Source organism: Anopheles arabiensis, chromosome 3 (genome assembly GCF_016920715.1).
Source record: "Anopheles arabiensis isolate DONGOLA chromosome 3, AaraD3, whole genome shotgun sequence".
Lineage (NCBI taxonomy): Eukaryota > Metazoa > Arthropoda > Insecta > Diptera > Culicidae > Anopheles > Anopheles arabiensis.
Window position 1 is genome coordinate 45,623,146 of NC_053518.1, and position 72,089 is coordinate 45,695,234.

The window sequence follows — 72,089 nt, forward strand, 5'->3', positions numbered from 1 at the left end:
GACTGCGCCTGGAATCGATAGCCCGCCTGATGGATGTTTCACTGGACAGGTTATGATGTCTGATGTCCTTCTGCGGCGATGGACTGACTGTGCGCTCTTGCCGGCCCCCATTCCCGCTCTCGATGCGCAGGAATATGTTTTGTCGCATTGCCAGTTATTGTTGCCATTTGTTGATAATAAATTACGCACCCCGCGCTGCAGAATTGGTTCGGATTCCCACCAGGTTGGCTGGATTCGGGAGCTACCTCACCTGTTCAGTCCTAACCCTACCCTGGCCGGATCGCATATAAAATGTGGCGTAACAAGTGATTGTTCAACATTGTCATCTTGTAAAACATGAAGTTGGCTTGTAAGAAACGCAGCCTTTTTTCTCCTTTGGTCTTTGGCCAACACCGCCGATGAATTTCAATCAGCATTTCTCGGCGTCCGCTGTTAGAAAGTGTGCTGTTCGAGGTGGTGCATTATAGCCAACAACACATGGCATCCGCCAGTGTCCCGATTGGCGTATATTTTAATCCACCAACAAAAATAAAGCATTGCAACCTACAGAAAAGTGGTTCATTTTTTGCCTACACTCAACGTGCGGTCTATTACTGATAAGATTAGTTCACCATGTGTAGTTGCGGAGTTCCCGGTGCAGTATTCGAGAATCTTCACGAAACTTGCTCGAACCAGTTCGGACAAAAAAGGCCGGGTAACCATCCGTGTCTCGACGGGCTATTCGTAAACGCTTGACCTATGGGCCAAACATTTAACGCTACTTGTACGCACATTCGACCGTTGTGATCTTTTGACTGCAGCAAGAAAAAAATACGGCATAAGGTTCCACCCATCTTGTTCCGGCCTGGGGATCATTATTCTAGTACGTAATTATGTCACAATCTTACACAGCCTATGAAACGGAGAGCTGTGCTCGTGCACAAAACCCCACACTGTTTGATTAGATGATTTGGCTTTACTACGAAATCCGAACAGACGACAGGTGAGACACTTCGAAGAATCGTTCGTGCTGCGTCTGGCCGTTTACTGTACGTCTACATTACATGCCGTCTGTTTGTGCAGCTGTATCACACCCAGTGACCTAGAAATCCCAGTCTAGACTCAACACCATAGATTAGTGTACGAAATTTTTTAGACAGGTTGTTGATGTGTGCAAGTTCTTCGGCTTTGGAGAATTGGGAAATCTTTTCGCGATCGGATGCTGTGAACCAATTAATGTCGTATGCCGTATACTAAAACATCCCAACCAAAATGTAAACGAACGGTCGACAGTTTTAAATTATAATAAAAAATTGGAAAACAAATTGGAAAACGAACATAAGCGACAATAAACTCTCGATTCGAATGACACTCGATATGGCATTCGAGTTCCCCTCGCCCCAGCGCTATCAAAACCCCCAAACAAGAGTACACGAGGCACCTCTTGTCATAACTTTATACGAAATATTTTTCCAAATTCAAGCCAAACGTCTGGAGGGGAACGAAGAGCCGCCGAAGCGACGTTACTATTCGAAACCTGTCGTCGATCGACCAGTTTGCAGTTTGTAAAATATCATTAATTAATATTTTATGATATTGGACGTGGCCGCGGCGTGGCGGTGGCGATCGATGCGATCGGTGTGCTGACACGGGCTCACATTTTTCTCCCATGTTACGATGCGCTTGCCATCGCATCGGCTCGGGTATCATTATTTCACGTCTACCGTCGTCATCCACCGTCCCCGGGCGAAGCGCCGCCATCGGAAGCTGCTGCTGTCATCGTCCCATAGTTCTCCCAAAAAGTCGACGCAAACATCGTGGCCAAACAGGCAGATACGAAGCGCTTGTCGTGGTTGCCGGTGCAAGAGACGTAAGTTATGTGTCGTACCCGGAGGATAAAGTCTTCCGCCGTCTAAGCCAACAAGCGAGTGTCCTACATGGCCTATCGTCCTAATGGTCGAACAGCTCCTGCCGTCAGTTGGAATTACAGATGCCCGAGGCGGTTTCGGTGAACGATCGAATGTCGATCGTAGGGTGTAGCAGATTGCATTATGAATAAATTTATCGAGCACCAACCGGCAGGACCCAACCGTCTTGATGACGGTGGCCGCCTCGCCAGCGACCACTTGAAGATGTCACAACACTTTCATGTGGCGTTGAAATACGAAGCTGAAAACGATCATGGATGGAAAGCGGGATGGGCCAGCAACTTGGAACGCAAATATTAGCACACTTGCACATCATATGCACAAACCCAACAACGTGAAACGCCTACACGCACGTGCCCAGCTCAAGCGAATTATTGGTCGAAATTGAACTTGAAGCAACGCGCCGGATTATATTCCTCGCCCGACAAAACGCCCAGCCAGTCATGATCGATGAGCTTCAAATCGAGATCGCGCTCGAGCAATTGGCCTGCCGCCAAGGTACGCGTGACATTCTACGCGCATCCCAATACCTCCGGCCGGCTGGCTGAACGGTACAGTGTGCGTTGCCGTTTGCTCAAAATGCACGTGACCTCATTTGCATCAGATCGCGACCGAACATCTTTATCGCATCGTAAATGTCAACTGATTGGGCCACACACTGGTAGCCATCGGCGGGCAATAATTATCGTTCGTGGAATCCCATTCCTAATCGCACCGTGTACCATAAATCACGGAAGGCTTCCTACCCATTCCCAACCCGGAGGACAAACAGAACCCCGCCAGCAGCGAAAGATCGGCATGAGTTGATACGCAGCGGGAGAATCCGTAATCATAAGCGATCAGCGATCGGCTATCGCACGGGACGGATCGGATTTTTGGTGCGATGGGGTTTCAGATCCGGGCTGTATATTTCCATAAATTTGCATCTATTCGCACCTGATTAAGCATCGTATCGTGACGCCCCGAGCTCATATTCCGACGCTGAAGCGGAGAGCATGATCTTGTTTTGGAAGTCTCGTTCGATCGGCATGGTGCCCTCCCGTGCGGCTTGCCTTGCCGACGCTAGCTCATATCCATCCATCAAACGATATTATGAACTCTGCGCTGCGCTGGGCTGCGAGCTCACTTTCTCGATTGGAATGAGCGGCCGGTATTGTCGCAGGTGCCGTCGATCGTACTGTGCCCGAAACGTGATCCTAATGGGCTACTACGAAACATAACATAACACATCTTCGTTCGATGAACTGTTGCGGGCGTTTGGTTTGCCTGCATTCCTGCTCGGCTGAGCGGGAGGAAATACAATCTTTTCCCATTTCGAGGGGGAAGCATTGTATAAGTTGTTGTGCTTTCGAACGCCCAGCTTACTGAACGCATATTTTGATGATCATGCATTGTGTATCATCCAGGATGTCGCCAGCTTTCGGCATGGCCATAAACATCTGGCGGGACTTAATTTTGTGAGAGTTAACACCTGGATAGAATGAGTTGGAATTTACGTTACGAAGGTCAACGTTCCAATATGTCTAGAATGATTGTGTGCTTCTTGATCGTGATGATCCATGGGTCAGTCGTTTGACAGTTTATAGCTCGTACGATGACAAACGGAGCATGGAAAACGTGTGCCCCTTTAAGCGAGCCAGAGGAATAGAAATTGTGACGATCGATTCTTCTAGAATATCGATGAGTGCTTTTTGTGTCTTATTTTGCACTTTCCAATGCATGCTAAAGGGCATCCGAGGAAACCAAAGAAAGATGTTGTTTAATCTGGTGAAAACTTTTTTTTTCCTACCACCGCAGCCGAACTCATGCGTGAAGAGTAATGCACACAAGCGTAAGCTTGATAACGTTTACTTAAACAACAACAGAAAAAAAACTTTGCCTCATTCATCAAGATAGTAAAAATTTGTAAAAATAACCTCTTTTTACTATCACTTTCGATTACGCTGGACAGCAGCAAGTTCTACGTACTTTTCTCGACGTTATAATTATGCGTACTCCATACGTCCGGCCACTCGATTTCTCAATGGAAGTGGTGGTTTGTTTTGCGAGCATCCATCATCTGCTGCTATGCTGGTCCGGGGGGAAGCCTTATCGTTCCCACCGGGGACACGTTCGAACTCTGACCTGCGCGAGTTTATCAAGCCACTTCAGCTGGTCGGTTTTGCAGCGTCTCGATCATTCCTGGTCGTGTGGTGTACAAATGTTGAGTAATTCATGTGTGATCTTCTAGAATACCTCACCATCACGAGATGATCGTTATCAAAGAATGGAAATAAAACCAAAAAAATAAACGATTCCAACAACTAGACCACAGGGTCGCTTCTTGAATGTTCTTTTTGCACAGGCGATCCGATCGAACTGGTGATGGTACTGATAGAAACGGCACTAATCATTGCGTACGATGCAGATGACAAAAAAATCTGCATTTCCCAATCCATGACCATGGTGATAAGCCACAACATATACATCATCGGTGGTCGATTTAACTGATGTTGTTTTCGCCAGCCGGAACACAAAGAGGTGATTGTACGCGAGTTGTTGTGTTTCTTCGCTTAACCCTCAAGATGTGAGAATAAGGCCGCCGGTACTGCAATCAGATTGTTATCAAAATATTTCATCCTTGCTGTTAGAATTGTCCCACATCGGTGACATTTGCGTGTTATTTTATACAGCGCTGGTTACGACTCGATCGATCATTTATGTGCACGTGTGCTGCAAAGAGTTGTTGGAAGTCTCTGATCCCTGGTCTGTACCTCGGCTGATGATACCACCCAAGGCGAAAGCTTAAAGTGTGGCCCTGAGCGAGTAGGCCTATCGGTGAAAAATCGCTTGACATGTGTTACCTGCAATTGCAGCTCATTATCGACCAATCACTTTATTTATAGCATGCCTTTTTCCCTTCTGACCGGTGGCCTGTTCCACGACCATGCTGCGTTCACAGATTGAATCTAAAAATATATGCATTCCTTATTAGTTGGACCCGCTGCTAGCGACAGTTGAGCAGATGATGGTACCGTCTGGTTTTAACATCGTACTTCCTTCCTGAATTCGATCTTCCGCGTGCGGATGATGGCATGAAGGAAGGCATCTCATCGTCGTTTGCAGTAAAATAATCAACCCAGCCTCGACAGTAAAATAGACTCACCACGGTTACGCTCAGCGCACAAGATAGCGAGTGGCGTCGAAACTGTCACAACTAATTACAGATGGTCGCCGATCGATGGTGTTTCGGTTAGGGAAGGTAGGGTAGGTTACGGTTACTTGAACGGCATCACGTTGGTGAACTTCATTTCTTCCAACAGGATGCCGTGGCGTCTAAAGCAAACCCAAACCGTATGGTTAGAAGGGCAGACGAAAAGAAAACTCACATCGCACCGCACCGCACCCAAAGTGTCGCGGGACACGATCGTAATTGATTTGATCGGAGTCATTAATTATGGTCAACTACTGCGGCCAGTTACACGGCGTTGGCGTCGCGCCCGGCGACGTACTAGCTAGTTTGCATCGAACACCGAGGAGAGTACGTCGCTGCGTTACGTTTCAGATGACGGCTGGACGACGAGATCGCGCGACGTCCGACATTTGGCAGCCGTGCGGCTCCAGTCCTAACCGAGTGAAATGACACTACGACACATCGGATTAGCTGGAACCAGCCGGATGCTGCCAGCTGCGTAAGGTGTGCAAGCGCAGACAGAGGTGCAGCAGTAACAATTAACGACGCTGTTCAGGTATTTCGTGGTCGAGACCGAGGCTGAGAAATGTGAGTGATTGAATAGAGCACTGTCGCCGTTAAGAAATTGAGTGGTCGATTAGTAATAACTGTCAATTATACATTTCTCCAACAGAGCTTATGTGATCAATAGAAGTGTGTTCTATTTTATAGGATTGTAATCAAAATCTTGGATAAACAAAACAAGGACAAAGTTACAGGACAAACGTTTGTTGGGCAGTTTTTAGACCACAATAAACGAAAATTTGCTTATTTATTTAAGAAATACTCTTAAATGTTTTATTGTCCTGGATATTCTATAGTATTTGTCTTAACAATTGTTATCAGTTCTATCACATGTTTGTGTATTTTTTTTTTAATATTGTTTGCCCATGGAAGATTTCCAAATGTGAAATTATTGGTGTGCTGTATTGCTCACAGTGACATCAAAATTACCTTTCAATCCTACACCTACGATTCTATAGAGGGTCTTCAAATTATGACTTTATTAACAGGTTACGGCATCAGGTAAGGGGATATAAAATAATTCATTTCGACTTTTCTTAACCCATTGTTTGGGGTGATTGTATTGAAACTATGTTGTTCGGTATATCTGTATGGGAACATTTTAACCATAGAAGATATGGATAAGATTCAACGATTGGGTTCATCAAAAGATCGATGTACAAAGCTATGTTTATTTGATCACCAACATCAATACTACCAAGACAAGATAACTTGTACGGAAGATTGGTTTAGGAGCTACATTTCACTATCTCATTGACTTTTCAAAATTTCCCAGCTAAATAATGAAACATGAGAGGCTTTAAAACACAAAAAAGAATCAGCTTTTCGACCTAATACATGTAATTAATTTAGTGATATCCTGTTTATTCAATTTTTTGTTGTATCTAGATTCAAAGAGAGTTTTGCAGTAATTTCAGCGTTCTTTGTATTTTTGTTTTCTAGATATTTGTTATTTCAATATCATTTTCTAATCATTAAACATATAATGCAACAAAGTTAAAGTTATCGTTCATTTAAAAATATACCAGTTCAAGAAAAATCTGAATTCCCATTCCATTTGTTACGTTTCTCTTCACGTAATTATGAAAAGCACTCGTCACCGTACAACATCAGCTGCAAACAGGAGATCCTTGACACCCTTTACACCATAGCAATAAAATGATCATAATAATCTCACGGAGGGAAAAAATTGTATCTCTTCATACAACCACCAGTTCCTGACAGGTTTGCACGACCACGGCCCATACCGGTGAGCATTAATTAGAAAATAATAAATGTCATTATAAACGCTGTTATTGCGTGTCGTCGCTGAAGCGCTGAGTTAAATATTTCAATCAGGTGCCTAGGGCAACCTCACATTGACCTTCGTATTTCGCCTGCTACAGGTTCTTTCCCCCGCCATTTCTCACCTTCTTTCCCCAGTCGGCCATTTCCTTGAAGCAGAGTTCAAGACAGATTGCAACTTAAATTAAAAAAAAAAAACTGCATCGCTATTGGCTGATGACAATGCTGGTAGATCAAATTTCTCCTTCATGCCGTCGATCGCACCAATCTTGTCCACTTGTAGCGCAGTGCACTTTACATTCATAACCCATCATTAAAGCGTAGTGTTATGTGCCGAATTTTAAATCGCACCGGCAGTGAATCAATCGCAGTGGGCTCACAATAAAAGACGCCGGTGGTACGGGTAAGACCGCACAACAATTGGATTCTTCGCAGAGTCATAATCGAGTGACTGTATTTGGTTTCGATTTTTCGAAACAACCGTTTTATGGATGATTAATATCATTTTCGCTACCACGGGTGTAGCGTATTTTTTGTACTTGAAGCGCTATCTCTGGACTATTGCCGGTAGCCCTTTATGCAAGAAGTTCTCGATTTAAATTATTTGAACGGGTTTTTAAAAACAAAGTTTACGACTTATTACATACTTCAAATGTTTAAAAAAATTGGTGAACATGGTAAATGCAAAATACTCTCTTGCCAAAGCGAATTCGTTCTGTAATACCTGTCGAACGGCTTAAAAGCCGCATTAATTTCGAATCGTTTCCACCAACCCTAGGGTTGCCGGTTTATTCTGGTTGAATGTTTAATTATGAAGGACCGTCACGATTCACCCGATCCGAATTCAGTGCCCCGTTCCGGCTTTGCTTTTCCTTTGGCGGCTCATTTAGGTGCTTAACAGGTCCATAATGATGTTGTTAAGAATCGCGAGAGCTCCGTTGCAAAATGATGACCGCACCGGTCTCAGGCACGTTGGAAAGCAGACGAATGCCAAATGGTCATTCTTTCGCACGGGTCACCTTCCGCAGCTGTGGGCAGATCAGCATGATGGGTGGAGGGAGAGCCGGCGCGTATTGGATCCTTGCGCCGGTTTGTTTCGTTCACAAGACGCCCAACAACGCACGATCAACTGTGGGCAGACTTGTCGCGTATCGCTGGTCGCGTATGCTCGCGTATGGACTAAATTACAATAATAATGGTCCATTGTTTCGTTTCGATAATGATCGTTGTTCCCGCGATCGAGCCTGACACACACGAAAGGATTTCGCAGACTACGGACTACGCGGCGCTATTCGTCCAGGACAGTTACGCGGCGGTGTCTTGCCTGTGAAGATTTTCACTTATTTTCTGGAAGTGTGGGTGCAAATCTCTGCGCTTACTCTGCCAAATGATGACTTTGTGACGATCATTCAGATGACCGATTTGTTAATACTAATTTAAGATTTTCTAATTCATTACTTCATTTTTTGTTTGTAGATATTCATAATTCTCACTTTTAACTAAACTCTTCACAATATTCCTTGTAAGAAGTGTTCATCCAATACATCCAATTATTTTCACCAGACAATACCCAACACACTGCGCTGTGTTACCAATCCAACCAGCGCACTTATCGATCAACCCCATTACTCTGTGTCTGCGTGGATACGCTCGCCACATTCGATTTGTATTGCAAAAATTATCTTTTGACAGTCACATTTCAAGATCTGGCATGATTCTGTCAAAAAATCGAAACCCAATAAACGGCACACTGCAGCACGGGTGCATTTGCCCATTGCAGCGAGCATCGTTGCACAGCACTTAGCCATCGGTTGACCACCGAAAGCGGGAGTGTTACGTGACATCAGGTGGATTGATTGGATATTAGCATTTCGGACCGTTTGGTTGTTCGTATTGTAGCGTTTTTTTGTCGCTGTTATTTCTTTAGCGTTCAATTTTGGTTTGTTCGTTTTTTTCCTCACCAACGCTGTTGAATACGCGTCCCATCTTTTTGCTGCGGTCGTGCATTCCGATTTGCTTCCCTTTGGAGCATTATTTTGACAACAAATCTTGATCGAGAGGCATGATCGTTATCGATTTAATGCGTACTTTCTGCCTCAAAATCTCTACAACCTCGCTGTGTGCTGAATTTTTGCAAACGTTCTAGATGAACGGCGCAGGGGAGCGACAAAAAAAACCCCACACGTTCGTCAGTGGCCAACAGATCACAAATATAGAAATTCACCAGTCAGACCAGTTGGTTACGACCAATCCCGAACCATATCTGTCTGAAACCGGACGCTGCGCTCTGCCTACAGCGAAACAATAACGCTTGCAGACCATAGTGGAGACATCGTTGCAGCAGCAGAAGAAAAAAACAAAAACAGGAAAAAACAGAAACAGTCAGACCAACCAGCAAAAATTGCCGCCCTGCATTAATGATCATAAATCGATGGAACGCGATAAAACTAAGCAATTAATGCACCGAACGCTCTTCATTAAGTGGCGTCACTGGTGGCGCTTCAGGGAGGGAACGAAGTCGTTGAACACTTGCATATGCATTGTCCTTCGCTTGCGGTAACCATTTCTTCCCTGCCGGCGAGAAGATCGTCACTCGATGCGTGTCACTGCCTTGTCTGCACCACCTTCGCTGCGCTTCGCGTCCTTGCACCAAGCACATGAGAATTCTGGCCACGCTAGGCAATGCAGACATGCGTGCTAAATTTTAAAATGCTGATTACGCCCGCTCCGTTCCTTAAATCTTGCGAGTTTGACAAACTGTCAATTCGATTATTCGACAACAATTAAGTGATGGGAGAGATGCACACGCTGAGCTGATTTCTTTATATCCACCGTGGCGCTCGACGTGATGGTATAATCTTTTCCTCCGTTTCTGATCCATTTTCGGCTTCAGCGTCTTGCTGGTGTTACCTTTTTAAGGTTCATTGCTATGGGATTGCTTGGATTTTGCATTCCACCACGTTGCTCTGTGCCGGTTATGGTATGATCGGAATGCACTGCATTTATTGATGAGTTTTTTTCATCAATTTGTTGAACCTATCACCAAACCGTCGTGTAATGAGGTGCTGTTACTGCATATTAGGGGGCCACACAGAGCGGCTAGCCATTGTTGGGAGAAAATGCGAATTTTATTTTACTTAAACATGACCGTAAAAGGTGAACGTAACAACCAATTGTTAATATATACTAGCCATGCAACGATTTGGTGCGTCGGTTGCAATTGGCGATGTATAGAGAAATATAAAATAACGTCTATGTTTAAAATAAAATTATTGTTTCGATGGACATAAATAAAACACCGAATTTTATAGACCTCCAAATTTTATTCAAATGTGTTTTCGCAAAACGATTAATTCGATATCAATAAACTAACCGAGGGGTGGTCCCGTGGTACAGTCGTCAACTCGAACGACTCAATAATATGCCCATCATGGGTTCAAGCCTAGAATAGACCGTGCCCCCGTAGCAAGGATTGACTATCCGGCTGCGTGGTAATGAATTAAGTCTCGAAAGCCTTATAGGCCGGCATGTCCGCGTAGGACGTTACGCCAAATAGAAGAAACTGACTGTGGCTTGTCATAGCTAGACAAATAGCTTTCAATATTCCATATGTTTTTTCATGGCTATGGAGTTCCGACCGAACAACATGTTGAGCTAATTCTGAGATGTTAAATACTTAACGAATGCATGACGATCAGACAGCATTTACAACAGTTTAATAGCAGAATTGATTTGCTTACAGAGCTCAGGAAGATTGATGTAAATTAACCCTTCAGAAACGATATTTGCAAGCATTTCTCTTAGGCAGCAGCTATTGTAGCCAATGTTCCATGTAATCCAACCGAGGTTTGAACGTAAGATGAACGATAGTAAATATTATGGTTATCTTATCGCTTGTTTTGCCGACTGTTTGTCTAATTTATATTAATGCATCCCTTCTGCGTGTTGATTATTCCGTTTAACAAGCCTTGCAACGTATGTTTCCGTCGCGATTAATAATTTTCATCAATAAAATTTAACTTTTCAATATTCATGAGCATAAAGGATGTTTTTAATTTGCAAACACATTCAGAATCATCAGTTGGCGAAGGATGAACACTTTTCTCACACCTGCGTTGTGCGATTCGTTACGCCACTGTGCTATAATTTATGCACACATCTTTATCACCTCTTGAGCAACAATTTATTTTCAATCTCGCAAGGACTTTGCTTCGTGATTCAATACACATAATGAATCAGTTAACAAACGTCTAACGTCACCATTTTAGCTGTTGCACATCCTTTCGTCCCATAAGACATGAGAATCGCTTGCCTCAGTGTAACTTTGCAACCCATGCAAGAAGCTAATCAATCTCACTAACGCATGTATGGATGGTCCAATGGTTGAATAATTTGTCATCGTTTTCTGCACATAAACAGCAGAACTCTACCGTTGCGTGCCGGGCACCATCGGCAAGCGCGCGCCCGGTCACGGCTTCAGGAAGTGCAGTGCCGAGAAATCAGTGTTAGTGGACTAGACAATAAATTTGTAGTACATCAAACGACGGGAGGGCAGCCACGCGTCTAGGCAGCGGCTTGAGGCAACCTTGGGCGCGAGTACCGGCGAGTGTCTGTTCGTCCGGTGGTAACAACAGTGCAGCCTCGAACGGTGTCAATTACAAAGTTTCCTTTACCGTCGCTAAAGCTACACTGCACGGCACCACGGCACTACTAGTGACCGAACCCAACCCAACGTCCGTCGAAGGGGTGCAAAGTTTCCGTCGCCACCTTGTGGATCGTGCTAAACCCCACCGACCGGGTGCAGAAGCTTTATGGCGATTAGTGCGATTTCGATTAGCATAAAATATCATTTATTAATTTAGCAGGCACACCACGCCGCCGAGCGATGGGCGAGGACAACGGGGCGCGACATCGGCCACTACCGGCCACTTCGGTGACCGGTGTGCTGAAGTCGGCGCAGCAAAATAACAGCTAGACCACGGCACGTACAAGCCATCTGCATTGGTTTTAGCACCAGGCATTGATAAGTGCTGGGAACTAAAGTAAATATCGATGAGATTGTGATACAATTTTCAAAACGGATAAACATAGCTCAGAATGATGGTACAATCGTTAACAAATAACGCGAGACTAGATCACAAGGGTTGCATAAGTTGCAAAAACCGAGCTGATCGAGGATTTTCTTTTTCGCGGACCATTTTTTAATAGTAATCTTTCTATAGGACGCAACAAACACTGATATAGTAGCGAGGCTCAAAATCTCTTACGCCAAATTACTACTACTTGGCAGTACGCATGGAACTCTAAAGTTGAAAAATTATTAGTTGGCTATTCAATAATTGGCTATAGAGCTAAACTTTTTTTATCATAATTAGCATTACACTCAATGTTTAATCGCACAATTTTATTCAACATTGCAATGTGTCTTCAGGATGCTTATCAATCCATCACTTACACCAGTAGTTGAACATCTGTACGATACAATCCAACCGTACGGTGTACGCCCGTAAGTAGATTCTAATCAAATTTCTCCCCAACACCGGGTAGAACTGATCGTGTGGCACGATGTGGCCGTCGTAGGAAGGGTGTCGTACTTGATGCATGTCACGCGTTACGAATATATCACACCGCTGCTCATTGTCCGCAAGCAGTGACTCGGGCATTGGCAGGCGCCCCGGCCCCGGACTGTCAACATTCTTGCCACAGAATGGTACAGCTTTTCCGCTCCCGTCCGATGGGTACTTCCGCGATGGCAAACGAGCCCACACACCGACACACACACGCTACGCGGCGGGACAGTTTTGTGGGTGAGACTCGCGCACCGGTTGTAGCGTAAGTGCTCCACCCAACATTGCTTCGTAACTCATAAAATAACATAGATAGAAGCAGTAAATAACTGGTTTCAGTTTTATCAACATTCACTTAGCTGCTCGTTTTAAATTTGAATACTTCATAGTTGCACTGGTTATTAAAGGTTGCTAACATTTGCACGTCAAATGCAATTCTTTGTGCATTGAAACTGCTGGTTGGCAGTGAAACTCTAGAAAAGAAGGAAGCCTTTCATCGGGTCACTAAAAATAAATGAGCAACTTATCGTACGTAAAAATATGATACACGGCATCACAGTTGTATTATAAAAACGCAGTTTTTGTATCATCAACAATAATTAAGCAACAACATTTTGTCAACTATTGCCATATATCATTGTTTTGAATGCTTGAGGACTCAAATTTTCTATAACGCAAAGTAATTTTTCACCCTTTTCATGGTGGCTCTTTGATACAATTTTCCTCATAATAAGGTGGAATGAAAACATCACCAATCGTAGAAATTCCCACTCAAACGCTTCAATCTGCTAATAGTGAGTTATAACGTTTCTTTGCTTTACATTTCACTCGATAGACTCCATTTTGAGTTGCCATAAGTGTTGATCAACGGTACATTAATTACCTGCTAGAACTCCATCTGGATGTCGTTTGGGTACACACGAGCCAAACAAACCTTGCAACCAGGATGCCACGCTTCTACTCTGCTCCACTAGCCCTGATGTTTACAGCTGTTGCACGCCCTCAAGCAGAGAGGAAGCAGTTCGGCCGTACTGTTTTGAGTCAAGCGCAAACATTGTATTTGCTCAACGCCTACGATTAGAAATGTGGTCTGGTTGGCGCACAGCGGAAGAAGGTGTCGTCGATGCCAAAGAAGGTATCGAAACAAACAAATTACGTCCACCCTACGCCGCCGTTCTGCACGCCAAAGGGTCGCTTCCTACGCCGCTTCCACAAAACGAACACGATGGGCCCGTTTAACACCTTCTACTGTTTTGTGGCAATGCTGAAGGAAGGCAGCTCTACCTGCTGATAGTGTCACGTTTTCAAGTTTGTTTCCGATACCCAACCGGTGCTTGGTGGAGCCGAGACCTTACGATCGATCTGTGAAATTTCGCTCCAGTTGAGGATGTCAATAGTGTTGCCGTTCGCTATTGCTGGGCTCGCGTATGGCACGGAGCGGCCACTTCGGTAGCAGTTGTTTGTCAAGTTCTCACCTGTGTAGCACTTCCGCACTCACTCACCTGCTTAGCGATGATGCGCCCAGCGAGGCGGGGCCGACAGCAAATACGATTTTTATTGCCGGTAATTGTTGGCTGTCCACTTGACGCTCGGAAAGCGGACTCACGTTGGCCGGCTAGTTTGCACGGTTTGTTTGCGCCAGTTCGCCAACTGCACAAGCATCCCTGAGCGGGTTCGTTACCGATGTGGCGCATCTGTTTTCACACGGTATATCCTCCCATCCGCCACCGGCATTTCTCTGTCCCGCCACATTTCCCTCGCCGTAGAATGGTAACTGTACTGTACCACCCGTCGATTCAGTTGCGAGCGTAGTGAACGAATACAAAAAAAAACCTACCCAACTACTCATACACATGCTGCATACACCCACTCGCGTGCGCGCGCGCTCTTGTTGTACCGATGACGATCAAGCGCATCGGTGCATCTTTGCAGCTGCACTTAAAGCAAGCGAGTGCCAGTACTAACAGGCACCTCAGCATCCGCGGCATCTCGCTCGCGATTCACTCCTCCCTTCACATCGATCGATCGTCGCGTCGAACGTACGAAAATAGATGCATTTGTTTAGCATTAATTTGTCGCCCGGTGGAATAGAAGTGAGAGGGAGAAGAAAAAAAACTCATCTCTAATGCGTCCACCATAAATCTCTGGCTCGGGGCCGTACGATTTGCTCCACCCGCTCACCCCTCCGTGCACCGCAACCGTGCATTCGTCTGTGCCGTTGACGCCAGCCGCGGCTGACGAACCGGCCGGTCGACGGTTGCGCATCGTCGAGCACATTAAATCGCTGTGGTTTACGTGATTATGGCTAACGAATGGTAGTAAATTATTTAATCGTACGAGGGAGGAATTTTGCCTTGGGCAAAATCGAATGACAAGAGAACATCTTACCTTTTTGCCAGGCAGCCGGGAAGTTGCTGCTGCTGCCAAGTGTCTGTTTTGATAGGCAGTCTCATTTTGGAACCGCAGGTGTAGACGGAGTCATTTACCGGATGAAGAGAATTGTTTGTCCTACTGGACTGACGGACAGTATTGACAGTGGATCGATAAGCAATGAAGTATTTGAAATTATTGCACACCTGGTCAATGGGAAGCTGTTCATAGTATCGCATATTGTCAATATGCAAAGCTCTTACGCAAATGTATGTTTTTGTTTAGAAAAAATCAATTTACTATTTATAAATTTATAAATTACATGAATTCGACAATAAAAATTCATCACCGGAATAGGATTTCTTTTGGTGTTAAACTACAACAAAACTACAACAAAAAAAAGTACAAATATACTAAATATTTAAAAGTACGGCAAATTTACTGTGTCAATTGTATTCAAACTTTTCTTGTTAAAATTGATCTGATCAAAGGATAGATGGATGATTTATTAGATATTGGTTAATAATGTATCAATCATTCTATGAAAAAGTAACTTGAATGATCGGGTTATGTATTATTTTTCATACATTTAATTACTTAAGAACAATAACGTTACATCATAAAGCATTAAAGCCTTATGATTTTTTGTCCAACTCCTTTGACAGTTTTTCGAACTACATTATGCTCCGTTTCGCCTACCAGGTATCAATCCCCATCGCCAATGTCTCATACTCTTGATCGCATCCACCTGGGCACGGCAAAAACACCTTCTGCTACAATCCTCGGCAATTCTTCGTTTTATACCTCCCAACCTATGCCGGTGACATTGAAACGCGCGGCAAGATGATGCTAATCTCGCGCATAATACGAAAATTAGCCCCAAAAATATGGCTTCTGACTTTGAGCGCTGGCGGCTCGTATCGGGCGATGAATGGTGCTAATTAAAATCGACAACATTAATACGAATTTATGGAGGTTGCGTGTCGCCTCGATCCAGTTATTTCCCGCAGCATCCATCCAGCATTGCCCACACGATCGTCGCGTATCGGAATCAGATCCGGCCAGCCGGAAATCAACTCCACACCGATCGTTTTGGATGCGCTAATGTTGAGCCACCGCCGAGGGTAGCGTATAGAAGCGAACCACAGATTAATACGCTAAATTATGGTCTGACCTCTGCGAGTAAATTAGATCACAAGTGGTAAACGATTCAAACCCGTAAAAAAGCCCTTTTAAGGATCTGGTCCGGAAGAGTGAGAACACAAGATGGAATTTTCTAGTTACTTCAGCATCAAATACCAATGAATGAAACACCGTCCAGCCGCATCACGAGACCAAACAGGTTCAAATAGGTACAAAAAGGCTAATCATTCAATCCTTTGCACCAGTTAACGATCACCGAATTTCCCCTTTATTCAGTTTTCTTCTATAGGCGTATGTTGTGATGTTACAGCACCCATTAAGCATAAAGTCCCTCATCATTGCCCAATGGTTCGTCGGTTAGGTCGATAAAACATTAATTATCGATCAGGCTCATACCGATCCCTTCAGGTTCGGTCAGGATCAAAATCCTTAAACTTATGACAGTTGTCCGGCTAACACGGTGGTCCAGATCGCTTGATGTGGCATTTATCACCGGCTTTCGGACCGCTTAGTGTGCTGCCTGAAGGGAGAAATGTCTGTAAGCCGTTACTTTAAATATTCGATTATCGGTCGATTCGTTTTAATCGATGACCCGCTACTAGCGCAGCACAACGGTGGAGGGTCTGAGGCGGGCATTTGATGCAATTTAATTAATACAACCAGGTTCGATGTTGAAAAATAAAGTTTCAAGTTGGACTGAAACGTATAAATATTAAATTTTGAGCAATTAAAATGCTCAACCGATACTATATGATGAAAATATAAGCTTGGAAGAATCTTCAAAATTTCATAAACTAGTTGTAGTAAACTTCGAATTTCTATAAAACATCAGGAGGCAGAAACCATATTCTACATCTCATACGTAAAACGAAGTAAAGTAGACAACTTTGACAAGCGTAATAGGTAAGCTATAAAATAAACCCATTTCTTATACAAGCAGATTTGCAAGAATCGATAGACGAGTGATTTAAAACCTTTCTAAGCAATAAAATCTTCTTCTCTACTATAAAAAGACTTCATTACCGAAAGTGGTTCAACCTTTAAATGCTTTAAATTAGCAAAACTCGACGCGCTGCTGCAATAACCACAAATATTTCAAAATAAACTGACAGCCCCATTTGGCAGCTACCGAAAAGTCGCTGGACAGAACTCGATCACGTAAAAAAACCCACCTTAGGCAAAGACAAAAGCAAAAGAAGTCCCAAAAAACGAATCTCCAACCGACCCGATAACGATCTCGATGATTTTCGGTACCATCATCCATCGTCCTCCGCAACGTCCGTTCGTTACCGTACAACTTCCGCTAGCGACTCGCGTATCGTTTGCTTTATCGCCGATCTCCGATCACCAATCGCAGCCGGATGGTTCCGCGATACATATTTTAGTGATCCTTTTGTACTCGTTGCCGTCCGCACTGTTGGCGACAGTGGTTTTGGCGCAGAGCAGCGCCTGCATTCCTTCCAGTCCGCCCGGTTCGGCGGGCTCTCCTCTCATCCTTGTGAATTTCGCTACTTTTGCGACCCAATCAGTCAGGGCCGATGGAAAAAATCACCACCTTTTTTGTGGCGTTGTTGTGTGCTGCTGGTGCGTATGTGTTTCGAAAAGATCAATTCGCGACCATTGGCGATCGAACGCCGAAAGAGCTTCCGACATTACTGATGCATTTCGATACAAACACGATTTTCCGGTGAGTCTGTTTTTTGTAGTGTTGTTGTTCCTTTTCCTTCGCTCCTTTGCCTGCCGGTCAACAATACGGCGCACATTCGAAAATGAAAACGAGCGTGCAAGCTTTCCAGCCCTGTCCCGCCTTCCGCCCAGTGCAACCGGTTGCTGATTTAGGACGGCAGATAAAAACCAATCAATCTCATCTCACATTCGATCGGTAACAACCGCTCTTACGCATGACGCGGTGAAATCCTGTCGATCGCACTGCTACCGATTCGTCTTTATTTAGCAAGATCGACGTGTCGGAACCGAGGATGAGAGGTGAGAAACGGCTCCCACCCGACCCGATTGTTTTCGATCGTAAAGATCCCTTCGGCTGCGCTTCTTGCCGCACGGGTCACAGCAGCATAAGTTGCGATCATAAACGGCGATAATTTTTGGAATTGATTGGCGGTTTTCTCGAGTGCGGTTTGTTGTTTTTGAGTTTTTTTTATAGGTGCTCTCGTTGTTGTGGGAAGTCTATTTTCTTGTGCGTGGAGCTGTAGACTGGGCCGTACAATCGACAAAGGAAAACTGCGAACGAAGTTACGTTCGTTTGATTGGTCTGTGTGCGTGTGTGCTTTTTGCGGTATTGATTTTTATTTATTTCATTATCTCCGCCCTGCGCTGCTGCTTCATGCTCGTACGACTACCACTCGTAAGAACCCTTCCAAACCACCATCTGAGCGATGGCAAGTGTGCACTCGGATTGAATATGTAAACTTTTCGCCACCATGAAATGCAGCGCCGGCATTCGCTCGTACCAACACAGCGTAAAGTGAATCATCAATCCGGACCGGAAAGATGATTTCATTACTACTGTGCAGGTGGGCTTGCCCATTCCTGTCCTTCCTTTCGAAAAGGGGGGGAAAGAGAGCATGCGAGCGGTTCAGCCGCATTTCAATGAGCGGATTCACCAGTCACCGAAAATGGGAGATGGTGAATCCATTTACTCCCCGGGGGTATTGTCAATTGTCTTGGGATTTTCCAGAAGGTAGTTCACAAACTTTAGTCACTCATGGGAATGGTTTCGTTTGAGTGATGATTGGCATGGAAGCAACATGTAGGCTATGTACATTAATATAACATAAACTGATTGAACGATTCCACAGCTTCGAATTTGCCCTTCAAATTGTTTAAAATTAAGTTTCATAAGATTTTACAATAGTAAATACTGGACACAGTACATAAGGGACACCGTACATAAGTAATGAATGGTGAGAAATAAGTTTTAAATAACTCCGTAAGATTAACTTTTTTCTCTGCCTTGTATGTTTATAATTCTTTAAATGTTACTTAGTAACAAAACAAACATCACAAACAACAACATGGTAATATGTTTGTCAATATTTTCTTCCCTGCTTACAATCTAAAATAGTTTTACTTTGATACTTTTTATTTAAAACTTATCCCAGAAGTTATAACCATTTTCGAAAGTTTTGATTATTTCTTTATTAAAATATTAAGCATGAACGAAAAACTTTAACATTTCTTTTCGTTGTCCTCTGATACATTGTGTGGAAAGCTGCTCGTTTTTTTGGCAAACTAACATGACAAGAGAACGGAAACCCCAACCGTCAACAAAAGCCCCTGAGGCCTAAGTAGCTCGTCGTAAACAGGTGACTCAACTACTCCCATCTGCCAAAGATCTTCTTTTTTTCCACACCACAGTTCATAACATAATTGCATGTGGTGAAAAATAGCATCATCTGTAGGATGTCGTGCTACCGTGCAAAATATATTCGTCCCCACACTATGCAACACACAACCGTGCGTTAAGTGCAGGCGCATATGTACACCAGACTATTCAGTTTCATTTTTGTGCCCTTTGACTAGCGGCATAGTTTAGACATTTGCTGTTCGTTCAAGGCAAACACTAACACCGAACGCCTGTCACTCAACGGAAGTGCAAGGATTTGCGATTTGTTTGCTGCAGCCGCAGAGATGCCAAAACGATGCACTCGTCAATTAGCGTAAGATATTTTTGATTGCTGTTTCACCGGGTCAGATGGTTTCGGGGCGTTGGTTTGACGGTTTGTGGCGTGCTGTAAATCGGACACCTCCATTGCATTAAGCTGTTAACAATCAGATCACAGACGGACAGACGCTCAAGCACGACAGGTGAACTGTTTCAGGATTGTTTAGTAGTTTAACAAGTGCAACAATGCAATAGCAATTATCCATCCTTGCCCTCAGTTGCCCTTTTTTTGCTATAATGGTAGAAGACCGTAAGCGTTTTTCGTACAGAGTATAGGAATATTATTTATTATTTTTACTGCGAATAGATGAAATCCACTAGGATTTTAGTGTACTTTAAAAATCTTTTTTTTTTCTTTAAACATATTCCAGCAGGTTCTTATGCACCTGTTTGGTGCACTTGCACTCAGCCCAGTGCATCTGTACGCTACATTCACGTACATACGCACTCACCGAGCACAGTGCGAAGCAGTCCAAATGCACGAAACAACGACACGAACATGAGATAACACACAAGTGTTTCACTTCCAGCACATGCTTGCCCAGGGGCTCATTCGCTTTGCTTATCGAACCCCTTAGGGTTTAGTGTTTCTTCTCTTCAAGCTGTCCAAAATCGACACTTGGCGAGCTGCAACTTATCACACCTGTGCGCGATATCCGTTCATTCCCTCAAGCAACTGGTTCGCGATGCTTGTCGATGTTTTGCTTTTCTTACAATGCGCCGCCAACCCCGCTACTGTCCCCGTTCCCACAAACTAGACGATGTGATAAGGCAATGATGATCAAAGGCTCATCGTGTCGGTTCCAGATGAATTGACGGAGTGGGAACGACACTCCATTTCACTCGACTTCCACCTGTCCAGCAGTACACTGTGTTAAAATTAGTGGTGTGTTTAGCTTGCCCAAAAACATCCAATGCCAAATGGACAAAATATTACCATATCTTCTTTGTTTTACTTGAAAAATGCACCCATGTTGCTCCATTTCACCAAAAAAAAACACAAATGTAATGCCACAAGCCATTGGACGAAATCGACCCAATGAGTGAAAAACGTAACAGGTGTTTTCAAAGCCACTCCAAATCACACTTGATAAGGGTGCCCACTGATACGGGACGGCATAGACAACGCCGGCACGCCAGCCCGGCTTATCGCACTCCCGCTCCCCATGCCGCACGGCGCTGCGAATGTGAACATTTGTTGTTTGCAATGTTTACCAATGTCTTTCGTTTGGCTCGTCGAGCCTTCCCCGATAATGCACCTATGCGCGTAAAAGTTTTAAATATTGATCGGCACACCCTGAACCACTCAAGCCATGCTTTCACGGCGGTGAAATGTCTGCAATTTCTGATGGGGCCGAATAACAAAAACAAATTACGAATATGCCAGATCTAGCAATACTTTCGGCGAGCAACAGTCATACCATCAATAACGCATTTGTCGCACCTCACAGCTCTCGACTGTCAGCTTCGTTGACCCGTTTCTTGGAATTGAATGATAAGACTTCACAATTGGGAATCTTCTTGAGCATCTGCAATTATCAATTTTGAACAACTTACAAACGGTACGTGAGATGAGTAGACACTTTGTGCTGATTGATGGGTCTCAGACTTTGAATCAATTCTCTGTCATCATTACACTGCTCGCCACCCTCGTCAATAGCAAACACAAAATCTGGACTTTTTTTTTTTCGTACAAAAATATTTTATTCGTTTTTTTGACACTTTTCTTCTTTTTCTTTTCCAGTGTTTCACAAACTTGTAGTTGTTTCTTAGATCATCATTTCGATTTCACCTCACCTCCGATCACAATATTTGTATATAGTTTAACCTTAACTGTCTAAGGTACTACTTACTTGTAAGTATTACAAAACAATATGCTTATACGTATTCTTATCTAACGAGTGTCGCTTAGTAACCATGTTGATACCTTTTGAACCGATGCTTGTGTGTTTCTAAAACGTACGCAAATATATTCCTATATACATGTACAAATCAGGTAGTCTTGCCTTGCTTTCCATTTTTCTTGTTTTATTTTTGTTGCTCTCCTCCAACTAAGCGCAAACCTGCTGGCCGAGCCCTTGGCTCACACAACACCACCCATGACTGACTCACAGCAGATCATCTTTCACAGTAGAAGACCCACGTACGACTTAATATGACTGTGCTTATGAGTAGAGGAAATGCCAAATGGCAAACACAAAACCACCAATGTTTTGGGTGAGACTTTTCGCAACCAAAACTTTCTCCCCCGGCCCCTTCTTAAATGGAGCAACGAGACCGAGGTGCTGCACCTTCAACCGCTAACGCTGATAATAATGACTGAGACGCTAAACGGGGCGTTTCTGGACTACTTTATTTTCGGTCACGGCGCTAAGCTAACATAAAATATGACACTGCACTGTGCTTGTACGTTCAGTCTGCCGACTTAAACCCCGCGTCAACGATGGGGTCAGCACTCCTAGGAACGGGGTTCCGGGGGCGGCTGGTGTTTGTAAGCCTTTCCTTTCTATGCTTTGCAGCTTCTCTACAACTGCTCCCTCCAAGGAACACTGGTGTGCCCTAACATTATAACAACCTTTTTCTCACTTTCGCGTTGCTACATTTTATGGCACTTGTACGTTTGGCCGCCATCCGAATACTGCAGGATGTGCGTGGTTTGGTTTCGATAGCTTTTTTGTTAATTTTTCTTTTTGCAAGACATGTACCACCGTTCCCTTGTACTGCTGCCTGCGCTAACCTTCTTCCCTTTCCCTGCGTTTGTTTATTGTCATTAGTAATGTTTAAGTAAAACTGTGGCACCTTTTCTTACGAAACAGCGTATTTGAGTTTCCAAGACTACATTTGTACTTCGTTATTTAGTTTTCCGCACGCCTCGATACACAAGTTGATGATTTTTTACAGCAAAGAAAAATGATTCTCAATGGCTTCAAAGGGGAAAAATTGTATAATAAATATGGCGGGAGCTAACATTTAAGTTCAATACACTGAGAAGGAGAACGTAAAATCTTAATAGCGCCATCTATGCTAAAGCGAAATTGACGATCTTTATCCAACCTGAGAGTTTGACCCACATCGAGAGGAGCGCCGATTGCACCGCAAATGCGCACAAGTAATCCTAACGCACACCGATGCCGTTGCTGCATATTAGGTGCCTTCCTTCAGTCAGCAACAACGGACGACGACTAATCTAATGCTTTGCACTAGATAAATCACACCTCGCCATCGATCCAACAGCCGAACCGACCTCACTCATTCGTCCTTTTTCTTCCTTATCTTACCCTCCGTTTGAATCGTTTTAGTCACCATCTCCACACACTCAGCGATCGACGGTTCGGAACCGTCCTCGCTGTAATCCTCCCCAGCCATCCGGCTCAGCGTCAGTATGTAGGAGCAGGCGATGCGCAGGATCGACAGCTTGGACAGCTTCTGGGCATTGGAGTAGGCTGGGATGGCTCGCCGCAGCTTCTCGTACGCGGCGGAAATCGTGTGCACGCGGGTTCGCTCTCGCGCATTCGCTTCGATTCGCCTTTCGCGCGTCATGTTTTTGTAGTTGCGCGTTTGCGAAATGGCTCCACCCGAGCCGGACGAGGATTTGCCACCGTGTCCGCCGGAAGCAACCGTTGACTCGTGATCCGTGGTCGAATCGTTCGTGCCGTCGAGGGACGGTGGAGCACGGGGCTGCACGAACAGCGGTCCCGAGGATGCGTGACTATGGTGAAGGTGTGCATGTTGCTCCTGCAGCTCCTTCCAGTCGGGCGTGCGCTGCGGCGAACGAGAGGCAGAACGTGGGCTCGGTCGGGAGGATTGATTCTTGGCGACGTTCGAGGAGGAGGTTGATGAAGAGGAGGAGGCTGAGCTCTTCTTAGCCACCAGGGCCAGTGGTTGCAGCTGCTCGAGCGGCTTGATGCTGACTGCACGGTGTAGTGTCGTGACAGCCGGATGACGTACGAGCAGATCGGCCGGATTGGGAAACGGAGATGCAAACGGCACAGGATGTGAAATTGACCCACCCTCCAGTGTCATCGCGGAGGGAGCCCACGGACGAAATGGGCTGCTTGCGGTGCGGCATGAAGGAGCCGGTGAGCTTGTATCCAGCTCATCCCGATCTTGCGGATACTGATGATGATGAGAGCGATGATGCTGCTCTCGTTGGAGCTCTTCTACGTGCTTCCGTTCGTCACCGAAACGGATCCGTTTTTTGAGTGGTGCTAATAGCTCGGTCTCAGCCACTACGCGCAACGGTTCCGTGCTTTTGCGCTTGTTCTTTACCAATGAGGAGGCCTGTGCCGTTACGACAACGCCGGTGCTTGACAGTTTTGCTTCCGGTACCGAATCTTCGGAGCTGTTTTCGGGGCTAATTAAACCATCGCGTGAGCTCTGATCGAGCGACTTCAGGTCGTCCTCGTGTTCCGAACTGCCCGAGTTGAATCCAGAGTCTCTCTCCAATGATGCAGACATGGCAGCTCCTGGGGGGGAAATGAAAAGAAGCAAAGAGAAAGGATTATTTAGATGCTATGTTTTAACCAATACATTCATAATGCTTCATGACAGTTGGAAATGGTATGCAAGAAATATTTAACATTGCGCTCAATCCAGCAAAATCTTGCACAGGTGCGTTTGATAGGTTGGCTCGCGTGAACATCAACACAATGGTAATCCAAACAAACTTCCAAACAGTGTTTATATCCAGCACAGGTGAGCTTAAGTGCGATAAAAATAGCGTCCGTGGCTAGACCGGAAGAACGCCATTTACCGATTCAAGTTACCTTAACAATCAGATCAACTCTATCCGATGCAAAAAGACACAAGATTCAAAGTGTTTTCATGCCATGTTTATTGACAGCTTAATACAGTGAATGCGAATGGGTCAGGTTGTGTTGTGGCCAGCAGATTTAAACCATTAGGAATGCATCGAGTCGGGCAAAAAAAAATGAAACCATGTTTTCTTATCGATGGAGCTAAAAAGGAAGATTTAAAGTTTTCCCATTCAACACACACTCAAGATTCATAGATTATGTCCAGGAGCTAATGATGGGTAAAATATGGAATGATCTACCTTTGTTTCTACCATTTCAGCTCATTTGGCGTTCAGCACACTTTCAGCCAAACCGAAAACGTGCTAAAATTAATTGCACTGATGACACTGATTTTATTTTCGCACACAAATATAGGAACAGTTTATAACTTCAAAAAACCCCGTAGCCAATTTAAATGATTAAGCACGGTAGTGGAAGCAACGTCTAAAACAAAAATGTAAGATTAAAGCATCTCCGGCAGCGCGATCGGGTCCCCGAATCCGAGGCGGATCTAATGCGCCTGCCCTGCCGAGTGTGTTAAGCGCCGATGCGCAAGCAATGCGGCATCGCACCATCATTGGCGCTTCCATCTCTAATTAGTCTTTTAAGTCGACGGCGACAGCGCGTCGTCGTCTGTGGTCAAGCTGTGTGTGCAGGTTTGCATGTCCCCCGCGGAAGGAGGGCAACGCTAGCAGCTTCTAAGTATAATTTATGTTTGTTTATGTTTTCTTTATAGCCGGCCACCAGACGCCACCCGTCCGGCCCCTGTCCGAACGCTCCCCAGAAGGAATATTGTTTTAAGCGGCACAGCTGTCAATGGAGCTAGAAATTGTCATTCGCACCAAAGCGCCATAAAAGACACAGCTTGAACGCTCGAAGATATCGTTCACGGTGGCGACACACGCACAGCGCGCACACACAATCGTCCTCGTCTGCATCACCTTGGCACGGGCGCTAGGAAGTGAGAGCGGAGCTGGGAGCGGAGAGGGTGGCGTCACGCAAATTTATGCAAATGAAACCACCGTCAACAACAATCACAACACAACAGCGATGGCTGCGTCGAGGCACCACGGGGCCATCCGCAAACGATCGAATGGAATGCAGTCTCGTGAAGATCGTTGGCCGGAGATAAGCGAAACCAATCATAACGCACACATACACACACACATACCACAACGCTCCATATGGTTGGTTCAGCGTGTTTTTGGTTGCTTCTCCGAAGGTTTGATGACAAATTCGTTGAACAAACGCAGACACAGACCACTGCCAACCGTGCGTCGATGGCCGAAAGGAACTCTCGTTCGTAATCTTCAGAACCCATCAAGATATCACCAGCTGTGTGTGTTTGTGTGTGTTCATTCATTCTTCGCCCGACCCAACGGCCAACGGTTTGCCCACAACGTTGACGACTTCCCGCAAAGGCCACTTCCTTCCTGTAGGGGTGTCAAAGGGGGCGCTTCGATTGAATTATGTGTAAGTAATTAATTTTCATCAGCAACCACACATCTGATAGTCACGCTGCCGGCCGGCCTGGTCAGCGCCAACACCCCAGAGCACAACTGCACGACGATGAAGTTATTAATAAGACCCTGAGCGAGGTACGCGTTGCAAACGCCAGACACGGCAAGCACTCCCTCCCACCCCGTACACCACCTATGCACCCCATCTCCACTCTCCGGTCCACTGTCCGGGCGCATTGGAACGCGGCAAACGTATCACGATCCAAATTGCAATCTGCGCGTTTGGGTGGACGACGTTTACACGAGTGCATATAAATTACTGCAAGCTTAAGGAACAAACAGTGCCGCTGTCATGTTGCATCGGTGTGCGAGTTTGTGTGTGTTTACGGAGTTGTTGTGTGTGGCCATCGCTATTAACAGCTGGCTGACATACAGCTGCGAATACGCTAGCAAGCCTCCTCGTTCGCACACAATAACCCACAATGCAAGGCGGGGGAAGACACATCATCACGCAGGTAGACACACTTAAGGGAGTAAATCCCTTTTGCGAGGTGCGCGAATAAATTGCATTTTCTTGCCGACTACCCTTTGACACTTGTGCGCCATGTGCAGCAATGGGTCTTGGCGGTAGTGTGTGTTGTAAATTAACTTGTAAATGTTAATTATTATATAAACACCCCGAGTGGGTTCACCTGGCTATTTCTACGCGGTGACCCGAGGTGGAAATAGGAAACTGTCTGATATGTGAGCGATTGCTAGCAATCGTTTGCGCAAACTACGCAAGCCACCAGCTATATTTCAATTACTTTTAGTAGGTTTTTACATTGATTATGCAATTCTGGTTCTTAAAAGAAAGTCATTTTGCTTGAGTTAATTTTACTTTCAATTTACCGTTGTTTGCATTTTTACACTAATACAACATACGGCCAACGGTAGCCCATTGCTCGCGATGCCTGGATGGACAATGTCATCCACATCAGTGTTGGAAATTTTGCAAAATTCACATTGAACCTAATGTGCAGCGACTCTCCAACACATTCCCAACAGCCGATCGTTGCCTTTTCGCCTACCTATCTTCATGGAAGCCAACGTCCTCGCTGAGGGATGCCAGTCTGCCAGTGCAGCTCTCCAACGCTCCAGCCGCATCGCCTTTTCCTCCCACGGAGCATCATTTTGCGGCAAAAGTTATTGTTCTATATCGCGCTAAGCGACCGGCGCCAGATTGTGCCAGGATTGTCTCGCTTTTTTCGCATTCTCTTCCTCCAAAAAGCCGGCAGCCAACAACCCACAGCCGCAACTAAAGCGTGCTGGATTACTCCTACCCTTAAGTTGCCTCCCCAAAAGACAATCGAACCATCTGGCGCTGAGCTGGCGTTGCCAGGACGGCCGTGATAGGTGGTGCAGGATGCAGCACACGTTATGCCCATCCTTAAAAGGACCGGAGACGCACGCAGGAACCACCAGCGCAGCGCAAACGTGCCGCAAACGAAACTAGAAGGAAGAACGTGAAACACTATCACAAAACAGGCATCAGCAAAAATGGGAAACTTTGGCGATGTTTCGGGAGCGTCTGGAGCGCGTCTGAACTTGAAAACTTGGCTGTAATGCTGCTAGTCGCCCACTTTAGCCAAACATTCCGCAGTACACCCAGCTGCACCCCCCAATAACCATCATCCAGAATCCTGTCCACTTCCATTTCCTCACCTCTCTCGGTCTCTCGTCCGGCCACGGTGCCTCGGTGTATCGGGTCGGATTTCGGAGTTCATAAATAATCGCCGAATGTTGGTGTCGTCGTGCTACAATGGCTTTCCCGCACGGTCGCAGTACATCCAACCGACCCTGTCCGCGTCGCATCGCACCAAAATCAGTGCAGAGAAACCGACTGCGACTGCACTTATTTTGCATGCAGCTTCAGTCCTCGTCCAAACGTCGCCGTTGTCGTCGAGATAATGATCAACACTTTCGCGTCGGTTGGGGTTGAACCTCGTTCGCTCGACGTTCTGCCGTTCCGTTCTTCTTATTGTGTGCTGCAAACAACAGACACCACGCAAAGATTTGCCCGGCAAAGAGGGAACCGACCAGGATCGAAGGAGGGAGCGAGGGAACGAAATGGAACTCAAAATTTTTGCCACACCAAATCACAAATCAGCACTCGGTTGCGAAAACTGAGCAGAAAATATTTTCACTTTTTCTTGCTTTCGTTTCGCAAACCGAATTGTCCCAGTCTCTCTATCGTAGTCCCCGTAGTCCCTGGCGTTGTGTGGGTATCTGCGCCATAAAAGAAGCATGTATATTTTAATATAAAATTAACGTACCAGACGATGTCACGCGGGAAGCGCTTCGCGAAAGTTGATTGAACGGGAAAAGCAATTTGTGTCGCGTTTTTATGCGATTTTTATGTGGCGCTTCCCCTGGCAACATCCACCATTCATTCAACCCATTACGGGTGCGATAGATCCCTCGGGATGTGATGGAGATTGAAAGGGAGGAAAAAAAAAGCACTATCCAGTAAAAGTCATTCTCGTTTTCAGAATTTCCACCATTCACTATCTATTAATTAGTAAACGACAAGCTGGTCCGCATCATCCGAAGCGGGTTTCGGTAAATCGTGCTTTTGCGTGTGCGTGCTCGTGCTGGAAGGAGAGTAAACCAGCTAGACAAATATCGACCGCGGAACGTCGAAAAAAAGGTGTCTGGGCTTTGCAAGCTTATTTCATTGGGTCCTTCCGGTTCCTAATTAGCTTCCACTCAGTTCGCGTCGTTAGGTATGATACAGTGTTAGGTATGACACAGTGTTCATTCAGTGAAGAGTAGACAGATGGGGAAAAAATCTCCACAAAAGGGTAAAGGTGAATAGCAGTTTGCTGAATAGTTGTGGTTTGGGTGGGCCCCCCATTCTACTTCTACATGAAAAAAGCAATCTGGCTTGTTCTATGCGAGAAGGTTAAAGAAACGTCGCGCAATATGGCATAACTGTGACATAGCTTTCCAAGCGAACCCAACTGATTTCACTAATTTAAACACTGATGCGTGACTTACAACATTCGTAAATCCGCTCCCAATACAGCGAGCTTGGTCATTGCGTTCCAGCAAATAAATATTCAATTGCATGTTTTTACTACTGTTTTGCACACCAGGAGGGCCCTGGTCGAGATCGGGCACGTGTCACGTTATGCAATAGGTGCAGTCGCCGGAGGACGACAAAACCCCCTTCCTTCGGGGGCCAGTACCCCCGGAAGCGCCACAACATCGATCAACACTATCGCGTAACGTGCAACATAACGCACACGTTACGCCGGGCTCATCCTTCCCATTCAACCACGGCCCCGATCGATCTGCATCCAAACGCAGTAGGTCACGTCGTCGCGACCTCGTTCCCGGCCTCCGCCTCAAGTCTCCAGCAATTACGGGTGAAAATTGCATCATGTTAATAAATTGACAGTAATTTATTCCGCACACCTCCCTTTGCACCCCGGCCACCGCTGTCACCGTTTTTGGTGCAAATCGTATCGTTTTTTTCCCCGGTGTGCACCGGTGTGCAATGTGCAATAACGGAATTGGAAATTGGAGTGCCTGAATCGGTACGGCTCAGTTGTTGTGACCGTGCCGGTGCATGTGTGTGGCGTTTGTGTGTCGGGAGACGGAAGGATTAAACAAATGGAGTAGGGTAACCTGCCGCCAAACGATCACACCAGCCACAATACCCTTGCATCGTATTTGTTTTACAATGCAAATTGCGCTCCTAGAATGCCATGTGTGTGTCGGGGGCCTTTCATGCGTTTTGTAAGTCAGTGTTATAATGGCGCTACCGTCGCGTTTCTCATTACTCAATCGATTCTAAACATCTTCCCTGCACTCGATGCATCCCTAATGGTTCAAATCCGCTGGCCACAACACAACCCGACCCATTCGCATTCGCTGTATTAAGCTGTCAATAAAACACGAACCAGGGTTATTGGCATCTTTGCATATTGCTTACCAGAATGTTTTCCCTTTTTTCTCCTATCCGCTTTTAAAGTATTCTGTGGCGCCAGGGTTTAACATCAGTGCGTTGTATTGTTTATTGTTTCATGGTGCGATGCTGTGGAGCTTTTTTACATTGGCTGAGATTGCTAAAGAAGTTCGAGCACGGTCAGGGAAGCCACCGCCATTATGTCAAACAAAACCCGCCAGCTAACCCATGCCCCCCGTGCACTCTACAATGCCAGTGGCAGTAATGTAAACATACAGCGATACTTCTACATCGATCGGTTACCAACCATGGTTGGCATGGCTACTGAATTTGGCTAATCTTGTGCTCTCGAGGCTGTTGGCGCTAAAACACACACACTCTCTCTCTCTCTCTCTCGCTGTATCATTAACACGCACCGCATCGTTGTGCATTTGTGTGCGGCAGCATTATGCTGCCGGTCATCATCCAATGCATCATCATGCAGCCTGCCTGAACCAGCACCAGTAGGCTAAATAAACTGCCAATTTGTTTGCGTATTTATATTTACTTAATCGGCTTCCTGCGTGCCGTTCGCTGTGCGCTGGAGTGCAAGCAAACGCATTTGATGCGAAGATGCAGAGAAAGATGTAAAGTGCGGGAACGCAGTATAGTATCGAACGGGACCCGTCTGGGAGTGAGCACGGCCGGCACGGCTGGAAGAGTCCGGGAAGCGAACAAGGAATGTGGCGACTGGGAAAATAAATTGTAACTTAACGCCCCGTTTCCCGTTTCCAATCGATCCACCCGGTACGTGCACGGGACGCCATATGTTGCTGCAGTAGACGTCGCGTTGCAAGTGCAAGCCGGAAAAAGATTGCCCGCTGACAGGCAACAGGCAGAGGGCCGGCCGGCCGCCAGCAGCAAACGTGTACGCAAACGATTTGTAATGGAAAATGAGTTCGGGGCGGTCGAAGAGGGGTTTCGGTACATCACCACCATTCTCGTTACATTGAACTGTGTTGCACTGACTGGTCGTTCCATTCCGCACGCCCCAGCGCGGATGGTACGCGAACCGGGATCTCGATTGGAAACGTTGCGTCTCGATGGGCTGGCGCCATCTGTGCTGCGGATTCGCATTGCGCTGGGCATTGCGCATCAGCAGAAGCAGCGTTTGTGCACGGAGCGAAACGACGAGCGATGAGGAAACGTTACCAATGCCGAAGATATCCTCCCTAAATCCTATTTCCAGAACCCTGATTACAATTTCGATACGCTGCTCGTGTTGACCCGTTATTTCTCGGAAGATAGCGATACGGACCTCACACCCAGGACACCGCAAAGGATGTGGCACCATAAAGGCATGGCTTTAAGCAGCTTTGTGTGTTCATTTTTTAGACACTCTTCTTTACAGCCGAGATAGCCGAGCCGGCGGGATGCCCTGGCTGTTGTCTTATATTGGTAAGCATCCGCGAAACATTCCTATCCCTTGCCTTATCTACCTTATTGCAGGGTTAATTTAATTTACGAAAACCAAGCCACATTCGTCGAATGGAGATCTATGTGTGCGATTGATTACATTCCGGGAGTAGTTTGCCGAAGAGCAAGACTCACCCAAACCTCTCTCTCACACACATATCTGCACAAACACACAATACCGCAACCGGAGGGCACGAAAACGGTACAGTAAAACCAGAAACACTAACCGCGAATGGATCGTGGCCCCGAAAATGGCCAAGTGACTACACTGCTGATATTTTTTTTGCTTACTTTTCGGTCACCTTTTGCATTCTGTGGATTCTTTTTTTTCGTTTTAGCGACGCATCATCATCGTCCTGCGATGATCTCCCCTGGGGACGGTCGAAACCCGGACCCGGAATATAAACAAGCATCCTTTATACGCATTCGTTCAAGATTCCGCCGAAAACTGCTATCGCTAGTTTTCATCTTCTCGTTTTAGTTCGCGCCGGGGAGAAGATGGTTGGCGCCTCAAAACCGGCACCGTAAAAGGATGCAATTCTGTATACCGTTGGATTGGACGCGGAGCCAACGAAGAAAAAAAGTGTGCTTTAAAAAGGACTTGATACATTGGAGGGCTAGGTATAAACGAAAGAGCGCATCCAGTTCACCGCTAAGGGTAGCTTCGTTCTTTGCGCTTTACCTTCTGTGACTAGCCCTTGACAAAACTCAATGATTGTGTAATTCAAATATATATTCTTGGTGGAATTCGCCTTTCCCACAAAAAAATCATATTTATCGTATGGAATCGTTATTCGATTTTTACTCCTAGCACCATCAGCGCTCTTGACACTAACAGCGCACATGGCCACAATAACACCAGTTCTGTTTAATTTAATACCGACAAATGATGTGGAACAAAGTATTTGCCACATTACATTTCGCTAATGTGCCATATACACAGAGTTGAGGGAATTGTAACATTTACTGAGAAATAAAATAATCATCTCGCTTCGGAAGAGATTTAAGGTTGATCGTAAAAACGTGCTCCGTTTTCGTGCAACCCCCTTTTGAGCCAGAATTGCACAAAAACCGAACCATGATCCCTAATGGAGCCATAAAGTTTTTATTAGCCTCGAAGGTAATCAGTGCACCGTTTGCCCAAGGAACGGCTTCTCCTTACGGGCGACAGTTTTGCTACTTCGATTCCACCATGCGCTAGAGCAAATCGGCAGTAATCCAACCCAATCCCTTTCATGCAGGGCAGGCTAATTAACCCCACCGCGCTGGTAACAGACAACCGGAACGTCTGTGTCGTGCATCACCCCTACGGCGTACCATAAATTATCTCCGCGTATGTAGAAATATACCACCTGCGCATCGCGCTACGGTTTACGCGGTTTTGTTAATAACGCTTCACGCATCTGTCCCGCCGACGGAGAGACTGTTCCTGCCCGCCAGCGATGTGTATGTCGGCGCCTGGCGACAGTCTAACCATAAAATGCACATGTGCACGAATCGAATGGTAAAAATGGAAGAAAAAAACACAAACACATCTTACGCTGTTCATTGCTTCCGTAGCAAAAGACAAGATGAACTAGATGAACATATTTATCATCCATCTTACGACGGTCGGTAGAGCAGTAGGGTAGGTGAATGCGCTCGTGTTGGAGGAATACCATTCATACTGGTAGGACTATCAAAACATTTCCACGAAAGATAGATTGTCCCCTTTCTAGGGGCCATTCACACCCACTCAAGTGACTTCGACGTTCAAAAACATGCCGCTTGCTCGAACAAACGTGGTAATAAAATCTCTCCACTCCCAGCGCTATCTAAGACACCACCGTCTAAATGAAGAACGGGAGGAAATGGAAAGCCCCGAGAAGGGAGAAATATTTTCACCGGAAAATTCAAACAACCCGCGTGGACATTCCGACGTTGTCAAAACTAGACCAGCCGACTAGAGAATCCGCACTTACACCTACGAAGTTTCGTGAACTTGTCCCATCGTGACAGATGGCGTTCCTGAAGGCGATCGATCACGATGGTCCGCTCTTCAGTACCTTCAGTACACGGACCATGCTATCAAGCATGTGATTTAATTCCATCCCGAGTTGCTTACTGCTCAACGGCACCAGGAACGGCGATGAGAAGTTTGTAAACAAAGCAACCAGTGACAAGTTCTCCCGGCTAGTGGCGACATCTTCATAGTAAGCACGGGAAAATAAATCCCTCGTGACCAGATTGCTGTTTGTTAGAATGGGATAGTCTACTGATGACATAATGACAAATTGTAGATGACGATTGATTGTACCCATCCGAATGGTTTAGGTTGGTTTTTTCGCAAGACAAGGACTCGGCCTGGATAGGGTTTTCAGAATAAAACATGACCGGATTTTTTTTATCTGTAGTAGTTCCCTAAGAACCAAACATACCAACTTAAATCATATCACAATCTTTTGGACCAACTTTTGTGATTTGTGATTGATCATCTAACATCGAACTGCGGTATAGGTCAACTGAGAATTAAACGTATTGGGCCGCATTATGGCACACATAACATTTTAAATTTAGTCATGCATGCTCGAAAGTTTGTATACCTAAATAGCTGTAAACATTAACTATAAAAACATAAAACAAACCAGCTTGTGAGTGTGGAATTATGTATCAGCCTTAAATTCTAACGTCGATGACTTTTAATCCCCCAACGACTCTTCAAACCACTACAATATCTAACGTGACGTCACTCATCATATTTAGTAGCATCAGATCCATATTTTAACCGCTTCGGTTTGCTTACAGAAAAGATTGCTTCGAATACGACGATGAAGCGGACAATATGTTCGCATTGTCTGCAGAATTGGCACGACTCATCCATCTCACGTCCAGATGGTGACGGTGGTAACGGACGATACTCCGCCTGTCGTACGCCTTCCACGCAACTGGACGGATTATCGTGTGCGAATCGTTGTCCAGAACGTCCGACCGCGCCCAAGGGTCGCTCTGGGGGGAGAGCACCAGTGAACTCAGCTCAGTGCTCAGGGAAATGTGCAAACAAATGATAAGCGAAGCGTCGTTGTTTGAACATCTGGACGAATCGAGCGGATGAAGCACGTGTGCCTAGAACGCCACTAACGGGATGAACGGGTAGTATGACAAGGGGAGGGTTTTTACGTCTGGGATGATTACATCGACGGCACGGTGGTATGAAACACCCGGCCTATGATGGGATCTGCTGCACACACAGGCCGGTCATTGTGCGATTTACCATTCCAGACCATAATTTCATGGAAACCGAACACCTTGAGATTATTTTTAGCCTTTTTAGTAACTGCATGTCAATAGAGGCGATAGATTTTGTGGAAACAATCTATTGAATTGACTTTTCTTTATGCACAGCTCAGTGAAGTCGCTTTTTTATATTTACGAATCATTGGAGCCTTAAAAATCCGTTTAACTTGATAGCTTTGGGGCGTGAGAAAGTACGGTTTCTAGCTGGGATGCTTTCTGTAACATAACCTTTGCAGCAACAACAAAAAAATGACCGTCCCACCGGGCCATATCATTCATCTCCGATGCGCCATTCCCATCTTTCCGGTTCCAAGGAAGCACAAAAACACAACGAAAAAACATAACCCATAATTTCATTTATAACTCCTAACTGCAACGTTTTGTGTATCAAAAGTCACAAAAACACAAACAGAGTCCTTCTTATTAGCAGATTCATTTTTCGCACTCCTCGCACATCTCACATCTGTGATCGCGGTCTAGATCATAAGATCAGCGGCGAAGGCATCGGGTCTGCAGCGAAAACCTTCGCCCTGGAGAGTAGTCCCCATTTTTCGACCCCAGCACAGCACAGCATTTCGGGACACCTCCCTCCCCACCTATGAGTCTATAATTATACCCTCAAACATCCACCGGATGATACACGTCCACCATGTCTGATGTGTGCCACCCATTCATAAGAATGGCGTTTCTAGTCGTATGGCGAAGGCTGCTGCACCTTCCAAGAATATATCCCTAACCCATTACCCAAGTTGCCAAGATCGTCGATTCTCTTCTTTTAGAACGAGGCGGATCCACAGCACCCATCACCGGTATGGCGGGCGGGATTCTTCTTTCGGATTCACTCAGATTTAAGCAAAATGTGCAAAATATCAATCCCAACATTTAGCATGTGTGTGCGCTTGATGGGATCCGTTCTTGGAAGCTACAAACGAAATCAAATTAATTGCGCTCGCAGTGCAATCGCACACATCCGGTCTGTATATATATATACATGCATATATACAATCTCGAGAATAGGTACAACTTCTTTCTCAAAGAGTGGACGATACGAACATACCTAATTACATGAGATCTATTCAGCTTTCCTAGGCTTCAACCACAATTACCATACATTTCCTTCTGATAAAAGACACTCCCGACGTCACTGCAAAACTAATTACTCTTTGATGTGCGCATCCAGTTTGGTTCGGGTTGGTTTTGGTTTGAAGAAGATTGCGGCTAACACCTTCAGTTTCGAAGATGCCCACCCGTACCTAAGCGCGTGTAGTTCGCTGGATCTAATTAAATGCAACCAACACGTCCACGATCGTGCTGGCGCATGATCATCAAATGTCACACGCTCGCATGTCATCTTGATGAACAGATTTCTGCTCCATCACAGAGGCACGTACCGGTTTTCATCTTGCACCCATAAGCACCCACGGACCGGTGGCTTCCTTTCGTCGCCTTCGTCAATTGTCGGACGAAGCAATCGGCCGTCCAGCTGCAAGCGATTTGCGCGGATTGAGTGATTTATGAGCGAGTGTGCGAGGTGGCGTACACACGCGGCCAGACGCGCTTTCCTGTGCATTCCAATGTACCCTTTCTTGGGCTCCTCCCTTTTCCTCGTGCTCCTTCGCCGTATAATTTCACTGGAGTCGCGAGCGAATGCGGTTCTCCAATTAAAATCCGAGCGCAAAAGGCGCCACTAATAAATGACATAATTACACCGTACAGTTCAGTTCTCTCCGGACAGTAGCTGAACGGCGTCACCACCATCGTTACCGCCTTCGGGGTGGCAATTACCAGCCATTCGGGGCGGGGTGTGTGAATGGAGTGTCCATCGCTCACTTATGTCCCTCATCCAAACACCCTCGCTGATGAGTCGCAGTCGCGATATCGATGCTGCGGAAAACGACGGATGAGATGAGCGAAGCTTGTGGCAGCTGTCGTGAACAGGCGTTTAATTGCTTCCGCTCAATTCAACCAAAGATAAATAAACGCACCCTTTCTCACCGACTCTCACAAAAAACTAGTTGAAGCTGTGTTCTTTGTTTTTAAATTTCTCACTCGGCCACATGATTTAATGCTTTGTTTTATGTATAAAAAGTCATAGAGTTGTTCAAAAACTAGTAATCGTTTAACCTACCTTTCATGAGGATCGCTGACAGCTCAACTGCACTAAGCTTTGGATACATTTTGGCCAATGTGCTCATTGCCTCGGACCACATTTGAACTGTAAAGCAGGATGGCAGCGGGCGTGGGACTGTTCGTTTTTGTTATTACTCCGATTATGTTCACGCACTACAATGTTGCACCGATGCACTTTTCTTGCTGCTGGTTTTTTGTTTTGCAGTTTTCGTCACTATCTTCCAAACACTTTTTGCGGTGCGTTTTTCCCTGTACACTTCCCTTATGTCACAGCACTTGGGCAGGGCGATAGCGTCGATGTTGGTTGCGTTGACGTCGATAGATTTTTCCTTTGCCAGCTATCTGTCGTTGTTTGCTTATCACCTGCTTTATTTTTATCTCTTCTCCCTCTACTTTCGAAGGTTTGCGGTTTATTTTTCTTGCATCACGCATTCACACACAGAGAACAGGTTTCAAACCCTGTGGAACTGATTCTTTACTCCCAATTTCTTCCGGACGTATCAAACGCACCCAGTATAACGTATTTTGCTTACAAATACACTCTCACTCACGAACGTCAAATAACAAACCCATCAACATTCTGTCGACAATGATGATGATTCACACGTTCAATTGGTTAGCTTTTGCTTTTGCCCATAAAAAGGCATCTAAGGTTGTTTTTTACTTCTTCTTTTTGTTATCCGTGGATATCCTTTCACCCGGTTAGTCCGGTTATTAATCCGTTAACTATTCTTAAATTTCGTTCAAATGACTATTTGGCACACACTCTGCATGTAAATCAATCACTCCTACAACTCCTTCGTTTTTTCTCTCGATCCAATAACGATCACCTTTTTAAACACAGATAAAAGGCCAAACTTTTAAGCACACTCCTTCCAGCGTGTTTCAGCGGAACAATTTTTATAATATGTTGGTTTGAGAGTTGAGCTATTGCCTGTATACTTGACGGCCAACACACGATCAGAATGGTTCACTACTGTAGCACAAACGAAACAATCCTAACAAACATTACTGCACGTACGCTCTGTTTTTCGATCTTGTACGACCACGGACGCACCTACGTTTGCTACCGGCCGACACGAAAGCATAAATTGAACTGCAACATCAACAACATTGTGAACGGCCACGAAGCGGCGTTGAGATGCTGCGGGTTATTTCTAGATGCAGGGTTCGCCAGGATAGTTCAAATTACGGTACCGTATGCCTCTATGTAAGTAAATGCAGATATCTCATTTATTTTAAAAAAGGTGTTTGTTCAATTATTAAAAACAATTGTTAAAAAAACATTTGGAAGTTTTTTTTATTATATTAAACCTATTATAATTTTTTTTTTATTATTAAAACACTTTTTTGATATTGCAAAATAGCACGATATTATGACAAATATACAAAATTTTGATAAAGTGTAATCCATTTTTAGAGTATATTACTGCAGTCAATGTATTTTAATGTTCCCCATTAATTAACTATTTTATTAAATATTAATCATCAGTCAAATGTTTTATTATTATTCCATTACTAAATACAATAACAATTCTGTTATATAAACCATTAACAAATAAGAAACAAAAAACTAAAAATACAACACAGATAGTTCGAATGATACACCTACTAACCCTGTAAGAGAGAAATTCCATGCCAACGTTGCTCACAAGAGCATTCGATTCTCTCCACAGAGCCGTAAACTTCTCTCTCACATTGGAGAGTTCAGCTGTACTTGCCGGGTGCATGCGTACCTCCTTAGCTCGCTCTTTCGCACTCTACGCTCGTCTGCACTTGTTACTTTGTTTGTTACTGCTCCTATGCCGGTTCGTCAAACTCTCCCCTTGTCTCGGAGGGCCGGTGCATCTACTCAGGTGCAGAGCGCCAGCCGCATGTAGCAGCGCAAGGGGTGTGAGAGAACATAATTTTTATGCTGTTCGCTTCCTTCCCAGCTACCTCGCCTTAGTGCATGCACAGACGGAATTCGGATCACCATGCGCATCTTGCAGACGACAGTATTTTAGCATACGCCACCATGTGCAACCTAATTTTGCGAATGCTTGAATGGAATATTTCCCGCATTGAGCACATTAATTGAAAACCACGACATCTCGGACATTTCCATTCACACGCATATGTTACAATAAGCGAACCTTCTCAATGATTTGCATTGTTCGTTTGTACAATTAACACCTGCGATCTAAAAATATCATAACGATAAAAATAAGGCTGGAATATGAACTATTTATAGCAACGTGCTGTTGACCAACAAACAGTTTGTATTCTTGCTGTCATTATTTTTGCTATCCTAACGTCACCCTTGTTATCAGGATTGTTACACGATACAAGCTGCATTTGCCGCGTGTGCCCACCAAAATGTAGTCCAAAAATAGTCTAGCCCGCTCAGCAATGTGAATGTTCCAACTAAACAAACAGATAAACATTTCCAAACTGCGTGGATATTCAAAAACTGGAACTTTTCCGTTCTCCGGCTGGCGGATTTGTTAACACCTTCCGGAGACAACTGTCCAACATTGGCACAAAATTTGACCCCCTATCTATTTATTTACGACTCACGCTATCTCGATGGACGGTAAACAAATATCTTTCCTGGCGAGTGTGCCGAAACATGGTCATCATTGTTTGTACACGTTGATAGCGATGTTACGCTTTAGCATAAGAAAAGCTTTGGAAAATTTTAAAAGTTTACATCCGTAATTTTGGAAAGAAAATAGCAATAAGATATTTTGCGATTGGAAACCATTTAACGAGAATATGAAGGTGAGATGTAGGTGTGTTTATGTAGAAAATAACTGAAACCATAAATATCTCCCACTTATCATGACTAAACAAAACTGTGACAGCAATCGACACATTTGCGCCAATTGTTGGCACTATGAGATGACCGGTAACATATTGACAAAATTGCCACCAATGTGTACCGAAGGACTTCTGCAATAACTTTACAATGCATGTGCGTAATGTTCTACGTATGTTTCTCTGCTTAGGTGTATTGAAATCGAACACACAAACTGGTCTGCATGCTTTTATTTACAAGAAACAAATTCTCAACATACTCCCTCCATCCATGTCCTACGTATGGAACTCCTGCCGTCAGTTTACATACAACCCATTTACTAACGGCACACAGCTAAGGAAGCTCATAAACTCTCACCACGCATGGTCACATGTGTTGACCAAACGTTCAAGGAAGCAGGGTAGGCTAAACAGATTCATCTGCAGTATTGCCACGTTTCGGAAGTAAAATTACAGACAGACATTGGGTGCTAATATTCACAACCGTTCTGACCGGTCCACCCGTTGCTGCATATTGCGCTTTTGCCGAACAAATCATCGGAGGAAACGGATGCAAATGCGTCAGCTTTTTACTGTTGCCGCTTTCCAGCGGTCATTTCCTCTAGCCAATTTCCTCACACACATGTCCCGGCAAAGGCAAAGGCTACGGGGGCGCTTAGCAGACCATCCGAGCAGGGTTTGGATGAAGTAGCGGAACCCTAATGACAGACAGACAGAAAGAGATCGAGAGTGTGAACAGCTGGCCCACACGTGAGGACACTGGGAAAGATGTAACGTATGGGCACGGGAAAGGAAATAAAATTATACACACTTTGTTGCATTTTCGCTTCAAGACATCCGCCATATGATTTGCACAACAAAAGGGGGCTCACAGCGTACAATATATTGCTCCTTTCATATTTGCTTTTCGTTTGTATCGTTCTTACTTATATTTACAAACATATTGAAATGAATGAAGGAGTTTTTGAAATCAATAGTTTTTTAAATCATCATAAATCAAGTCATAAATCATCATATCATTAAATCATACATCACAGTCATTTCAATGACATTTTGTGGCGATCCCTTCATTTACTGATATACGCGCTAGCTTCTTCAAGTCCAAAAAAGAGTCGATACCGTTCTGAACCGTTCCTCGGTACACACTCTGTAGCCTAGTATTAGTCAGCGCGCACGTTATTGAGACAAAGAAGAAGATACATTATATTTATGATTTATAATGCGAATGCAAACATGTTTTTACAATAGTAAAAATCCAAATGATTGTTTTTAATCATCCCATTTTTGCATTTTACACATTACGGTGACACATTAAGCTTATCGCAAACTGGACACTGCGCAACAAATCTAACTGAGATTGCAGCTCTTCAAAGGGAAAGTACCAACTCGCTACAGTGGTTCCCGTGTGATGACGACCATGAGTCACACGATCAATGATCGTTGGCAAATCCAAAGCTTACCAGTGACAAATGATTAATGCCGTTAATGTTTTTAGATCATGTGCATGCAAATTACACATGCAAATTAAATTGCACACCTATAAGAGGCTAACAGGTTGTATCACAGGTTGTCTACAGCTCACGGTATAAGGGAAACTTTTATTTACCTACATAATGCTACCAAAACGTTCATTCAAATAATTGTGCAACATTTTGTTTGAACGCTTCGATGCAATCCTTTGGCTGTGGTGCTACTGCATGTGAAGCGCGTACAAAGATCAGAAGTCAAATGTTTGCTTGGCACAGCAGTCCCAACCATATGTGTATTCTTTGTTCTTTTAACTCTTTTCTAAGAAGGAAGAGTTAGCTCTAAAAAAATGGTGCAGCTAGACCCCGAAATCGAAAGCAAAGCAAACTCCACTTTAGGGGTCACACCTACACCAGCGGCAAACACAAATACAAACTACTGAGGCGCACGTACCAAAACTCCAGATCCCGTTGCCGCCACATTGCGTGGCATTGCTAAGTCTGTGTATAAGAAAAAGAAGGTTTCAATTTTTGCTCATTGCTTGACTTCCCGCAATGTTATTGAGATGCACAAGGATAGTGAGCGCAAAAAGCATAAGAAGGGAAGAATACATAGAAACGCTCGCTCAAAGACTAAAACAGCGCTCGTCGGAATCGGCTTTTTATGGCTTAATATCCTTATGAAAAACACGTGTTCATGCGTGCATTAACCGGCCATTTCGGGGTCGAAGTGATCCGGCTTTGTCGTCGTAGTCATCACCGCCATCGTTTTTCTGCTCCACGTCTGGCTCAAGATGTTCCCATTCCATCGAGCGAAGCTGGGCGTTGCGCCGCGGTGCATCGTAAAAGCGTTCGATCGCTTCCAACCTGCCATTGGGAAGAGAGGTTTCCAGCACTCTTTTCTCTTCCTAATATCTCCCTACGACTTTTCCGACAGTATTTATCTTTCTCGCTATCTGCGGCATTTGATGAGTGTTGACTGCTGTCAGCGGTAGGCCGAGCCGCTTCATAAACATGCGTTTATTGCTTCCGTGAAAATTGTTTCCATCGCTGTTCGATCTTGACGATCGGAAGCAGCGTGTCCGCATGCCTCTCAGCCTAGGCGTTAAACAGATGAAATGTGCTATCTTCGGCTACTCCGAGGAATACGAAATCATTTTATACTTATTGGAAAGATCACACCACTATTTACTAGTTCATGCAAGATTTAACAGCTGCAACTGACATCTGTGCTTAACTAGAATTGTATCATGGCACAAAAGAGAACAGAGATTCGTCTAGTAATACATTTTGGATAAATTGCAGAACATCAGAAGCCATTTGGTCTTCCGTTTTGGGGTGGATACTACAAGCCGTTACGACTAAGCTAAAACATATTAATTCTTAAAGCACCTCTCTTTCATTTCTTTTCATTACATCCTTTTTTCATTAAATTTAAATTTTGTTCGCAATTTTAAGATTTTTCAAATTCATTCATTGCTTAATTATTACAGTTTTATATGTAAATATAGTTACTCGTCCGTTAATGTTAAGCACTCATTTGTGAAACAGTTTCACTTCACTTTCATAAACTTACAAATGTGACCGCAATGATGCTGAAAATGTATATAAACGTATAAGACCAACGTGCTTGTCGGGCCATATCTTCTATCTAATGGTTTATGTCTTCCACATACCTCAAATTCTGAACAAACGTATTCCAACACCTTCACTAGGTTGCGCTAACAATGCCAAGCATTTTGCCTCGGCAATCGAAAAATGCATCGAAATGTAGCAATATTAACCGCCAGTTATCATCTCGATTGCCCTGCAAATGTCCTTTTTTATCAGTCTGCTCTGAAAATGCTTCGTGCGGAAAGCTGCAAACAAAAAGCCCATACGATCCGTGATTTTCAGTTTCGACCGCCTCCATTTTTCGACCTTTCAGAACGATCTGCTTTCGGCGTTTTGGACAGTCAGCCAAAATACGGTGGTTGGCGTTTTTGTTTCACACGTTCCGGTCGCATTTTAACACCGTTCAAATACGTTCCGGAATGTGACGTTTCACGACGAAAATGGTTCGTTCACGCCCGCTTGCTTTGCTTACCCACCCCTCGAAATGGGGACGATGACGGGGTGTAAAGACCCATAAGCATGGCAACATGAAAGTCAAAATGAGTGCTACTTCAACTCACAAACACTTGGTCGGTCGCAGCTGTACCGCAGCGGCCACTTTTCGGCCCAAAGCCCCTGTTCGTTTGACGGGCGATCGACAGGATACGATACCACAATGAGTTTTGGGGCGAGTGCCGAAAAAAATGAATATGGAATCGCGAACTGCCAGCAGAACCTCAGCCCGCAAATGGACCACATCTTGCCACAACACAATTCCTTTTGGCGATGGCTGGTAGAGATAATTGGTATGAAATATCTTCGATTCACACGTCTCGCCTAACTCGAACTGTTTCTGCGCTCTCGAGCGCGTACCGTCGGAGAATCTGCCGGAACGCGTCTCGAATTAGCCTCCGAAAGTTGCACCATACCCAAACCTGCCCACGGTCGATGTGAAATTCGTCCACTTTTTCCATCTGGCACACAAGAACGTGTCAGTTTTGTCACTTGAACGTGTCGAAGTCACACGAGCGCGATCGGCGTCTGAAGCATTGCGGATGCTTCGTATTCTTTGCCACCGACAGTCTTCCTCTTTTGTCGAGCTTATGCTTGGAAAGAATGTGGTCAAGAGTGTTGCAAAGGCCAGTCGTTAATGGTAAACGAAGGGACTCTGTTGCGGTTTCCCCGAGTTTGTGCTTATTTCCGGCATTTATACCTTAAAAAATCTCTCACCTTCAGGCGTTGAGGCGACGTCAGTGCGCGATACGTTTGCATCTGTGTGTGCTATTTTGGTGGTTTCTTCGGGTTTGTCGAAATCTTCACTTGCCATTGAAGGACTTTTTGGTGACGATGGGGCGATAAAATTAGGAGTGGACGCTAGCACACCCCAAACATGTGCCCCGACAACGTATGAACGCGAGCGCACATGGCACCAGGGACAGGTGAAACTCGATACGGTGTGGTCAAGTATAATTAAGAAGAGTGTTACAAATTGCTCCTCTTCAACGAGACTGGTGCGTGAGGCCGTAGAACATGCTAATTAGCGAAACGTTGTAGATACATATTGAGAATGACGGGCGAGGCAGCAACGATCTTATTCGATCACTGTTTATTAAATTTACAGAGATTTTAAATTATGTTCGCTCCTCTAATGCTTAACTATTATCTGATCTATGCTATGCTATTCTTTAGTATTATCTGTTCATATCCCTGGTATCTGCTGACTGCAGGTGTTCAACCCGATCGAAAAACGGAACAAATATCCTTCGAATGTATGGTTTCATGAGTGAATCTAACAAATAAGAAAGGTTTTTGCCGCCAGAAACTTTATCTGTACGAAAGAATAGAAGCAGCAACACACCGAAACAGTCTCGCTCCCGTCGATCACGCTCAGCGGCCCTTTCGCTCCAGCACGCTCTTACCGGTTGCCCGAAGGATCCCAGCTTTGCTCAGGTGTCGGACCGAGCACGCAAGTGTGAAGTGCCCATATAAGAATGGCGGCTTCGTACCGGCAATGAATATCGTACCTTTTATCGGGCAAACAGTGCCCGCAGCGTGTCGGGTGGAATTTGGCCGTAGGCTGCTAGGCTATCCGAGAAACGACCATGACAGCGCAAAGTGCATGGTTCGTGCTCTATTCCCTCGAGATTTCAGTTTATGGCGCCGATAGATCCGTAGGAGGGCGATTGAAAACACCGGGAACACCTTCAGTGTTTAACCTCTTCAAACGGTACCTACCCGGAATCTGGGTGTGACTTCAGAGAGGGCGGTTTTATGTATTAACCTTCCATCCCATTCTTCGCTCACCGTTTGACACAATCACAGCAACTGGTCGATTCATCTTAACGCAACCGGGATGGACATCTGCAAGGTACAGAAACGTAACATTGGCCCAAGATGGATTAGATGTTGGATGGAGTAAGAATAGCTGTGAAGATATTAAAAAGGTGTACGTGTTTTATTGCACACTTAAATGATCCTCCTCAGTTCAACGATCGAAAAGCTACGGATACCATAAACAATTCTGATCCAAAGAAATCATCCAGAAATCAACCTGCTGTATAGCAATCAACGTATTGTACAAATTTGTTGGGTGGAATTTTGCTCCTTCCTTGCAGCCTAAATTATTCGCGTTGAGATGATGACATGATCATCTTTTAAAAAAAATGGAACATTCTCGCAGCGGATACACCCTAGCGGCTTTAAAGACCATTCCAAAGGTGGAACGAAAATGGATTGCGAAGGAGTTTAAGATTTCATTCTTGTCTTCGATTGCCCTTCGCCATCGGGATCATCTAATCCTTCAAACGTTTATGGCTTTCACGGACGTCTGTGTATGTGCATGTTAGCTAGCTTGCTCGATCTGTTTTGTTTGCTGTCTTACACAGGCTACTCCCCGCAGTCAATTCCCAATCGCGCATTAATGACCAATCACTTTCTGATTTAAAACGCGAACACAAAACGAGAGGCAAACTAACGCGCTTATTCCATCCAAACACTGACGAAGCTGCTTGCTGGATGATGCAAACACACTTCAACGTTCTATACGCGCTAAGGAAGAATTATCCCAAACAGTTCCCGGACACTCCGCACGATGCAGCGTGCGCCCCCATAAACATCCACCGAAACGATCACCCAGCCGGTGGTGTCGATCAGACTCCTCGGAAAGGTTGTTATTAAAGATGATGTTTGTGGCTTGATTGCGGGCGCGGGTGTATCCATACCATGCTGTACGCATAAGGAAACGGACGGGCCGCGTTAATATGCCGCATCTTTTCGCAGACCACATGTCTGTCCCGGCAAGACGGATACGATTTTTGGACACGGAAAAAGCGTAAAAAGCGGACACAGCTAAACACACACACACACACATACGTCTACAAACATCATGCCGCAGTTGCCGAATTAAACCATCGCTATGGTAATTATGGTGTCTTGAATTCGGTTGATGATCAGTTGGATGGAATCGATCTTTCCCGTTGGGCAAACAAGAATTCGTTCAGCTCTGTCCGACTTCGTGTTCCAACCCGTAGGAATGTACGGTGGGCCAGATGCTGTACCGTTTCGTGGGGTAGAGTGTAATTGAATAAATCGAAACGAAACCGTTTAGCAGCTATTACAAGGACGGTGATTATAGGTTGGCGATCGCTTATTATCACACACTGTAACAGGCTACAGTTTATTCTATCTAATTGGTAATTACGCTGCACTACAACGGAATGTGCGGGATCTGTCAAAAATCTTTCAGTTAAATATCTTGAGATATTCTACAAATGATCTGAAACGATCCATACCATTTGTTTACGTAAATCGAGATTTTGAAAATAAGTAAATTAAGGTAAACGTCGATGAACCGAAACTTTTTTTTTTGTTTATCTTTTACTGCTCATATTTTAGCGATTCGAAGCATAAAATAAGGAAAGAATTAAAACAATTCATGATTACGAAATTTGTAACCATGCTTAAAGTAATTTCATACAATCGCTAAGGATTTTAAAGTTAGTTTTCTTTTATATAATTAGCTTTACATTGTTTCACAGCAACACTGCATGTTGTGGCAATTTGGATCCTTTAATAAAATATCTTCACAGAATTTCATTCATTAATCATTTTTATCTAATTCGATTGAAAGACTTTACTTCGATCTCAACATACAGAAACACGATAAAGTAACTTTCCATGTAGTATGATAGTCAGATAAACGAGATCGCCAATCACTTGCGTCAGAATGATATGAACTTTTGTGTTACACATATATCAATATCACATACGACGGTCGATTGCACTTGACATCCAATTCGCACCATAATCTTCCACTATCAACAATGCAGAATTAACATTTGGTACCGGAACCCATCTCATACCGCCATTTCTGCCGTTTTCGAGCATCATCGAGCCGCTTACGCCTTAAATTAGTTTCGCTAATGGTTTCATTAGAAACTGAGCAAGAAGCCACGGTGCAACGGCGGCTCCCGATGCGCAGCAGCAGTCGTCATCGTGTTTGGCCTGCTGTTTATTTCCCGCTGCAGGACCCCAAGGGCAGATGTTTTCAACACAAACTGTTGTTTTGGCTGTCGCTACGGCCGATCTTGATCCTCGCTCATAGCCACGATCACTTCATCTGCCACGATCGGCGAAGGGTTTTTCGGCAGTTGTCTCACGGCATGTCTGTGTGTACGAGTTTTTTTTAACAGCTCCAAGGTGTCTGTTCGTGTGTTTATATGTTATATCTCATCCTTCTATGAGCATATGTTTATGCAGTATAAAGCGCATGTGTTCATTTTGAACTTTTGTCTCTCTGTTAGAGCATATAGTGAACATGTTTATTTAGGGAAACTAAATTCCATCAATACTATCGATGAATGTTAAGAATCTTTTTTAGTTCATAAATTTTTCCTCTAAATCTCATTTAGTCCAACTTTAACCATCTAGCTTTACCCATACAAGGTCGTTGTCATTAACTCCATTGATAATTTTTTGGCTCTCAACAATCATTTCCTATCGATTGACATATCCAATAAACTACGTCTACCACAGAACAACCGAAGTACCAAGATTCGTTTCGAACGAGTAAAATGCCTTCATCGCTGTTCATGGAATTCTATTAACCGATCAATAAGGTCCTGCCTTCGGTAACAGACACCGGTCTGCCTGCGCCTGTAAATTGATATGAGCTAATCTGGGCTTGAATGACTTTTCCCGCCTTTGCATTCCACGAACAAGTGTGCGGTCCACATTAAAGATATCCTTTTCGAAGATCGATCCGATTTCTACGAGTCCTTGGGCTTTTTCCACTCTCGCTTGAATGGTGCAATGTGCAACACATGGTGCACAATTGAGCCCTATATTTGGCCACGCACGCAAGTGTTAGAATATGGGACGTTTACTTTACTTTCGATGGGCCAGCTTTTGACTTCCTCCGAGCCCAAACAACCATCCGCCAGAACAACCAACCATTTGAAGGACCATTAATAGAATGGCTTGTATTTGTGACACATGCGGGGAAACAAATACGTCGTAAACCTGCCAAGACTTGTGCTGCAATGCCATGCTCATCAATGCATTCGTACCCGGGAAAACCCATGGATCTACTGAATCGAATAGTGGGGTACAGAAGGACTTCTGCTCATCGCAAGTATATCCCTTAGTGGATTATCGTAAAACTGTTAAGACAATAATGCACGCTTGAAATACGTAAAATTGTTTACCTCTCTGCTTCCTCAACACTACTCAACTGTGTCACCAAAAGGCTGAGTAAGGGAGGCTTCGTAAATGTCACCTGTAAGCGATCATAACATTCTTCACCGTTCTGATACAGTTATACCGATCCGGAAGTTTTTTTCCCTGTTTGTGAAAATGGTTCTCGTACATCTATCCTTACCTTTGAATGTGTGAAGATAAAAGGTGTCCTCTTGAAAATGTACCCCCAAGTCGATGTTGCACCTGAACCACAGCGCACATCAGCTGGGACGTTGACACACAGCAGGCACCTGATGGAATCCCCGAAATCGACGGGTACAAACGATTCCGTGGAACTGTTTCCCTTCTCCTGAGCTATCTCCGGTCGCTATCTACGCTGTGTTTTCATTTAATCGCTCAACATTTCATCATTACCGCTGGGACACACAACCCCGATGAGCACGGTGCTGTGGTCCGTCCGATCCGAAAAGAATGTTCAATCGATCGTGCGGTGTAGAACTGGAGGATCACCCGAGCGTTTGCCGCAGAACACACACCTGTTCACCTATGGAAGCGATGATGGCAAATTTCACCATCGAGGCGTGCCTCACGATTCAAGGTGCTTACGGATGCAGCGGAAGACGGTCGCGTCTGCTTGCCGGCTCGCTAACCACGAAACCACCCTGCCGTTTGGGCATTCCTGCGCAACACCATCGGTTATCATGCTACCGGTGAAGAGTAGCCTTTTTTGAAGTCCATACAAAACACAGCGAGAAAAAAAGGGCCGTTGAAATGGTTGGTTTTCTCCTTACTTTCGCCGACTTTACAGTCAGCCTGGTGGACGGATGTGTGTGTTTTTTTGGCTTTGTGCAGCACCAACATGCCGTTAAAAAGCTACCACGGTGTGTATTCTTGAAACACCTGACTTTTTACACCGGTACGGGGTTTTTTTCTGTTCGCGTCTTAACACTGCCAGCTGGTAACAGAGGAAGAACGCTACCGGTCGGTTTCAAGGAAACTTTCGCTTTTCAGTGTTCTGATGTGCCTCATTGTAAAAAAGCAACGTCAGACTTTGTACGATTGTGCAACGCAGCTAAACCAGTCTGACGTTAATCCGTACAAGTCAATAAAAAATAATTCTAACGCCACATTATCCGTTGCGTTGTGGTATTCCATGGTAGGAAACCCCCTATTCATTCATAAGAGAGTTTGGAAAAGCTCAACACATATGGTCCACAAAATGCACAACATTTCAGACAGACACAACAGGAATCCAGCAAAAGGAAATCACACGTGCATGTGGTTTCGGAGCAAACATTATAATGCCAGAATTTGCAGAAACGACAAAGAAAAAAACCAAAAACCGTTTCGTGTGCACACTCGGTGAGAGATGATTTTTTGCCTTGTTTACGTCACTTTCTTGAACAGAGAATAGGAAATCCAGCAGGAGAAAACGCAGAAAAGAAAACATTTAAAGCGTTGTGACCCGTACAGATGTTAGAAGAATCACCACTTGCCAGGCAATATTCGGCATTTCTCAGGATGTGAAGCGCGTTTAGCCAGCCTCACGAGCTAACATCCTTTCGGCATCATTAGTCTGATATTTAATACTCTACATGAAGCAGAAAAATGTCTGACTCGGTCGGTCAATTGGTTCGACGGTCATTTATCACACGCAAAGGAACAACCCTTCGCTGTTTGCAAGACATACCAAGTAAACTAACACGAAACCTTAAGCCGACTGGCAAGTGCAGTTCATCTAACAGTTATTGATTTTTTGTTGCATCTTCCCTAGCTAAACATGCTAATTTTTCAATGAAAAGTAGCTTCAATACACACATCTTGCACACTGTTGCTACCATCATCACGCTAAGTTATTCAAACCCCCACCCGAACGGACATCGGATATGTTGGCCAAATTTATTGCGGCTTCGAGAGTCTACTGTAATACGGTCTGTTTTCGGTGCCATATGCAAGTACGCTACAACCGAAAATCTCAACCACTTGCACATGGTTTTGGGTCTCCTTTTTGTGTGAAGAGTGTTCACTCAACCCACCCAGTGCAGTGTTCAAGTGAGCTTAGTGGCGCAATATTCAACAGTTTCTTAAACCGCTGCCGCCTTTTGCGTACTACAGTGCAGCCGAAAAGGCTCACTACACATTTCATTCCGAACCGGCATGGAAAGCAAAGTGACAAGCGGTAACGAGATCTCAAGTGTGTTCACACATGTTTTCCGGTTGTGGTACTGTTTTTTTTTTTTTCGGAATGCAAGCCGATGCCCATTCCCATGGTTATGAAGAACTGGATTGGATGAAATGGACGACATGCAGGCGAAATAAAATTTGTACATCTTTAATACATTACAATGGATCATGGGTTCCATATTAAATTTAAAGAAATACATTTCATAGGGAAGTTTAAGTCCCTTTAGTGTTCGTTAGTAACGATTTTTTAAAATTATGTTTTGATTTATTTTGGATATCAGGCTTTTCTAAAATTAAACGTTAGTCAAAATAAATTGTATTAAATACACCTACAATAGCCAATAGTTGAAACGACCAAACTATGTACCAAACTTTATTCCTGCAATTGTTCCAAAAAGATATCAGGAGACAACATTGGTTGCATCTCAACAGGTATACCCACCTAGTCCTCGCAGTAATCCCTCACCCGGTCAGATTGTGCATTTCACTGACCCGTTTGTTCACGTATGCCATAATCCTAAATCTATCATAATATCCACTTGAACCAACAAAAGAACTCAAGAGGGATGATAAAAGTTAGAGTGCCGAGAATTTGGCCCGGCCGATGGGGAGGGCGTGTTGAACAATCAAGCTGTTTCACTGTCCATTCCAGGGACTGTGTACGAACGAACACCCGTAACCTATGCCTCTCCCAAATCCAGTCCTTTAACAATTGTCCTTGCCTGCTAGGGATTAGGAAACAAAGAAATATTCCCAAAACCCCATAGCCCTGGCAGGATATGGAAGACGTTGCTTCAGGGAAAGGCGTTCTTAAAACAATGACCAAAGACATCAAGCGATGGAAAAGCGTAACAAGTGTTGGTTATGGTCCGACGAAAAGTTGTAAATCATAAACATTCGCACTGATACTTTTTTGCTGTTGTTGTTGCTTCACTCCCAAGAAACATTTTCGCTCTTCTGTGCTTCCTATGCAAGGTATGTCGCCCAGACGGGTACAGCAAGGGCCAGCAAGGGAAGCAAATGAGATATTTATCGACGCGCAGCGTTCGTTGGTAGGTAATTTGACAATGGTGGTCGAGGGAAGAGCAGAAGGGAGTGGGTGTTTTTAATGAACAGGAAACGCCTTCAGCTGACAAAACTCTTTCGAGCTAACAATAGCTGCCGGCCCAGGTGTGTCGAATGGTAAGCTGGATTATGGTTTATGAAGGTCCTCGAGATTGCACGGTGTGATGGTGGTCTACAAACGACTTTCCCTGCTGAAATTGGCATTCACCGCCATTTACACAAACCCGTGAACAAAAGCTTGAGCCATAGAATGTCTCGAACGTCCGTGCCATCTTGCCCATCATAAAATATCAAACACTGATATTAGTACAACTTGTTACAATCAATGCGGGGAAGTTTACAATCTCTCTCTGTTGCATGGAACATCTGTAGTATATACAATCTATTTGATGTATTTAAAACACATTTTGTTTTCAAAAATGAGCTACTTTAGCTAGAGGTGAAATAGAGAATATAAATACTTTTTTACAATGATTATATCAACACTTAAGTTTTTCATTTACTAAACTAATAAATATACTAAAAACACTACTTATATTATATTTTAATCGTTATTTCAACTAGAGATTGTTAAATACATTATCAGGTGTTAATCAAATATCGTATGTTTGGTCTAAGAAATCCTGACGCCTTATAACATAAATTCAACTGGACCGACACAGCCGCACGCTTTGTCGAGAAAATAAAGAAATAAAACCGTGCACATGTTTCAAGTACCCACAAAAACCGCCCAGGCCACTTGGTGAAACTAGGTTCTACAACCGACCAAAGCCGAAGCTCGTTGATGACAATCGTATAGTTTAGTAATCCGTTCTCACCACACTTGATCACTAACGATCGTTGATCCGGCCGAAATTCTCGGATGAGCATTGAGAGGGAACGTGGTAATCTTCAAAGCTAGCTTGGCCATTCGGGGTACTGTGCCTTTTAAGTGAGGCGTTTTTTTCTCTTCATTGTTATCGCCACGGCTGTCTCACTGGTGCGCCTCCAGCTTTCCAAACATGGTTGCAACTTGTTCAACATTTGACGGGTCCAATAATTTATAACAATTAAATCACACTGAGGCGCACACTTCAACCAAAGACCTGGACCACTCCGAGCGTGTCAACGCCTGCGCTAACCGAATACGAACGCCCAAGAACCCTTGGAAGCCCACCAGCGTTTTCCACCCTTTCGCCATAATTGCTCTCCACGTGTGCGTATGTCGCTTTTGCCCGACACAACCGACACAACGGATGAATTGGACAACATTTCCTGATAGATAAATGCCGCTGGTGTTGAGCGTTTTGTGAAGCACTGTTCAAGTGACTGGCCCCGGATGAGGCCCTACCATCGGAAGATCGCCCCTGGGAAGGTTCAGCTGTGTGGTCGGTTTCTTGAGAATTATCTCCAAAAGACCTCCTTAACGACAAACAAACATGGCATGGGCTGGTGCGATCTTTCGACAATATGACGCATCAAGCGCTCTGTGCCACTTGACAAGCATTGGCGTTTTGGTTCCTTTAAAATGACTTCTCACGCCATTCGAACGAATCTTCTCCGGTCGCGCTCCTCAGGTTTGTCAGCATCTACACTCGACGCAAGCAGTGGGTAGTGCAAACTTTCCTGAGATGATATTCTTCTGTGGCCAATTTTTCGGGTTCTTGTGCATGTGCCCACATGTGATCAAGCTGTAGACAACACATTTCATTGGGATTATATGTTTTTTTTACACTACGTAAAACCTATATGTTTGCCATGTAATTTTACTTCTTTCCTCCATCATTACCCTCTTTTCTTGAAAAGATTCACACTTCTCCTAGCTCTACACGAATCAAACATACTGGAAACGATTGCCATCTTCGTAAATAATGCATATAACAATCTTAGCACCCAGGCACCAAACAAACGATCGAACACCAAGCCTGAATAAGAACACACCAGCAACCGATGTTCAAACATTCAAAACTGATCATATGGGAACGCATCGTCCGGAAAAGTAAACCCGGTTGCAACATTCTGAAGTGTACAAGCAGCGATGTACCCATTCTTCAATTTCCTAAACGTAAACACTTCATCGTCTCATCAACAGCTCTGGGACGGAATGGGAAGATCATATTTGCAGCCCAACACATGCGCATGGTTCATCGTTGTACGCTTCAGGCTTTCAGAGGAGGTTTTCCGGTAGCGTTGTTTCGCCGCAACAGTAGAAACATGTGGAACCCTTTTTTGGTATGCACTCTCTCCCCTCTTTGCATACGCTTTGCACGGATTGCGAAGAAAACCAAACCTTCCTGTGCGACGTTCCAGACCATGTGTAATGTACAATCCTTCATTCTTGCATTGCCGTCGGTAGCGTCGTTAAGGCTTGTTAAGTATTGCAGGAATCCATGGGTCAGCATATCATATTTGTTTATCAAACAACAATACCGCCAAACATTTGGAACTCCCAAGATGCTTTTGATATATGAGACACTTTGGTGATGTAAGAATTAAAACTAAAAAATGCAATCATACCATTTTTTATCAAATACCCTGCAAGTAACCAGGGACGAATTTGAGACAATTACTCCCTTAAACCTATTTTTTGTACAAAAACTCGCGTTTAAAATAGCATATGAAATTTAAATTCCATAAACATATAAGTTGTTTCAATTTATCGTTATTAAAATGAAACTTCTGCTCTTTGCGTCATCACACCGGAAGGGTAAATGGCACAGGAAGCAAAGGAACATAGCTTAACATGCCAGAGCTACCACAATATCTATATTTACCCTTACTACGTACTACGAAACGCTTCTGCTCGAGTGTTTCCTCCAGACGGCACTCATCTCCAGCTGCGCGTGAAAAATTACTACCCCGCAAATCGTTACTTCCTGCTGGAGCTAAACTTCTGCTTAAAAACAACAAAAGCAATCCATACTGCGGTGTAATCGAGGCGTTCGCTAGTTTGATGTGACTGTTCTGGGTGCGACTGTAGTGTTCTGGCGTCTTTTCCACTCATCAACCAGAAGGGTTTGCTTCCAATCTTTGAAATCTGGTACGTCGTGCGCTCTTGCCAAGATGTGATGTTTTGTCAGTTCCGGTTGATTCTAAGCCGCTGTTCGGGTTACACATTCGAGCTCACCCAAATATATATCGCCTGAAATGTTTGTTTATACACGCGAGCAAAAGAAATGTGCTGGTTATGCTAGATTGCTGCAGAACAAATCGGTGCCACAATGTGTCACCACATCTGGTTATCTAATAATGGCACCACCCCAATGAATCATGCTGTCATCCAAACTCCCCAGTTTAGCTCGAGTCACCCCGAGACGGACGTGGGTGACATTTTTAACCAGACGGACAATGTTCGGAGTTGAGAAGTGGAAATCGATTGTGGTAAATAAAAGGTATAACAATTTTGAATGTCATTCAACTTGTCTTAACGTTGGTACTTTTTGTGGCTGTGTTATGTTTCTAATAACAAAGTAAGAGATGAGTAGCAGATGTGCAGTTATTTTTATGAGACAAGCCAACATCTACCAACCGTTAGTTACTATTCGTAGGGAGTTTAAAACACAAAAGTGAATGCTATTAAAGAACAGTACATTGAATGCTACATTTGCATGATCTCTACGTGATCATCGCAGACTGAAGCTATCAGTTCATGGACAAAAGATTTCAATCAATTCCTACTTTAATTTATTCCAACTTCTTAAACATGAATTGCTTCTTTTAAAACACCAGCGTCTCAACTAATCGTAAGCCATAATCTACCTCTTCTTTAGCAATATAAGTAGTAACATGAAGGAAGTAATTACTCGCCCGTTTACTTCCTCGAATTATATCATTAACATCGTTATTGGATCGTAATTACTCCTCTTAATTATTGCACTGTACATTGCTTACCAGATTGATCAGTTATTTATTAATTATATCTTTATGAAATCGCTTTCTGATGATAAAACTCCTCCGTGTTCGTTTTGACATTTTTGTTAAAATTTACCTCATTCGGCCGTGGGGGACGGGATTCAATGTTTGATTTCACAATAGCATTTTTTTTTTGAATAAAGCTCTCCAAACACTAGTCAGACAGACTTATTAAAATTTTATTCATTTTTAAGCAGCAATCCCCAAACGCACTAAACACTTCCAATTGATGCTCGTTTTGTTGCTGCTGCTCCAACTCCACATTTTACGATTCTAATCCCACGACGGTGCACATTTAGCGACGCCACTTTGAATACATCAGCACGAGGCAGCAGTGCAAAACCAGTCGAAAATCGAAACTACTAAACTGCAGCAGGCAATAAAACTTCATCAACAACACTCCCATCTGCATCGGCATGATGTGGAGTCCTTTAATAGGTTCCTTCGGTTCCACCAAACCAAACAAGCGCTTTGACAACGCCAAACACAGCGTGCAAGACGTCGTCAAAAGTAAACCTCCAGCTCTTAATTTGGTGCCGGTGCCGGCCGTTTCCGTTTTATTTTCACCATCAAAAAACCTTAATGAGTCATTTTAGCGAACTCGCCGGTTTGGCTCCATGGCTCCGTTTCCCTTTCGCTTCGTGATCGTACGCTCCAGTGTGCCATGGTGATGAGCCCTTCCGCACAAACTCATCTGCCATTCGTAGGATTTTCTAACACTTGGTGATTCTAAATGGCAGTCTCCACTTCCTCTTGGAAGCCTTGAACGACAACACGGCCCGGCTTGGAATTGAAACGTATTCGATGATTTATTAGGAACCACATCTGCCTTTTACGTTTGTGTGCGCTTTTCGAGGCGCTGCTCTTGGGACGCCTGCTCCGGCGATTCGCCTTTGCCAACGATTTGCATCCACTTGTTTTGGGTTTTTTGTTACGTTTTTAGCCACTGTTACCAATTTTATGGATGGGGCTTAGAATTTTCTGCTCCCTTGTTGCTTTCACCACTATTCGCGAGGAACACCGGGAAGAAGCCGGGCGTGTTGAATGTCTTGTGCGCTTCTCGCTTCATCTGATACTCTTTGGATCGATGGTCTCCATCGGGACGTGGGGCATATTTTTTATCACATCTCTCGCAATCGCAAAGATTCTTGCATCCCAATCCCAAAGAGAAAAGGGTACGTAAATGCAAGAAACGGAAAAAAAAACAAGGACAGCGCGACCTTCGAGACTAATTCATATCATGACAGAGGTTTCTTCTTTCATACCTACTGTCCGAGCTTACTACACGGTAGAGGAAGTAATTAGAAAATGGTTTTATAACATCAACATGCACTGCCATCATTTTTGGTCCTGCTTTGATGACCGTCTCCAGCGTGATAGTTGGGAGGACGTGAATCAAGAAGATATGCCTGGTGTGTCTTAACATGCAGCAGCAGCAACAGAAGCTTCCAGACCGGTTATTATCAATTTCTGCATCTGCATTTGTCACACTATTTGAAAACGGCAACTAATGCAAACCTAAAACAAGTGTTGCAGAAGAATTTGAGGAACAACAATCCACCTTGGAATATCGCAAAGAATTTTCTAGACAAGACAAGTTTCATACTAATGACCAATTCAAGAAAAAATTATCTTTTCTGTATGAACATGGAATTTGACGGTTATATCATTTACTGAAATATAAACATACAATGACCTTTTTTCAAGTTCGTAAAAATAAACTTATGTCTCATCTTGTCTTTTTTATAATTTCCTAAGCAAACAAGAAGCTAATGATTGCCTCAATATTATCATCGCTCTCATTGATAATTAACCCACAGGTACACAGGTACATCAAGCAGTCTGCTATCATCTCCAGCGAACATGTCACTACAAGATGCAAATGATGTTTTAATATTTTCAAATCATTTTTCTTATTCATTCTCTTTGTAGCTACTCCGCAAGCTTGAATGTTTCCCTGAAACTCCCTGCGAACGGGTAGCCATCGGAAAGTGGCTAATTTTTGACGGCAATTCAATCCCATCATTGCCATCCCCGCTACCAGTACACAGGCCAATGCCAAACCTGTTTCAATGCCAAGGGACCGCACTAATGCATTAATGTTAATGCACTTCCTATGCTCGCAGTTGCAGGAAGGAATCTAAAGTTTGGTCGGCTTCCCCCGCGGGCACTTCATCTCCGTTCGTTCCAGATCAGCTCGTCATTTATCTTCACCTTCTTCATGGTGTGCCGGTGTGCCGGGACCAGCGAGCAGGACGTATCGTTCGCTCTTCTGATGCTCCCTTTCGATTGGGTAATTTCGGAAGAATCTGCCGCAGGTGTTAATCGCAACCAAGACGCCGCGAAGCCTGGAACCGAACGCGCCCGTACAAGATCTGCAGGCGGCAGTGAATGAACAAATTTAGAGGCTTCCGTCCTATCGCAGCAATGTGTCTCGTTTGGGCAAACGAAATGAGCAAATTTATTGGCAGCGTTAGGATCGGACATCGAGTTGGACACGTTGGGCGGATAAGCGATCCGCTGGGTATGGGAAGAGGCAGGAGAAAGGATGAGGGGGCTGGATTGTGCCACAAGTGCAAGCAGATATCCAAATGCACACCGGGCCCCAACACAAAATAATGACTTTGGCAGACGGAATTCCTCAAAACGCGTTGCTCGCTTGGCTCCGAATGTGTTACGACCTTAAGCCTCGTTTGCCGTTAAAATTAATTATCGCAACAAATGCGCACCAGACTTAGGGTACTTCGCGGATTGCTGTGTTATCTTCAGCGTTTCTCTCCCTCATTCGCCAGTCGCCAGCTGGAGATACAGATGAAATGTCATATATTGTGAACCGTTCACCGAATCCACAACTGCAAGAATGAGACCAGAACATTTGTTAAATATTGTTCATTAGTTTTGAGAAATTGAGTTGTTGAAAACGGAAATGCATTTATATGCTACTCAGTGTGGTGATTTGGAAGAGTTATTACGGCTACAAGATTGTACGATCATTATCTAACGACTGAGCTCAATGCGAAATGAAATTGCATTGTACTAACACAAGTGATAAATATGTTCATGTTTGCAGTTCGTCAATCATCTGTTCAAAATACACAAAACATCTTTTTTTCTTATCTTGTGTGGTTTTTTTTATTTTTATGTGCATCAAACTACGCCTTGTGCTAGCACCTGTTCAACTAAATTAAAATGGGAGGAACTCCTCTAATAAAACTATTATCGTACACAAATGTAACTATCAAGGGTGACACACGCAGTCAACATGTAATTTTACCGCTGTAAAACAGAATGCAATCGTATTAAGATCAACTTTTCCAGACACCTTTCTCTAACCCACGAGGGAAGAAGAAAACTGCCAGAATCAAAACACTCCAAAACTTTCTTAATATCGGGCGAACATCCGTTTCCAGCGTTCTCGCGCGTTCGCAACGATGACATCTGTTTTTTTTTGGTTGGGAGGGGGAACTGTAACGTTATTAATTTATATGTGTGACTTTTTTATGCGATCCACCCCGAGCACGATCCGCTTGACCCTGGACAGAGCACCCTTGGGACCCCACTTCCCGATGAACCGCATTTATCACCTAGCGACAGCAACGTGAGCATAAATGTATAAATATATATTTACGACTCACAAACCATCCGTAAAGCAGAAAGCACGTCTTGTTCTTTGCGCCTTTTGATGTCTTGGAAGATGATACAGGAAATGGAGCGTGGCAATGGTGCGGCAGCATAAAGTTTGACAGGATATCAGTCATTACATCATCGAGCTGTCCGCCTGCCATTATTTCAGGTGCGTGCTTCCTTTTGTCAGCTGTGCAAGTGTTTTTTTTACAAATTGTATCTAACGTCTGCCGTACTATAAATTTGTTTGGTTACTGCCATGTTTAACATTTTAAAATGAATTCAAACATATTAATTTATTTAATCAATTTTCTTGTTTTGTGATTCACTTTGATATAGAAAGATAAACTTTACTTATCTTATACTTCGCTATCATTATTTTCCTAGATGTTTTATAGATTCTTTTTGGGGAACAAAAGGTTTGTTGTGAGAAATTTGCTTGGTGTTAGAGTTCAAAACATTTAAGTAAAGCATAATTAATTATTGAAACAATCCGTTTATTTTCTTCATCTCTCTATTTCTAATTACTAACATATTTATGTTTTTTTTCATCAAAATGTTGCTTATATTTATGCCATCCCTTAAACCTGTTCCACGTTTGCTTGTATATTCAAACATATCCTTCATCACCACCCCATTTAAGCCAGATGAATCAATTTTCTAATAACGAGGCCTTTGGGCAACAGCACACCGCAACCCACCAGTCGCAATCCAGCTCCGATCGAGAGCAGACGTAAATTTGCTGATCTCTAATCTGATAAGCAATCGATAGCGATAGAATCACAAACAAATACTAACAAGCAGCAGGTGTCCCGTTCCTACCAACAAGATGAGGGGGAGAGGAAGACACAAAGGTAAAAGGTTAAGACCAATACCAAGAAACAGAAATCGTTCATACGACGATTCACGCGTTAGATCGGATCGTTCCGAAAACAGCTACGCGCTACTAAGCGAGTGTGAAGATACACCAGCAAAGCTTCAGGACGCTGTCCCGAAAACCACTACTACAAAAAACTCCACCAGTGCGACGGTAACGAACAAAGTGCCACCTATTGTCGTTAAAAGTTCATCCGTACATTTTGTGCATAAGTGTGTAATAGAAGCAGGTGTAGTGAGGTACAGCACCAAACAGACAAACAACGGGACCAATGTTCAGGTCACTAACACAAGCGATTACCGAAGCGTGATAAAACACCTACAAAACAGCAATGTTGCATATCATACTTATCAACTAGATGAAGAAAAATCTACAAAAATCGTTTTGTATGGCCTACACGATCTCCCAACCGATGAAGTGATGGAGATCTTAAAAGAAGAGAATTTGCAACCAACCAGTATAAAAAAGTTACAGATCAGGCAAAAACGATACGATGATCAAGCAGTATACCTACTGCACTTTCCGGCGGGTACAATATCCATGAATCTTCTCAGAACCATCCCTGCTCTAGATCACTGTGTAGTGAAATGGAGCTATTTTTCGAAAAGAGCCGGACCGATGCAGTGTAAACGTTGCCAACTGTACGGGCACGGTGCGAATAATTGTAATCGCGTTGCTAGATGCAACAAATGTGCTGACGATCATAATTCGTCAGTGTGCCCACTCACAGCTGGGTCATCTTCAAGTGATGGCAAAGTGCCAGAGCACAAACTGAAATGCGCGAATTGCGGCGGTAACCATACAGCTACTTTCAGCGGATGTCCTAAACGTCCCGCTACCAATCTACCTAAAGAACCGAAACGTACAACTTCTTTCAACATGGAAAAAATAGCTTTCCTGCTCTACCACAGACAAAAACAATTCAGGGATGGAAACAACTTGAACAAAACCCAGTCAAATTTGTAAATTTCAGACAAAATGAAACCGCGTCAGGCGAACTTTTTAATTCTTCGGAAATAATTCCAATTGTAGGCGAAGTTTTTCAGAAGCTACAAAAGTGCAAAACAAAGCAGGATCAAATAACAGTGATCTTTGAGGTAGTTGCTAAATTTTGTTTCCCGTGATGGATTGCGCAGACAATTTTAATATTTCCTACTGGAATGCTAATGGCATTGCCAACAAAAAGATGGATTTAATCTACTATTTAAGCCGATATGATATTGATGCTGTATTGATTGTTGAGACATTTCTGAAACCAGTGCACGCTTTTTCTATTCCGAATTATATAGTATACAGAGTTGATAGATTATCGGGACCAAAAGGTGGTGTTCTAATAGCGATCAAATGCAATTTTAGACACCAATTGCTAAAACATAATAAACTAGGGATAATCGAAACATTAAGTGTTAAAGTGCTCACTAGACTAGGAGAATTTACTTTAATAGCAGCATATCACCCAGGTAAAAATACCAACTTAGTTACATTTCAACAAGATATCAAGAAACTTTCAGCGCGAAACGACAACTATTTCATCTGTGGCGATTTTAATGCGCGACATAAATCATGGAATTGTGTCTCTACAAATGCAGCCGGAAAACTCCTTTTTGCTGAAGCACAAAAAGGTAAATTTTCTATACATTTCCCAGATAAACCAACATACATTCCTATCGACCCCACAAGAAATACTTCAACGTTGGACTTAATGCTAACAAAAAATCTGTATTCAATATCGAAATTACGAACTATCACTGCTCTCACTTCGGATCATTTGCCAGTTACATTCAGTATAAAACATTCATCAGCTAATTTTGTTTCCAACAAAGGTATTTATAATTACAAAAAAGCAGACTGGAATATTTTCAAAAATATTATAAATAATAGTATCGACTTGACCACAATACACCCAAATGACATAATTAACGCTACACAAATCGATGATATGCTACATAACTTAACCTCACTTATTACAACAGCTAAACAAAGTGCCATTCCAAAAGCAATTCCGGGAAAATATAACATTATCATTCCAGATTACATTATTGCTCTAATTAAACTAAGAAATAAATACAGGAAGAAATGGCAAAGACACAGACGTAATATTACCTTTCGGAATTATTATCATGCACTTAAAACAGAGATAGAGCAGCAAATGTCACTAGCCCGTAACAGAGCTTGGTCTGATACATTAAAAAGTATAAATACACAACAAAATAATACAAATAACCTATTCAAATTTGTAAAAATAGTTAAAAACAAGCAACATACTATTCAAACGCTAAAGCTAGGAAACAACATCTTCCTAACAGCCACTGAAAAATGTAACGCCCTCAAAACACATTTTGAAAACTCTCATTACTTAACTTACAACACAAATAGTCCAATGGAAAGGAAAGTTACAAAAACAATAGAATTTTCTTTGCGAGAAACCAAAATCACTCCTTGGATCCAGGTTACTTGGTTAAACCAAAATTACTCATGAACATAATCAAAAATCTTAAAAATAAAAAAATCAGCAGGCTGTGACGAAATTAACAACACAGAGATTAAAATGCTTCCTAAAAAGGCAGTACTCTACCTCAAAATAATATTTGATAGTTGTCTTAAACTAGGTTACTTTCCTTCACAATGGAAAAAAGCAAAAATAGTGGCTATTCCAAAACCCGGAAAAGATCATTCTAATCCTGGAAACTACAGACCAATATCCCTTCTGAGCTGCATAGGTAAACTTTTTGAGAAAATTATTGCACGCAATATACGTTCTCATACAGACATTAACAATATCATCCCACAGTCACAATTTGGTTTTCAACCCGAAAAATCAACAACTCATCAGATACATAGACTCAAAAATTATATCATAGAAAATCGGAATAGAAAAAGATCTACTGGTTTAGTTTTGTTAGATACTGAGAAAGCTTTCGATTCCATTTGGCATGACGGCCTGTTATATAAATTAATTCAATATAATTTTCCTACGTATATTATAAAAATAATTCAGTCCTTTCTCAGCAATCGAAAAAGCTCAGTTCATATTGGGCACACTAAATCAAATTTCTTTAAACCCATAGCGGGAGTACCACAAGGTAGTATATTATCGCCAATACTATTTAATATATTTATTTCTGACATTCCCTCTACAAACAACTGTACAAATTATCTATATGCAGACGACCTAGCAATCGCGGCTACGGCCAGAAGTCCGAGCTCAATAATCAAAGCCTTAAATGGCACATTAAAAGCATACGCCAAGTTCTGCAATAGATGGAAGCTTAAAACAAACGCAAATAAATCTGAGGCAATCTTCTTCACGAGAAACACTAGTTTACGCAAATTACCTAGTAATGAAGTTAGCTTTATGCAAGGAAATATTACATGGAAAGATCAAGTTAAATACCTTGGAGTACATTTAGAAAAACGCATGACATTTAAAACCCACATAGAAAAACAATTAGAAAAAGTAGACAAATTACTAAAAATTTTATATCCTTTCCTAAATAGGAAATCAAAACTAAATTTGCAAAACAAAAAATTTGTTTACACGGCTTATATACGCCCGATTCTGACGTACGCAGCGCCGGCATGGATTAGTTGTGCGTACTCTCATAGAAAAAAACTTCAAGTTAGACAAAACAAAATATTAAAAATGATCATGAACTTACCACCTTGGCATAACACAAACGATTTACACAAAAGAAGTAATTTAGTAAAAATGGAAGAATTTATAGGAAATTTAAATGTAAATTACGCAAACAAATGTCGCCAGAGCTCAAGTAGCATAATTAATCAACTAGTTGAACAACGTATCTAAGCATAAAATATGAGTTTATAATTTTCTGTACAAAGCTCTCCTCTTCTCTATCTAGTTAAGGATTAGGTCTAAGAAAATGTAGGTTAAGATATAGGTTAGATATATATGTGTTTAGGTTAAGTCTAAAATTGCATGGGTTTTTTTTTGCACTTTTCCCATATACTCAGATTTAAAATCAGCAAACAACATATATTCTACTCAGCTATGCTATAAAAATTCCCGATTATTGAGGAGAGCACATTGCGTACCCAATGTTAAAGAACGTTCGATTCTATATGTATTTTTTTTTTTTTCTTTATATCCACAATAAACATCTCTACTCTCTCTACACCGCAACCCAGTCATCTGCTAGGCCACCAAAAGCAGTAGCTAAACAAAGGCAACACACACAGAACACGTTCGAACCTAAAAAAAAACACACACACACACACACACAAAACTCGAGCAGCTTTCAGCGATCAGGTGCGTATGCGATGGTGCGTTTGCTGCACAACTGGCCAAACCTAAACGGTGTTCGTTTGTGCACCTTTTCTGTCCACATTTTTTATTCATATGTTTATCGTTGAATACGCTACCACTGTCCAAACTTTGATGTGGAGTGAATTCCAACCGGGTTGTGTGTCGCCATACAGCAATACGCATCTCTTGCCCCTTTTAAAAGATTCAAAAACTCGTGTTGTAACTTACGGATTCGTAAAATAGTGTATGGGATCGTTTAAAGTTCATCGGCAGACACATCGTCCGAATGTATAAAAGCGAAGAAGCAACTGTTGTTATGTGACGCGAGAAACTACTCCGAGGGAAGTACAATGAGTGTTGGTAAATGATTTCATCCCTTCTCAGATCTCGCCTTAAGGTGTCCACCCATGGCTGTGACACCCACGGCAGTGTCTAAGCAATACGCAAGCAATGGACGTCGCTTATGATAACAAAAAGTTCGCAAAAAAGAAAAACTACAGTGCCAAACGTAACAGGTGGTATATTTGTATGGTTGTGTTACAAACTTTTTTACATGTTATTTCTGATTACCAAAGTGCTCTTCAAAAAGAAATAGTGTAGATTGTTTGAAATCTAGAAGTTGTCACATTTTATTTAAACATTGGACGGAACTCTAGCTTAAGTGATCACATCTATGTTGTAACTGTTAAGTTTGCTAACTAAACCATCAACATTTCGAAATGGTTACTGTTTGTTACTTCTTATTCTTCTCCTTTTTCTTCTTCTTCTTCTTATTCTTCTTCTTCTTCTTCTTCTTCTTCTTCTTCTTCTTCTTCTTCTTAGACACAACAACCGTTATCGGTCAAGGCCTGCCTGTGCCACTGGTGGGCTTGGCTTTTAGTGACTTATTGATTTACCCATAACAGGATAGTCAGTGCTACGTTTAGGGGCACGGTCCATTTGGGGCTTGAACCCATGAGGGGCATATTGCTAAATCGTACGAGTTGACGACTGTACCACGAGACCGGCCCTATTTGTTACTACCGATACTTATACAATCCTCTTTTTTCTATTTTCTAAATTTATTTTTCTACGATCGTACAATTTACTCTCATTGATCTGCCAGTGCATCTCCTAGGAATTCGTCTTGGTTCGGTGCTGCAAAACCACCCTTTGGCGCATCTATCGCTTCCATTTCACCCTCTTGCAAATGGAATGAATCAGATACCCCCAACCAGCTGCGCATAATTGGAATCCCTAAATGACTCCCTTCGTAGCGCCACTTACACTACCCCTGCCAGCTAATCCTCTACCTGTTAGCCATGTCAAATTTTGCTAAAAAGGTCAACAGGGCCCCGTAACAGCTAGCCAAGCAGCTGCTAACTAGCTGCCTAGATGCATCTGATGCATCAAGCAACACACCGATGCGCTCGAGTCCATCCACTTTGGCGAACTACGAGCGGATGCATCATTTATATGGCGGTTCATTAGGCCATGTCCATGTGCGCGATCAGACACCGCCAGGGCACTAGCTAATTGTAGGTTTGATGCCCGGCTGCTTCGGTGGTTTAGCGTCTTTAATTATGATATTGCGTTTGTGACCGTTAGCAGCTCGCATTAGTGCTAATAAAAATGTGGCCCCGCGCGAGGTGCACCGGAGATTCCGTACCCGTTTTTTTGCCAGTAGCCCTGAGCCATTAGCCATTAACCGTGATGCGAACAGCTGCCGTCGTTGCCGGGTTGGATGTGTATATTTGCCAAATTTTTGCTAAAACTCTTCTATGCAATCTCGCCCCAGGTCGGGCTGATGATGGATTGACCTTAAAAAAGATTGACGCGACTAGTTTGCTCCGTTTGTACCCATCATCAGCAGTTGCGAGGTCTTAAACCCCGTGGCCATTCGAATCCATCGATTGGCGAAAGCAAAATATTTAACCTGTTGAAAAATGAAACGGTTTTTTGGCGAACGCCACTTTGGAGCTTGTGTGTTTTTTGTTATTTTTTTCGCAAATATCTCTTGGAATTGAATATTAAGCATATGACCGGACATCTTCATCGATGGCACAATAAACACGTGCTCGCCTCGAGTAATTTTAACTGAGGAAACGCACACCTTTTTATTACTCCTGAGCAACACTATAGTGGTGCTCCCATTGAGACTTTGTGGGGATAAATTAAACATGAATAAATTGTGCTTTCCTGTTTTATTTCTCTGCCAAACTCCCTTGTGCTCTAACAGCAGGGACAGCAAGAAAAAAATGTACGTAAAACAACCGTTAGCCAAAAACCCAGGGTCCAGCACGCTCATGTCCAGGACTCTGTGCAATCGATACAAGCAATTCATTCAACTATTTGCGGTATTTAAGCACAAGTGCCTTTAATGAATTCGAAAAAAAACATCACCTTCGAAGCCCATCGTACACACACACACACTCTTTCCAGATGAAAACCCACATTGTAGAATGGGAACTCGTTTACGGTATCGCAATGTAACGGCACTTTCGGCAACTGGTTCGTCCTTTAGGCGCGCAGGCATCCTTTCCCCAGGACTTGGGTTCCCTGTTTCGAACGCACCGTAATGACTACATTATTCATTTTTTATACATCGCTCCGCATACTTCCTACACTTCTCGGTGACGATGGCGACAAATCGTCTTCTTACGCGATGCTCATCGACCGACCCGTGCTCCCAGGAGCTTGCGTGCCAAACCAGATGTATTTTCTGGGACGTGTCTTGTCCTTTCCTTTCTAATGTAAATGGAACGTGGAAGGATGTTGCTTGTGCTTTGGTTCGAAACAGATGGAGTTTGACATTAACTTAAATTACGAATTAAGTACTCCACCTCATCGATCTAAGAGGCTGTTTCGTTCGAGTAGAACAGTCTTTTAGAACGTAAAAAGAAGGCATCCGTTGTTTTGGGCTTGTAAATGTTTTCTAGCACCAAGAGTGTAAATAATGCGTTCGGCCTATCCATGCCAGATGCCAGCTCGTTAGCAAAGACAGATGGCTTTTCGGCGTATGTCCTGAGGTTGCATCCTTTGTAAGTATATTATGCTATTTATTTACTACAATATCATAACAAAACCCAGATTTAATTTTTCTTAATATAAGAAATAGCAATATTTATTTAACACATATTGAGATATAAAGAAGGAAAGTTACTGTTACTATCATGTCAACAAAGCAGATTTACTACAGATTTGAAGAGTTTCTGGTTGCGACATTAATTTTGATATATGTATTTTGATTCATGAGATCTATCTGTAGTTGCCCCAAAACTATTCAATGTAGTATTCAAAGCTACAAACTAACCTACAGGATGTGCTTAATAAAGTTACGTACTTTCCCATTTTTATGTTCTAGTGTATGCGTTACATACATTTACGAAATTGCCACAAATATGGCACTTTAAACCTTTTCCGACAATTGGCCTCCATATGTCCTACGCAGTAATTAAATTATCTTTAAATCGTTCCTCAGCAACTCAAAATTCAAATTTTATGATTATTTTACGACAGTGTTCAATAATTACTCTCCCACGATTACGTATAACAATGTTGCGTTTGTCACGCAAAGCATTACAGTGCCACATCGAAATCGTACTCACACAGTTCATAAACGCGTTCGACACATCTTGATGAAAATTGTCGATCCACCCGAAACCATTTGTTGAACACATTGCTTATCCTTCAGACACTGGCGAAGGTCACACTGTGTGTTTAGAATAAAATTGTGAGAAAATCCGTTCCAACTCTATTACAACAGATGGTGCATTATTTGGTGATTTTATTCTCGGGAAAGAGAAAACACATGTGCAGGAGAGTCTGTCGTCGCTCAACAGCCTCCCGCCCAGCGGATAGGGAAAAAGGGATCATGAACCTCCCGCCTGTTTGGAAAGCTGGCTCGGCACAATTGTTTCAGTGTTTATGCGTACATTTCGCTGGAATCAACCCCTACAACAACAATCTTGCAACGCACACTGAAACGGACGCGAATGCTGCTTGTGACCTTGCTTGATATGGACGCTTCTGCTTATTTCGGTGTCATTCTCTTCCTTCACTACTTTGAAACTGGAACCGAGACTGGAATGCTGAACTTGGTCGTATGTACGGTAATTTAAAAGACAAAACTCGTGAAAGTGGATCCACTACCCCTCAATGCTACCGCGAAAGGAACACAACATAAAAATCAACCAATTCAAACAAACACCCGCTATCATTGTAGCTGACCGGCGACGTTGTATTGACCTCCCAATTTTGTATGCGATCCTTGAGTGCAGATTTTGGGTTTATTGCCATTTACGGCCATCGTTTCGGGGGGGTTTCTTCCGCAACAACGTGGCCACGATGCCAATCTTCAGCCTGTCGTGGTGCGCACTCCAAGGACCTTTGAGGAGCACACCGCAGCGGGTGCCATGCAGGACATTGCAAGAGTAGCAGAGAAGTGTTGCTGGATGGTGGCGTTAAGGTCCATGAGCGATTCCAAAACCTGGCGCATCCCAAAGAAGGACAATGGTGAAAAAGAAAAGAGCAATTTATTTTCCAACTTCCTTCCCTCTACTCTCGGTAAGTCGGTTTGGTAAGTCAAAATTGAACTCGATTCTCCCTGTCTCTCTTCCTCTGTGGCTCATTTCAGCCGATCCGATCGAGAACCGAAAAGCACCCCCCGAACGGCGATGGGGTACATTGTAAAGAAATTTGTTTCTGTTACGTTTATGGTAGTGCTCAGCATTTGCAGTCCCTGGCCGTGGCATTCTTTCTCCTTGTACAAACCCGTCCACAGCACAGCGAAAGATCGTGAGATTCCCTATCATGCATCGGTAGCCGGCAGAGGTAAGGACCGTGGCAGTAAAAGCGGTCTCGAGGCGTGTGCGTACATCTCCCGAAGGAACGACGAAGGAAGAAACCGAGAAGGTGAGGCACTCGGAACTGATGCCGTCTGCGAATTGTAGTCCGTCCTCTAGGGACTTGCACCACACCGGGCAGCCAGGAGGCCAGCTAAACAGGGAAACAGTGCACAAAAAAATTGAGACCAAAAACCCAGACAGTTCATTTGGTTATCGGAATTGATTTTGGCGCCAGTGACACCGCGGGTGGAAGTATTTGCCTTCGGTTTCGGTGTTCCTGTCCACAATGCAGGTCGAACGATGGGCCCTTGAAGGAACACGGGCAGCAAATGGTATGCCGATTGATTTATGGGGTTTGAAATTTCTCAGCACACTATTTGGGTTTTTTATGGCAACCTTGGACCATTGTCATCGTCCTAGGGATGGCGCTTTACCCGTTTGCTAAACGGCACGATTTGAGCATGATTTGGGTATCAAGATTATGCTCTGGGTTCAATGACAGTGCATTTATTTCGATGGCTTCTTTACATTTATAGTACCTCATTCAGTTAGGTGAACTTAACATTGGAACGACTACTCTCAAACAACGAATGGATCTCAAGTCATTTCGGTTAACTATTCGTCAGAAATCCCTAATTATCAGTTATTTTCATACCAAGTACACCATCATGTTTCAGGAGTATTATAAACTGTAATAATAGATTCCCAAGGTCAGTCTTTGGAGTGACAGTTTAAAACAAAAATGAGCACAAACAAATATCCAAGCTTAAAAAGTGACAGAGTAACACAAAAACGAACAACTTCGTTTAAACTTGACATCAGTAACTACATTTAAACCCGATGTTTTAAATCTAAATACATACAATATGCTTGAAATGTAAGAACATTCCCATCGAGTAATATTAAAAATAATATATAAATATTATACATTAAAACTCCTGTATTTTGAGATTACTTTTAATACTGATGAAACTTTTTTATTTTGTATATTTAATTCCAATATTTACTGTCTCCGCCTTTTAAGTTATTTTTTTTCATTGCCTTCTCAAATGGTCATTAGGTATGAAGACTGCACACAACACTAAGGATAAGTATCTAATTGAAAGGAGTAAAGACTGATTAACCTTTCCTCCTGTAACATGAGCCGAGTCCCTGTCCGATCTGCACCTGAGCCAGCGGTAAGCGAATTTCTGTCATCCGTTCCGGAATTTCGTCCACCTTAGCGCAACACATCCCTATCCTCGTCTAACAGCTGTTGCTCGACTTGGTCCGGTGGTTTTGTACTTGTGGTTGTGAAATACTAAATCCAGATGATACCGATACCGGGTCCGTTAGAACGCACACCAAACCTTCCCTTACCGGCCCGACAAACACCGGCTTGGACAGACCGGCTGCGCATAGCCGAACAGGTTGACCCTATTCATCATCCCCATGTTTTATCTCGCTCGACTCATCGGTTCGCATTAACATGACTTCAAACAAATGTTATCATCCTCAACATGCAACAGAACAGAGCGAAAGCGAGCAGGGAGAAAGAGACCTTAAAAAAGGCCAACAGAACAATGTGCAACCCCTAAGCCTAGCAGAAATCGCCACTTAACTTTTTAACCTACTTATTAGATTGCAACAGGCGCAGCAAAAAAAAAGGTGCAGCTTACGGCCGAAACACACATTCACATAACGGAAGAAGCACCCAAGCATAAACAACTGACCTAGTAGGATACCACCTAGCAGAGGCAACGCCGTAGGGCTTCAAGGTGTCAGGTACGCGAAAGGCAGTGGAAAACGATTGGATGCGCCACAGCAAAGGAATACAAAAAAAAAAACATAGACATCTCTCATATTCTTGAAGGACACAAACGGATGCACCCTGGTCGGTTGGTGGTGTGCTAGGACGTGCACACCAAAATACACCCCCAGGGCTGGCAGACGGGACCCAGGATTGCTAAATTGCTTCGGCGCCGGATGATATTCTTTTCTTCCACCTTTGTAGTACTGCTTTTTCGCCAAAATGGCCCTTGGATCGTAACGACGGCAAGAAAGGAAGTCAAGTGCAATAGTTCCCTTTGCGCATTAGGACAGTAAGGTGTAAACGAGACATTCGACCAGAAAGATGTGCTGGATAGTATCTAAACTTTTTGACGATCAATGTGCTGCATTTTAGAAGTTATTTCCCTAAGCGTACGTGCTGGTTGTCTGCTTTTCATCCGCAACCAGATATAGCCCCGGGTATTTTAAAAACACAAAACAACCTGTTTGCCGTTCGGATCGCACCCCACCCCAGGTTGCTGAATTTAGTTGATTTGGCAACAAATTGAAGGAAGCGACCACACTATCTCATTCAAAAACTTTATCGCTTCAGGAAAAACGTCGAGCTGGACGTAAAATTAGAAAACATGTTTTGCTACCAGTATTTTGCAATCGTTTTCGTCGGAATGCTGTCCTTGGCTGGACGGAGCCAACGTGTAATTTGGCGTCCGAAAAGCCCTAACCATTGCCCCAGGCTGAACGTGGGATGATCCGATATATCGATCACTTATGGGCGTGTGGGAAATGTTAGGCTAAGCAATACCGTTAGAAGTTGGAATAACTTCCTAATACTATACATTAGAAAAAAAGGCTAAACGCTTTGAACAGATTTTCCTAACGGGATACGAGTCAAAAGAGAGTTTAGTTGTAGAAGCTAGTTTTTTATTAGTTTTTATACGTGCGATACGATAATTAGTTAGGTAATATTTGAATAATACATCACATTTTTTAGTTTCTTTTTAATTTTAGATATATTAACTTTGCTGTATTTTTTCGTTTTGATTTTTGAAACTATTATATGACTTAAATTTTCAGTTTTAGAAGTACAAATATCGAGAACATTATGTTCCAAACGATATGGAATGCCAATAAAACTAATCTTTCATCAACACAGCTCTCATGATTGGGCAAAATCAAATACAATAATCGAGGAATCGTCGTCACGGAAGCTTGAGCAGTATAAATTGATAAATATCAATCGATTCTCACAATCCACTTACAATAACGAGCGTATAT

At 43.5% G+C, this 72,089-nt stretch overlaps 1 protein-coding gene across 1 annotated transcript; it reads right to left on the bottom strand.

Annotated features, from left to right (window-relative positions):
• Nucleotides 1–21,403: 21,403 nt before the first annotated feature.
• On the bottom strand, nt 21,404–37,841 carry LOC120902443. Its single transcript, XM_040311179.1, has 2 exons — nt 36,754–37,841; nt 21,404–24,155 (listed from the first exon to the last, which is right to left on the bottom strand). Exons 1-2 carry the CDS (start codon nt 36,833–36,835, stop codon nt 22,939–22,941), a joined length of 1,299 nt encoding a protein of 432 aa, XP_040167113.1. The 5' UTR covers nt 36,836–37,841; the 3' UTR covers nt 21,404–22,938.
• Nucleotides 37,842–72,089: the final 34,248 nt, after the last annotated feature.

What these genes read in the sequence shown, in the direction of transcription:
- LOC120902443 (XM_040311179.1), bottom strand. Translation starts at nt 36,835, where the DNA reads ATGTGGTCCGAGGCAATGAGCACATTGGCCAAAATGTATCCAAAGCTT. An exon ending in GTCAGCGATCCTCATGAAAG is followed by an intron (nt 24,156 to 36,753) that starts GTAGGTTAAACG and finishes TTTCCCCCCCAG; the next exon opens with GAGCTGCCATGTCTGCATCA.